The 52,775-nt window shown below is 44.9% G+C and overlaps 2 protein-coding genes and 1 pseudogene across 2 annotated transcripts; 2 read left to right on the forward strand and 1 right to left on the reverse strand.

The window, feature by feature from the left end:
- The first annotated feature begins 15,851 nt into the window (after positions 1 to 15,851).
- Srp19 (signal recognition particle 19) lies at positions 15,852 to 21,651 on the forward strand. Its single transcript, XM_075692675.1, has 5 exons — positions 15,852 to 15,934; positions 16,494 to 16,569; positions 18,214 to 18,285; positions 18,455 to 18,566; positions 21,395 to 21,651. The coding sequence occupies exons 1-5, from the start codon at positions 15,888 to 15,890 to the stop codon at positions 21,544 to 21,546; spliced, it is 459 nt and encodes a 152-aa protein (XP_075548790.1). The 5' UTR covers positions 15,852 to 15,887; the 3' UTR covers positions 21,547 to 21,651.
- A 1,426-nt stretch (positions 21,652 to 23,077) lies between these two features.
- On the reverse strand, positions 23,078 to 52,396 carry Prosbeta7 (proteasome subunit beta type-4). The gene is made up of 8 exons (XM_075692674.1): positions 52,245 to 52,396; positions 51,483 to 51,689; positions 49,516 to 49,599; positions 40,961 to 41,023; positions 36,726 to 36,807; positions 34,992 to 35,111; positions 27,342 to 27,430; positions 23,078 to 23,149 (listed from the first exon to the last, which is right to left on the reverse strand). Exons 1-8 carry the CDS (start codon positions 52,358 to 52,360, stop codon positions 23,137 to 23,139), a joined length of 774 nt encoding a protein of 257 aa, XP_075548789.1. The 5' UTR covers positions 52,361 to 52,396; the 3' UTR covers positions 23,078 to 23,136.
- LOC142582709 (uncharacterized) lies at positions 42,971 to 46,107 on the forward strand (annotated as a pseudogene).
- Positions 52,397 to 52,775: the final 379 nt, after the last annotated feature.

Here is a 52,775-nt window from a genome sequence, read left to right on the forward strand (position 1 = left end):
CCCTTCCTGGTACGCGCATGTGTCACGACGCAGACGGTGGTCATATCGGAGCGGAACATCGTGACGTCTTGGCTAAAGTGTTTTGGTAATAGTCACGACTCACTCAGGGGATCTGCAATGCTACAGTTCCTTCATCTTTGCTAGTATTTTGTCTAACGTCTCGAGGCCAACGTCTTTCATTTAGAGCAAGAAAAGTTGAAAAAAAATGTAATGTCAACCACAGAACTTTCGATTGCCCACAGCAGCGGCAGGAAGATATCGTACGGCAGTCGTTGACTACGAGACGCACGATCTCCTCAAAGGGCATGAAAACAACGGCACGAAAAGTCGGAGGCCAAGGCGGTTCGCTCGTGCATTCTCGTGAAAGAGGGATTCGCAACCACTCTTGTGCATAATGCCTCCAGGACAGGGCGCGATGTCTAACAATATGCGGGTCACGACCTAAGAAGGCGATTCTACAACGGGCCTTCAATCTTTTTGAACTTCGTAATCTGAACCGACGTTTTCGTTCAAATTTCGCCCTTGGTGACCTGAGAAATGAATTCGTGTGAATGTGTCATGCCTGCATGCGTATATATATATATATATATATATATATATATATATATATATATATATATATATATATATATATATATATATATATATATATATATATATATATATAATAAGATGCCTTCGCATTATTTTCTTTTTCTCATCCACTCCGTAATCTGGGTAGGTGGATAGGTGCACGACGGACGGATGGGCATGAACAGACAGACAGACAGACAGACAGACAGACAGACAGACAGACAGACAGACAGACAGACAGACAGACAGACAGACAGACAGATAGATAGATAGATAGATAGATAGATAGATAGATAGATAGATAGATAGATAGATAGATAGATAGATAGATAGATGAAACCCACTGGTTCACGTGAAGACGCGCCCCAGCGATCGCCGGGATCGGCCAATCGGCAGCACGGACGATAAGAAAGAATAGAATCAGAGGAGCATGTTTCTTCAAGAACAGGGCTCCTGGACGTACTAAATCATGTAAGCGATAAACATGCAGTTGAACACGTCTATATCGGTCTCTTTCTCGGTGACCGAAATATTCAGTATGCTCAACTCTGCTTTATTGAGTGCTGAGGGCTTCATACTACTAACACACCACCACCATCAATACTACTAAACTACTACTACTGCTGCTGCTACAACAACAACAACTTATGCCGCGTGCAGGACGAAGGCCCCACCCAGCGGCCCCCTTTGCTGTGGGGTCCAGCATCTGGTTATAACGAAGCGACCTCAACATAAAGAACCATTTTCCGTCTCCCCGCGCGTTTCGCTATGCCGGCGCTTGAGCGCAACGCCTGTTGCCAGGATTCGTGCGCGGTGTCAGGGGGTGCCATCCGGAGGAAGCCGCGTCGTAGCGGTCGCTTGCCACCCGCGGACACCTCGTCTCAATTAGAGGCTCGTCGCGCGCGCGCGATGTATCGGTGGGCGTGACGGATCCACTAACGAAGGCGGAGACGCGGAGCGCATGCGCTCCCTTCCTCCCCAAACGCCATGCCAGCCAGCTGCAGCACAGGCCGGCGTCCATATCCCTCACCCGTGACTGCTGCCTTCGCTGCCTGTTTAGATGCCTGCTCCTTGAAGCGCCCTCAGCCGGCCTGCTTATGGTGGTGGCAAAAAACACGCCTTCAAGGTCATGCCGCGACGACCTCGGGCCTGACATCGGTGGCGGCAACGCGTGCCAATTAAAACACCAGCGCCGGACGCATGCTGCTTCGCCCCCGCATCACTGGGTATGCGCGTACGGCTGCACCACGGAGTTTCCTACAAAACATTACCAGAGGGAACTGTGGCTCTCCAGTTTGCTAGTTTCCTAACAAGCTGCAAGTATGGTACAGACTAGCATAGAGGCTGAATGTAAGTAGGGGTGCACGGATATTCGAAATTTTCGAATAACCAATCAAGTACTGTGGCGTTCGATTCGGTCCTCGGATGTGTCCTCGAATAAAATAGTCATTATTCCATTCGGTCCTCGAATCGAATGGTCACTTTGTGAAGGTACAATATTTTTTTGAAATACTTTTCGAATACCTTGCGCGGTCGACCGCGGTTAGTAAAACACTAAACTGAAGCAACAATTATATATTTTTAGCCCCATCCACAGTTAAAATAACCTACTGGAGCATGCCGCTTTGCCCAGCCAGCCGGAGTTTTCCAGCGAAACACGATCACTCGTATAATGAAAAGTTGTTTAGACACTGCGTGCGGCAATGGGTACTGTTTGGTACTATTATTAAATTCAGCACATGTGTCGTCTCATCGGACAAATCACAATATGTTTAACTGCAGCATGTTTTATACAATAATGCCACCATCGGCTACGATAATTCGAACTACATAAATGGGGCTTCTTTTCCTTTTTTTTTCTCTCTTTCTTGTGTTTTTTTTTTTCACTCTGCCGTTGCCAATGACATTCATATGCAGTGGCATATGACCGACTATGTCTGGTCGCGACGGTATTCTCTCATATTAATTGGCTCACAAGTTTGCCTTTAAAAACTGATAATGCGTGACCGCATATTCTCCTAAGAGCTCTGCTTGTGTGAGCAATCTGCTTAGTTGTTCCTAATACTTCCTTTGTGCTTTTAGTAAAGCATACTTTATAAGGTGCAGTGTAACGAAAGAAACTTTCTATTGTGAATACCATGATGTGAAAATTGTTTGGTACAGACAGTGAGAAGACTGTACATTATTCGCAATCTATTCGCAAAATATTCGACATTCAATTAGATTCGCCTCTGGCACTAATCGATTTGTATTCGATTCGGTCTCAAAAAGTGCCATTCGCACTGACCCCTAGCTATACGCCTATAATGACGGGTATTAAGACAAGACAGATGTTCACGAGAAGACGGAGGCTTGAAGTAACGAGCAAACGAACAAGGAAAGTCGCTGGAGTCGACGTTTCGACAAACAAACAAACAAACAAACAAACAAACAAACAAACAAACAAACAACGAGCCAACAAGCAACAATTCGCAAGCGCGCAGATACTTAAGAGTGCCTTATAATCCGTCCCCCACCAAAAAATAAAAAATAATAAAATAAAATAATAATAAATAACAATAAAATAAACTGCCGGACCATTCTTTAATAAGGTTCCTTCTTCTTCTTCTTCTTCTTCTTCTTCTTCTTCTTCTTCTTGGAAACTTTTTAAAATGAAGCGCTATAAATGACGCGACAAGAAAAGCGGCAACTACGAAGATCAGACAAATCTATGTGCACTGCTCGTGCACATAGATCACACACACATGGCATCTGAACAATCGCTGCACCAAGTTACACCTCTAGAAATTTTTGTAGGAAGCGCCACGCGCTTCACCAGATGCACTGAGATGTAATTGCAGTACATGAAAGGTCAAGACACAACTAGTTGAGGCTTGTGAAGTACATTTTCAGCAATCTGTGTGTGTTTATTTGGGCGAAATAAGGCTGCACTACTGGAGGAGAAAATGAAGTTCAGTTTTCCTAATTTTGCGCCCATACACAAGCAGCGTTGCTGCAAGCCCCAGTGGCGCCACGGATTTCAATATATTTGCACTACATCTGGACCGCTTTTGTGCTGGAAATGTTATCCGAATTGGCTAAGTCGAATCTTCGACTTATCTAACATACGCGAAGTAGGCTATTAGTAGTAGTAGTTGTTGTTGTTATTTTGTTGTATTAAAATAAAGAAGTGGGAGAAAGGAGGTAAGAAATGAAGGGATGCGGGTATCGTAGCTGTCTCACGTCTCAATGGACACCTAAACTGTCTCGGCGCCGTAGGAAAGTTGCAGGCGAAAAGAAACGAAAGGGGAGCGGAAAGAACATAACTGTTTAATGGCTTTGAGGAGGAGTTTGCAAAGAATTCTGAGGTCGCCATAGAGTATAGTTCTGCGCGGACGTCAAAATCCATGACGTCAGTGCGGAAATTTCAAGGCGAAGTCACCACTCATCTCCCCCCCCCTCCTTTTCTGATATTTCCGGCATGCCCCCCCCCCCTTTTTTTTTTCTTATCAAGAAATTGTCCGTGGTAAGATTGATGAAATGCATTGCGGTTCCAGCTAATACGTTTCCGTACAGCGGAGAAACTCTTGTACAAAACAGTGTTAACCGGAATAGGAACGCATTTCAGGCACATTTTACGTCCGTATTTCTCGAAGCTGACGCCATTCACACGAAACATTTATAGCAAAAGATAGCAAAAGGTTGCTTTGAGTACTGGCTTACTTCAGTTTTACAATTAACAACATGCCCTCTTAGATGAATAATGAGAACGTTTATTAGTAAGTTTTAAATAATCACTTCGGTGATTATCGCGCAAATTCTGATATATGTCGCGGGTATGAAACCTGGTCAATAAAAATTAATTGGTTTCGGTTAACTCTTCCCCCCCCCTTTCTTACCCTTCTTACTTTTTAGTAATCTGCGGCCGAATTCATTTACGAACGAACAGTTCTTAAGTGAAGTTTGCCTTCGCTAATAACACATCCGCCACCACCGCCAAGCAGGCGGTATTCCGACGCCCCCTTTAGGCATTGACGAGCTGCTCGACAGGTGCCACGTGTAACACGTCTTTTTTTTTTTTTCGAATAGCCCGTCTCGGTGCATACTAGCTGGCGTATGCCTGCTCAAAACTAGAACCACAGGAAAAAAAACAACAACAACAAAAAACAACGATATGACGGATGTAGAGGCACAGTTGATTCAGCGAAAATTCCGCTCACTGTTTCCGAATGAAGCGCTACGCTACTGAAAGTGCTGGAAGAGAGAGAGAGAGAGAGAGAGAGAGAGAGAGAGAGAGAGAGAGAGAGAGAGAGAGAGAGAGAGAGAGAGAGAGAGAGAGAGAATCAAGAAAGGTGGTGGCGTATACGAGGCCGGTCGTTGCGAAAATCCAGGAAGCGTTGGCGCCCCTTTGTCTGCGGCCATGCACCGAGGGATTCAACGGCCTCGCGCCGCCAGCCGTGTCACGGCGAGACCATGCCGCCTCCCGCGGGACGCAGGCCGCCAGCTCGTCGCCAGACATCGCCAGGTGCAACGGGCGGGGAGGGGGACACAGGATGCCTCCCCATCACGCCATCGGCTTATCTGAACGACGCACGCAAGTTCCCGGACATGTACGACACGAAACGTGGGGTGGCGATCTCTGTACCACAAACCCGGACTGCGCCACCGTGTCGCTGAGTTCGCGTTCACTGTCCAAGGACGCAACACAGACACGTCGGGAAACTAGAGCGCCGGCCGGGATGACGAGACGCGAACAAGAGGGCACATACAAGCGCCACTTCTTCTATTATTATTTTTTTTTTTTTACAACAGAGCTGTGTACGGCTAAGGTTCCGTGCATTTTTTGTTCTCCGTGAACAAAAACAATCATCATTAATGGTTCATACCCCCGTAAGCAAGCAAAAAATGCAGTGGCTCATAGCCCCGTAAGGCAGATGCTACAAACACTCACCAAATTGAAGCGAACAGTGCTTAAATTCTTTCTACTCACGCATACAACACAAAGAACAGCATGTCGAAAACTATCATCAATGGCTCATACCCCCGTAACGCCGTAAGCAAGCAAAAAATGCAATGATTCATAATCCCGTAAGGCTCATGGCTACGCACTTCGCGTGAATTAGCTGCGAGGACGCTACCCCTATTGTCGCTGTCGGTGATTTCAATGTGGATGTGTCGGTACCGAAAAGGGAGCGGTTTAGGCGTTCCGTATCGCAAACGTATCTCTTGCGATGCCACACCAATCCGGCCCAACCGACCACCCAGCGGCGTACGTGCGTCGATTTGACATCATCAAGGAATGTGCCTGCAATTGCGAGTGAAATAATGACCACCGATCAGGACAATAAATAAGTGTGCGTACCTTTCGTCACGATGACCACCTATCAAGACAATGAGTTTGTACCTTTGTTAAAAATTTTGTCACTTCCGTGTCGTGTGCTAAACAGCTTCGCTGGTCAACCACTTTCACAGAGTGGAATGGCTCACGTTTTTTTTTACTGACAACTCAAATGTTAGTGCACACAACGGAAAATTTTATGGACACGTTGGGCACATGTCACGTGAGCTAAATGCAAACAAACAATAAAGGCGTGTGTCTAACAATCACTGATGCATAGCTGAACGCTTTTCATGAAGTGACAAAAATGGCTTACGCATAGAGCGACGTTCTTGGTGATGTGACACGCCTCCGAGATCAGTCGGGTCAGTTGGTCAATGACGCAATGACGGAATACCGAGTCCAACTATATTCCATCATATACCATAAAAACGATGCGTTTCTTTTCAGTGAAAGCGCTGCAAGCTTTTATAAGACATTTTCAACACCTGGCAGCGGCACACAACACTTAGCTCATAAACTCTCTATGAGTGACATTACTTGATTTATCAGCCCTGCAGGTCGGTCGGCTGGTTGGTTGGCTGGTTGGTTTGCTTTTACTGATCACTCATGGTCATCGTGGGCAATTGGCCAAGAGTCAAATTGCACAGAAAAGACGTTTACCTCTTATTTAAAATAAAGGAAAATTTGGGGAAGAATCATATGAATGTGAAATAACATATGTAAAGAATTTGTCAATTACATAGCCTTAAAACAAGTAGAACTTTCTCTCCCAATTATAAACATTGAGAGCGGTCACGTCTGCGGAAGTATTTCCCAGTCCACAAGAAATACTGTAGCGGACGAGTAGGACATTGTGTGCGCCGAAACAAGGTATTGTTCTTGATAAGATCACGTTATCACATAGTTCTCTACAAACATCACCAGAGGAAGTGTGGCGCTGCGATCGCTGAGCTGCCATGGGACTGATTGTTTAGTACATGGATTTGTCTAATCTTCGAACTGGTTCCTTCGAGCTTTCTTTTGACATCATTTATCACGCGCTTTATCTTTCTAAATTTCAAATAGCGCTCAAACGTACATAAACACAGCTATAGACAACTGGTCACTGTCCGCATGCCCAGTCATAGCAAATCGCAGCATTCGTAACGTAATATTTTGTTCAAAACGATCGATTTACAAGACAACAACGCCGCTTGTAGGCAAAAGGATAAAGTTTGGGCAAGCTCGTGCACCGCCCACCGTTCCCATGCTGCAGGTGGAACAGCCCAATACTTGCAGCTCCCGTAGACACTGACGCCACGGTCCCCTTTAGGGATTTTTGTAGGAAATTCTGCTGCAAGTGCTACTGTGCCGTGCTGTGACAGTATGCGGCGGCAGTGACCGACTGTGATTGTATGTCTGCGCTCCTTTCTTTCTTTATCTCTACTTTGTTATCACTTTACCTTCCCCTGCCCTCTCTCCCCAGCGTAGGGTAGCAAACTGGATCTTCCCCTCTGGTTAACCTTCTCTCTCTCTCTCTCTCTCTCTCTCTCTCTCTCTCTCTCTCTCTCTCTCTCTCTCTCTCTCTCTCTCTCTCAGTAGGAAATTCTACGGGCGGTGTATAAGTTGTGAGAGCCTCCTGCCATCGCAGTGTACGAGCCAAGAGCCGAAGGAATCGCTGAAGTCTGCTTATTAATGCGGAGGCATTAAATTCCCTATTACGCGAAAATCGGTTGACGCAGTCGGCGTGACCGAAAGATGGTACCAAAATTGGCCGACGGCGCAAAGGGTAAAAAAAAGAAAACATAAAAAAAGTTGCTCTAGTTGAAGTCAAATTTCTCAGCGAGGTTCCTGGAAACAAAGCGCAAATTAATTGTTTCGAAAAGAAAATTGGTAAATTTGGTAAAATTCGCGTTCACGTGAGTTCGTCACACGTAGCTCGGCACCCTGACACGCTTTTCCAGATGGGATTACTGCTAAGTGGTTCATCTTAAAAGATTACGCAAGAAGCAATAGGTCCGTTTATAATAATGAAATACTTTTTCAAAACTTAATGTTCGTTAATTTCGCAGTACTAGGTTGATTATCGGAAGGTAAAATGAAGATCAAAGTTATTATTATTCTTTTAACTTCACGTAGCAACTCCAGCGCCTTTTCTTCAGTCACAACAGTCAGCGATGTCACATTATTTTTCTTGTTTTATTAATTCTGGTGTTTTACGTGCCGAAACCACGACGTGATTGTGAGGCACAGATGTTAAAGATTTTCTTTCGTGTTTCGGTGGTTGTGATTCAGTAAACGTTCTTCACAATTCCTAAGTTCCATCTTTGACTTCTTCAGAAGTTCAACAAGGCTGATTATTGGGCTAGTCAGTACGGTTTACTCATAATGGCAAAGCCTTTAGCGCAATTCAAAAAGACAGGGACGTGACAGGGAGACAGACAGGGAGCGCTGTCCTGTGTCTCTGTCACGTCCATGTCTTTTTGAATTGCGCTAAAGGCTTTGCCATTATGAAATTAGAATAGAATGTAGTACACTGATTAAAAAAAAATTATAGGGCCTAGCAAGACGCCATCGAAATCCATGACGTCACGGCAATCTGGTGCGGGAATTAATTTCAAGGTGGCTTCACCACTCTCCATTCATTTTTGCGTCTTTCCTGGCTTGCCAAGCCTCTTCACCCAATAAGAGGTAACTGCTTCTTTTTGGTAATATAGAAGCGCAGTGAACCAGACGCATTTCTGGTTAACATCCCTACACCCTCCCTTTCTTTGTCTTTCTATAAATAAAGTTTTCCATATCCCCCCTTTCTCCCTTTCTTTGTCTTTCTATAAATAAAGTTTTCCATATCCCCCCTTTCTTTCCTCCTCCTTTACACAAGCGTAATTTACTAACACAGCTCAAGTGAGCTTCCTCTTGACCCTCTAAAAAGTATCCGCAAATGGTATACAGAATAAAAATGTTACTCTTTGCACATTACAGATTTCCTGCCACCCTTTAGTTAGCATGGCTCAGCGTCTTGGGGGATGGTATGGGGACATAAAGGGGAAGCATGCAAGCCGCCGGCAGCTTCGACACGGGTGAGGAGCTGGCCTCTGTTTGAAAAGAGGGTGTTCGAGAGGGAAAAAAAAGAAAAGGTAGCGGGGTAACGTCGCGTTCCGCTTACGGGCTCCACGCCCTGCGCGCGACTGCAAAAGTTGCCTCAGATATACGCCGCATTGCACGCTATTCGCAGCCCGTCTCCTTTATTTAATTAGACTTCTTTGTTTCTTTCCTCTTTTTTTCGTGCGTACTTTTCAATTCCTGCAGGGTGACCAGTCTCCCTCGTGGGTATATGGAGCCATGTGTTAAGAGCAAACCACAACAGCACCTACCGTGGAACAAAGCATACACTATGTTATACGTAGACTATATATATTATACTGGCTTGGCATTGTCCCGGTCGCGTTTCGTTCCTGTTGGTTATCTCGCCTTTGTTTATGGCATGCACGTGTCCTGGGCACGGTTTCTGTCACTTTAGGGTATACTATATATACATGCACAACGAATATCAGGACAATAACGTGCGCCGTCGCTATATACTGACAGCTCTTAGGACGCCATTTTATTTGCTTCCAGTGCGCACCGAGAAGAATGCAGAGTGCATGCCGTGCCTCTTGTGAGTGATCACTGGCCTGCGGCCGAACAAGGAAACATAAGTGACACAAAAAGAAGCAGGAATGAAAGAGGCGGTCCGGTCCCACTGCAGCAAGTGGGAACAGGGGATGGCGCAAGAAAAACAATCCCTTGCATCAGCTAACGCAGCAATATTGGCTTTTGAGTGATATTACCAATTTTGTTGAGCACTTCAACACGTGCGCCGCAACATTAACCTATATAGCTTCTCTTTCTCGCCCATAAAGCTGTACGTACCGAAACTAAATAGTACATGAAGTGGATTGATGGAGGGATTCGTAAGAATAATAATTTCTACCCTACTGAAATAATTGTAATGTTTGATTTCATAAATGCAACAAATTAACTCAGAAACCAGGCAGGTAATGAATATTCTCTGAAACAATGGAGGCAGCTTGAGTGTGTACCTCGGCTTACATATGACCGGGGATGGGGAGCGGGGCAGGCGGGTATTGTTGCAGGTCGTTTTATGCCAGATATCCTGGTACACAGAAATTTCGAGGGGTTGGGGAGGGGGAAGGGCTACTACTTGGCGTGCTCCCCCCCCCCCTTTTCCCTCCCCTCCAGGTATGCCACTGAGGAGAATTATCTGCACACAGAGAGAAATGCCGCCAATAAGAACGATGTGGATTGTTGTCGTTCCATCTAGGAACCTGATCGTTTTCGGCAAAAAGTGCGCCTTTGTCATCTCTTTTAGTCCCATGTTCAATGTGGCTCGCCGTGCTGCCTCATTGACGTGTAGCGTTCTACCGCGCTGTGACCGCTCTATAAACATTGGCTGTGAACGTAGACGCGGGGGTTCGACTCTCGGCCGCGTGCGACCGCGCTCCAGTGGAAGCGGACTGCGAAAATTCCCTCACACTAAGATATACACAGATTAAATAACCATGTACAGTCATAGCTGAGGCCGCCGAATTCGCAAAGCTTCTCGCTCATAAGGTGTATCTCCTCACCCCCCCCCCCCCCCGCAGCTTGCGGTGTGCGTTCCTCGCAGTACAATGCGGACTTCAGTATGAAAAAACTAGGCAGAAACACACACACACACACACACACACACACACACACACACACACACACACACACACACACACACACACACACACACACACACACACACACACACACACACACACACACACACACACACACACACACACACACACACACACACTCTTTCTTTGCAGTTTGAAATCCTTCATTGATAATATGTCCGTGACATCACGATTGGCTGGCGTCAGCTGCTCTTACGAACAGTTCTAGCGTAATTTTTTTGTCCTGCGCATAGAGGCCCTGTGCTCGAGAGCCTCTAGCAATACGTCGTTTTTGGTAGCTTTGCGACTAAAATGTTTACGATGATGATGATGATCATCATCATAATCATCGTCGTCTTTGTCACCGGTGCAAACCGCGCGAATCGGCATAAGTGGGCAACTGTGTATCTATGCAGCTCGGTGCAGGCGACGCAGGTACAATCTTGAATGTTGCGTGTTCCATTCGCAGGGAAAAAAGAAAATTAAGGAAAAAGAAGAAAAAGATGAAATCCGAAACTGCCCGACGTTAACACAGCGAGCGAGAGAATCCATCCGCGAGACTCTCACGCAGTGCGTGGCTGCATTCCTACGCCCTTCGCATAGGCGGGGCTCCACCTTCAGCCTGATGCCCAGGCGCACGAACACCGAAAACGCAACAACAGCAACAAATGATAGAGAGAGAGAGAGAGAGAGAGAGAGAGACCCCAGAGAAGGGAGACCTCTGGGCTCCCTCACCGCCGCATGGGAGTCGTAATGAAGCCACGCCTTCGAGCATTGTCCTGCTACAAATAACCGTAATCACCGACGGGACGCTCGCCGCAGACGCATTCTTTCCTCGCCGCCGATTGTTGCCCGGCGCCACGCGGCAGCGTCACATTTCGGACGAAGGAGAGGAAATGAAAGAAAGAAAGAAAGAAAGAAATGCAGCCGGCGGGGATATCCAGGTTCCGACTCCTTCTTTATTTTTTAATTAATTTTTTTTGTCCGTCATATCCTGCGTGCGTTGCTTACGTCTTCTCGCAGTTTCTTGCGTTGCAAACTGGGAACAGGTGCAGGCAGCGCGAAATGAACGCGAATGCTGGCGCGCTCGATTCCAGCAAAGACGAGGAAAGCGCGGCTTCCGAAAGGCGCCGCTTATATAAGGAATGAGGCCACAACAACGAAGACGACAAATGGGAACGGTTTGCTTCACCTCTTTCGGGGCCGCCCCGGCAAGAACGCCTGGCGAAAATCAACTTTACGTTGGTACGAGAGAGAGAGAGAGAGAGAGAGAGAGAGAGAGAGAGAGAGAGAGAGAGAGAGAGAATACATTCGTATGAGAATAGCAAGAAGATGGCATAGGAAAATCACGCAGGCGTCCCAAGAGGTGACGTCACAGATCTCAAAGTAAACTTGCTAAGTTCAGTTATTGGCTAAGTTTAGTCTTTCGCAGGCGAAGAAACATTGCACACCGGACCGGGTATCGAATCCGAGATTAACGCCTTTCCCGGAAGGTCGTTTTACCGTCTGAGCTAACCGCATTTTATTATAATTATTATATCTTTCTATTTCTTTTTTTTTCTTCATGGTATCTATAGCGGGGCAGGCATCATAAACAAACAAGCGAGCTGAAACTCTAGCAGGTGCGTGAACAGCCTATACCCAAGGTGACCACAAACGTTTACGGTAGTCTTTTTATGCGTTTGTGTCGCCGTGCAAGTGGAGAAAAGACTGTCATTATAGCTGAGCTAACCGTGCAGGAGGCTAGCAGGCAGGGCAAGCCCGAATTAATCGACTACTCGAAGCCATGTGCTATCCACTTAGATCGGTAGGCAATTCTCCGACCAAGGGGCACAACGTCTCGTCCTCGCGAAAACAATTGCTAAAATAACTGTCGTGCTGCGACTGTATACGCAAGTGCGATCCGCATGAGCTGAGTGTTACTCGCCAAAGCCACCGAAGGAAGCGCGACTCTAACCTTTAAAACTGCCTCCACGAATACATTTTCAAGTGTTAGGTAGCCTTGTCTTTGCGATGTCCTCAGACGTGGCTACGAATGTCAAAACTGCGCAAGCAATGCGGACAAGAATGAGAAGAACTGGCGCTGTGTTAGTCTTTTTACAATTCTCGGCAGCGTCTGTTGCTCTGTTTTTCGCATTATGGAATCACACCGACTACAGCCCAGCCCTCATTCATGATGAAGGCTGCGAACGTTAAAATGTTCTCCGTAACTACACTGGCGGATCCAAAGGGGGCGGTGCCCGGGTTCCCATCGAGAGATAAGTTGCGGCGCTTGTGACGCACGAGTTGGTATTGGTATAAATGCTGCGCAGAAAAAATCTATGCGGAAAGTTTTAGCATGCAGTGAGCCTCTCCAACTTCAAGCCTGCACCTTCCTGTGAACTTATGTTTTATTTGCGTGATGATAAGTCGCACGATATACATCGAAAATAGAAGCAAACAAGAGATATACGTCACGCACATGATATCTCACATTTCGAGAATATTCATGCAATAGCAACATACTTTTTTGCTTTTTTTTTCTCGAGACCTATACGAGATTATAAATCTTGACCGCTTTTTAACATAGCAGCGTATAACAGAGAAATTTCTAGAACTGACAAAGAAGGCAGTGCTACCTGTGGTTTGGTCCATCCGCCCTAATGAGCTTATATGAGAACCACAATTCATGTTTTTTCTATCTTTGCTAATGTGCTTTTAGTTTTCTGTTGGTTTTTTTTTTTGGGGGGGGGGGAGGGAACGGCGTTGTACACTATGATGATTTGAATGATACTTTACTTTCTTCCTTCTGTTTACCCCGTTGCTTACGTCTTAACCATGTGAACTTCTACGCTTACATACTACTATCCCGAGGAAATTGCTTACTTATAACACGTTTCCTATATTTAAGAAATTTTGAATGCATTTTCTGAAACACTGCGTATCAGAAATTTTGCTGTAGTTTCCCGCCATAAAGTCGTGCGGTGAAGGCCGACTTCTCACCAAATCTTGCGATATTGAAATTCAATCTTTTTTTCTTCCTTAAAAACATAAAATACCTACTTTTTTAAGACTTTCTATTCGGCTAGTCCTTCTGCATGATGGGCCGATGTTTGCCAAGGCCCGCTTCAGTGTTCTACTAACGCGTAAACACAGGACAAAATGATGTATTTCTCAAGTTCAGCGTAGTTCTCCGGGGCTGTGCAAGCTACAAATAAGATTTTATCGGATAACACGCTCTTGTACAAAGTATGAAAGTATTCTTTTTTTTTTTTTTTGCTTTTGTATCTAACCATTTTTCGCAAATACCTTCTAGAAAACACTTTATTTTTGCCATCTTTAAGACAGATTACAGAGGGAAAGATAATTAGATAATGTCAGTCTTGTAACAATGAAAAAAATGCTTAATTGTTGACAATTTTCTTTCTCCCTCCTGGTTTGGTGCTGATTGAGATGCACAAATGCACAAAAATATTTTTCGCTTGAAATAATTGAGGGGTAGCCTCTTTCTGTGATGCCAACTATCCTATACTCGTTTTAATAGTATCAGAGGCGGTCGAGCGCACCGGTTGGGACAGTTTTGGCGTGGAATGACACGGCTGCAAGCGGTATAAGCTTTAGGCCATTCCAATAAGGTAAGAATATGCTTGGTAAACGCGAGACGTCGGCAGACAGATCTTCGTCAGGAGCCAGTGAATACAGGCGACTGTTCGTGCAACGCGTTCTGGAGGAGAGCGGTATCAAACGTTCTCGAAGGCGTGAGTTCGCGAAGTTCCTTTAAGGTCAGAACATTTGTTTGCAAATTATTTGGTCGGTCGGTTCCAGTTCTTGAGCATACAGGAAAGCTCCGCGCTCACGAAAACGGCTTTCAGTGTTTCGTAAGTTTCATAAAACAAGCATTAATTGGAGAAAAACGTACCCAGAGGAGTGTCAGGTTCCAGCTGGAACGAGCGTTACAAGGGATGTTCGAATAGCAAGATTTCCGAATCGAATACGAATATTCGAGAAAAATGATCTTCAAATATCGAATGGAATACCGAATATTTTAATTTATAAACACTGAGCAATATCACGGTTGCGTGAAGTCCGTTAAAAAATGCAGAAAACAAAACAAAACTTTATTTTCGTTATTCAATTGATACGTGTAATAACAGAACTGCTTACTCCTGGGTAATCGGCCAGAACTAAATCAGTTGGAAGTGCCACCCGTGTTTCGTTCTATGTATCTTCCTTTCGTGTGTGTTTTAACTTGCGGCAAAAAAAACATTTCTTTTAGATACATGTAATGCCGTTCACAACAGGATGTCAGGTCCACTGAGAAGCTTGTAAACTTTTTTTATTTATTGAGTCGCCACGCGGCATAACGTCAGTATGAAACTAAATATAAGCATGGAGGCTCGCTTCACAGCGATACTGCAACAGTGACTTGCAGAATATGTTGCCTATAATCCATCGTTCATAGTCTACAACTGAAATGTGATCGGATATGTCTGGTGCACCAAACGAAGGCCACCAGATGCACGTAGTAGAGTGTTGTTTTCGTTGAACGAGTTAGACATCACCACGCATCGTTCCTTACTGGAATCGAACCATGGCTAGATTGACGAAATAGTGCTTGTCCCTCTAAAGGTGGCATCGTACGAAGACTGGGTCGCACCGCAAGCAGATGGCACCAGAAGAATTCACGCTTTGCAGTCCTTTGCTAAAGAGGCAGCCATTCTTCCTTTCACCTGATCTCTAACTCCTATCTTAGGCGACAGGCCATCCTTTCTAATAAAAGTTTCAATCAATCAATCAATCAATCAATCAATCAATCAATCAATCAATCAATCAATCAATCAATCAATCAATCAATCGACCAAATATTCAATCGTTTCGCCTAAATCGTGACATTATAAGCTACGGAAGGGTTGAAAATTGGGCTTCTTGGCATACTTTGAAGCTTATTTGGAGGAGCGCGTGTTGTCTTTTCTTGTCCCATTGTTTAACGATCCTCCAAATAAGTTTCAAAATATGTGTTCACTCAGCAACTGTTGCCTACACGTAGCAACCGCGCCAACCTAATCTAGAAACGTTGACCGCGTCTCCTCTGCAGCAGAATCAGAAAAGCCTCCACTGCATCGGTCTTTCGAATATTTGACAACTTCGAATAGGTAATTCATTCTAACACAAATCAAACTGCAAATGCTATTCAATTTGTATTCGAACATTCGAATATTCGCACATCTACGCTCAATGTGCTAAAAGAAGCGAGGAACTTTAGCAATGCTGGCAACACTCAAAAACAAAATTTGACCTGAGAGGGCGCAAGCAGCTGTCGCAGAGCCAACATGGCAGCCGCCTATCTAGCTTCAAAACAGTATTCTGACCGTGAAAGGTAATGCGTTGACGATGCTTTGACTTGCACGGTTGAACGCTTTCCTTTTTGCAATTTTTTTACATTTCCCGTTAGACTATATAGGTGTACTCGTAAATGATTGATTGTATGTATTAATAAGAGGTTGCATATGCGAGTGCATGTTACAGTAACGTGTTCTATTTCATTTCGTCCTCGAAAGTAATTGCAACGACTACGTCGGATAGGATGAAGGTAGTTTAATTACATCTGTTGTATTTGGTAATCTGGTATTTCACTCGTCTCCCTTCTTGTCCGCGAAATATAGTTTGTTCTTGTGCGAGCGCTGCTAATGTCTCTTGCTCTGGCGTGCTTGTGATCGTTCTTCTGTCGACAAGTGCAACTAGAACAGTTAAATGCAGCAAACTACATCACGTTAAAAATATTCACACCTACTCATAGCTCTTGTCACTTGGGAAAGCAAGACAGACATCGAAAGTAGATGTATTGTACAGAAGGCAGTTTCTTTTCATGTCATCTTGCAATGTTGTAAATTTCCGCGTGCCCTTCTCTTTTTTTTTTTTTTTTTCTGTCTTCCCAGGTGGGTCTGTATATACCCAGCATACATAAACAGTAAAAAGACCCTTGCTGAAGGCCGGAGACTTCCAAAATCGAAAGTAAGTAAGCGTGATTGAAACCAACTACAACCGCTTGTGAAGACAGCACAGACGTTATGCGTTTGTTTTTTTTTTCTCTGGAGGGCTATATATATATATATATATATATATATATATATATATATATATATATATATATATATATATATATATGTATGTATGTATGTATGTATGTGTGTGTGTGTGTGTGTGTGTGTGTGTGTGTGTGTGTGTGTGTGTGTGTGTGTGTGTGTGTGTGTGTGTGTGTGTGCATAAGGTCCCATAGTTAAAACTTGAACTGTGAACTCTTCCAATGTTCTTATATGAACTGCAAAAGCACTCGGGAGAAGATACCAGTGCAAAAACATTACAGCCATGCTTTCTTGCATTGTGTTTTTTTAGGCTCGTATCATCATAGAAGTCACCTTATTATAAACATGCACTGTCAGCCAGCTTTAGTAGAAATAAAAAAATCGCACTGAAATTAACTGTAGAGGCCGGTCCTTGTTGGATGTATTGTCCAAAACTGGTGCTAGGATTTATCATAACTTGACATGCCTCTGAATGCTGGTTGATTCAGTATTGAACTTGCAATATATATATGCCCCAATACTAGTAGTTGTGGAATGAATTGGTACAATTTTGCAAGCTAGGCTTCTGTGATGTGTGAATTAGCACATCATTGAACATCCAGAATTGCTAATAGTGTGCTAATAGCCTGCTTTGGTTGCCACAAGGTTGTGGTTAAATTCCCGTTACCGCCGGGCAGCCACCTGTTTGTCGAAAATGAGCGCAAGTGTTCCCACAGCATGGCGCTCAGATTTCTTCAAGGGTGGTATGCTTCGGAGAGGAGCCTGCACATTAAAATCTTGTTGAAACCCTTGCGAGCACAAACATGCGACGGTTAACTTGTGACAGACTTGGAAGACGTGCCTCTATTAGTGCATAAAAAGAACACAAACACTTGCAGCTAATTTTGAGACTTAAATGTACTTTGTAGCCTGGTGACATTTGTACTGTTGGGAAGGGCTCCGCAAACACAATCTGCTCACACTTACCACAAATGTGACAGGTTGTGGTGTTTTAACCTTTTCAGTATCATGTGAAACACTCTACTCATCATGATAGATCGTGAAAATGAAGTTGGTGATAGGCGCAGATCATTAAGAGATTAGAGTACATCTCGTGAAGAACTGTTGAGGGGCAGTTCAATTTTTAGCGCAGCTTTCTGTTACTTTTTATCATCATTGTTTTTTTTTATCATGTTGCTCATGATAGATCCAACATGCAAATAATTATCAGTACAATCAAACATGTAAAAGTCCCCCCCCTTTTTTTTACACTAAGGAGAGGGTTAAGGAATATTGTAAATGCATGCTTTGCAATTACAGATTGTGTACAATTTCTTAGTTATCTCTATAGGTGGTGTAATGCATATTCATTGTAACATGTTGGCAATTTTTATGCATGGTGAATCCATATTAATGCACTAGTATAACATTGAACTTGTCTGTGCTGCCATTTATTTTTTTGCAAAGCGCCTCCAAACACTGCATTGAAAACACAGCCATGCGACTATACTTTCATATCAGCAGGTCGTGGCAGTGTTTGTTTACTTATTTAAGAAATTTTTATATGTTGTGTTTGTTTGTTTCTTTGTAACAGTGTGTGGAAAACCCAACCTACCAGGAGATTCGGGATGTCCTAGATGCAACTGGCTTTAAAGTAGGAGTTGAGGTATGACTGTTCAGCTGCCTCAACAAAGCAGGATAACATTCAGTTGCATTTTGTTTACAGGAGCTGTGTCATGTTTAAGGAAAGGAATGCTGTGTGCCTATTGCTAGCATGTGCTGCAGTTGTTGCAAACGTAACAACTTAGCTTTGCTTTGATATGTACCGATTACAGAACAAGTTGTACCCCCGAGAACAAAACAAGGACAGTCTTTTGTACCGAGGTCGCATACGCGTCCAGTTGAAGAATGATGACAGCACACCATGCAACCCGGAGTATCCGACACGTGAGTTCTTCGCTACATTTTCTCATACATACTTAATACTTTCATACCAGATAGCAGGAAAATTTAACATAGCCATGTGCTCGTTTTCAGGGAATGCCAGCACTAGCAACTGCTTGCCTAACAAACTGTGTATAATGATAAGTTTGTCAAAGCAAATCTCTCTATGCATAAAAGAAAAGCACTTTCTTAAAGATCTGATTACACGACTAGCCAGCCAGTTGCAAAGCCAGTGCTAGTGATATTTTTCTAACCATTGTGCGGCGCACCTTGGCAATTGTAAACGTGTATTAGTAGTGTCTGCATTTCATCCCCGCTCGCTCAGAGTTACGGAAGCCCATCAGTGTGGCACAGCATAGGAGGGAAAAATAAATGTATGAATGGCTCTGCGTTGCAGCATGGCTTGCTTATAGTAGTATAAGTTAAGACCTGATGTGCAAGCATTCTATTAAATCAAAACTGAACTTTCCTTGCCTACTGCTGTGGGTTTTGATGCACGTAACGTTTCTCACTGAATAACAATTTGGGCTGCTAAGTGTGTGCCCATTCTTGGGACATAACCACAATGAGTATGTCTCATTGTGTGTCGTACTTGTCTGTACATACACCTATTATCAATATTATTCCATCAGCAAGCATCACATATCACCTTTGTCCTCACCTACTCTGGTGGCATAGTCACTTTGACATTGCGTGCTAGGCCTGAAAGCGTGGGATGCAATCCTGGCTGAGGCAACCGCATCTTGACGAGGGCGAAATAAAAAAACACCCGTGTACTGTGCATTATGTGCAAGTTAAAGAACCCAGGTGGTCAAAATTGATCTGGACTCCCCTCTATGGCGTGCATCATAATCACATTGTGGTAGGGGCACGTAAAACCCCCAAATTTAATTTTGGGATTGCTGTAGTCCTCACAACATGGAGGACTAATAGCTACATGCAACTGGCTCTGTGCATGTCATCTGCTACTGGTGCTACCTTGTTAACTCAAACATGCTTTGCATAATTTAGATTTTAACATTGTGTTGCATCTCTGTGTTTTTTTTATCAAGTGCCAGTCGACTTCATAACACTGCATCAAAGTTCGGCACGTCTACGTGCCTCTCTTGGGTGGTTCAAGCTTTAGAACAGCTTTAAAGGCTTATAGTACTATTTTATTTAAAAAAAAAAGGTGAGTGTTGCGATAGCCACGTTTTAATGATTGTGTGCAAAAAAAAAAAAAGCATGTATGAATATAGTGACTGAAAATGAAATTGATTGTACATACTTCATACACATCGCTACTTTCATAGCTTCTTGCACTTGACCAACATATGACAGAAGTATATTTGTATGTGTAAAATTAAGCAATGTAACAGAACTTATTTTCCACTGAATGAGCAGAAGTGCCTTCTTTTGTGTCTAGTGGCCAGAGCTCAGTGCTTGCACTCGTGACCACAACACAGTAGGTATACAAAGGTGTCCAAGTAATACATAATGTGCTGCAATAACGTAGCTGTTTCATAGAAAGTGTTGCTCTTCAAAAATAACTGCACTGTGAAATGTGTAGAGGGAAACTTGTGTGGCAGCTTTACTTGTTTAGCTTTTCCACCGTTTTGAAACCGGACAGCAGATGCTTGTTATCAGGTTATAATACGTGTTTGCAGTTTGACAAAGCAGAGCTGGCATAGATTCGAGAGGTGAACAGTTGCGACAGGCACGAAGCTGTACTATTGCTAGTGTGAATCAGTGCAAAATTAAAACAGATTAACAAAGCATGAGTGCATATCGTGATGCCTGTGGAACGCACAGTATGTAGTGTTGACGTTAACTAGGGCATAGCTAATAAACAACTGTAAACTAATGTCTGCTGACGCTGCCACCACAGTGTTGCCCTACTATGTGCCTGTGTTCCTATGCAGCTGCACTTTTTTCAATCTGAATGTAAACTACAGAAGACATTTCATCCACATGCGGCTCAATAGCCCCGGCATATATTGTAATCAGCCATATATGATGGTACACTCAAATGATAGAGCTGTAGCAAATGACAAGCGAACATAGCACCCACACACTTTAACTTGTGATGCCAAGTTTTTTAACTTGTGATGCCAAGTTTTTGAAAAGAATATCCACCTGGCGTAACATCAGACACTGTGGTATTCTGTAGTCGAAATACCATCTATGACAGCTGGAGCAGATAGCGTAGCACAAAAGGTTACAACTTTCAAGTTTATTTGTTCTCCTTAGCATTCTGGTACTTAATCTTGGTAGCTTCTCTCTGAGCAACGAGCATTTATAGCCGCAACCTCAACCGCAACCTGCTTCTTTAAGGATTCCTATAATTTGCACATGGATGCACAAACATGTATTAGAATGCCTATTTCTTGTTTCTTTACAAGATCTATTTTACCTTGGTGTCAAAACTTAACGTGTAATAAAGAAAGCAGAAACGCATCGCTTCTTCAAGACTGATCTCATTTAAACAGATTGAGTTGCGAAGAATTGGACACCACAGGGCAGGCTGTTACTGAAGAAAAGCATGGCGGAAACAGTGTCACATTTAGTCGTCTTTGATTTGCTGCAGGAATAAGAATCAAGGTATCATGCTTTTTTAGGACGCAAGTGCAGCAATTATTTGTAGTTTAGTGAAAATTTGCAAAGGGAGCTTTGCTTACAGCGGGTGCCCTGCATATCACTTGCCATTGTAACAGTGCACACCAGGGCTGCGCCATCGTCTTGTTTCATGCTCCTTGCGGCATACAGACAGAACAGATTGTAGATTTGTAGATGCATAAAGTTGGATAGTGACAGGGGAGTGGCTAGTTCAGCACTGTTGCCCTCTCTCGCAGGTAAAGCACTCATGCACCACATCTGTGATATGATTCCAAGATTGAAGACCCGAACCCAGCGGCAAGGTGGGGCCGACCAGCAAGCACAGGGCAGCGCCAACGCATCCAAGAAGGGAAGCAAAGGAGGCAAGGGTGCCAAAGGGAAGCGCTAACTCCCATACTCTCATCAGTTTCCGAGACGTGCACCATTCTAATGCATTGAAACTTTGATGTGTCTGGGGTGCTGCCCGCCTTGTATAAAGATCTTTTTTTCACTCCTTGTTTTGTCTACTACTCGTATGTCCGTGAGCTTGTGACACACGCATGGCTTTCAACGCTGCATTTTTGGTGTGGGATGAAGTTTGAGACACTTGTATAGCTAGCTTGGAGGAGCGTTAATGTGCGGGTATTTCACCTCTCAACTCATGTTTGCTTTTAATGCCACTGGTGGCACTAAACCTTGGTCACACGTAGATTTATATGCAATGGAAATAAAAAGAGAAGGAAGCCAACTATGCATAACTATTGACATCAAGGAGGAAATCCTGATAATTCCAGAGGTAGTTCTCTGTCTGTTGAGGCTATGGTTGCCAAAGGATGCAGTACTGCAAAAGAAAAAATATATAGACAGATGCAACACATGCATGCTCTTGAAAAGTTGAGGAGACCATCAAACATTTGTTAAAGAGGTGGACGAATATCAACTTTTTCAGATCCCTATAGTAAAACGCAGGTGCATATATTAGAGAGTTTTAGAATAGGGGCCCCAAACGTTTTGGGGCCCCAAAGGAATAGCGTCGAAGCCACTGCGCATGCGCAAGACGCAAACTCCGTTTGGGTTTTGCGTTGGGAACGCTATTTCACCGATTTAGCGGGAGCCCAAATAGCGGCCCCAAAAGCTTTGCGTCGGCAAACATGGCGGCACCCATCGAAGCGACGGCTCTAACCTAGCACAAAACTGGGTTCGATTCGCCGTAACGCGTGAAGTTCGCAAGCTAGGAGAAGTGAGTGTGGTTATCGCTTTCTCTCAACTAGCGTGTGTTATGAAGATTGACTCATTAGATGCCGCTGATTTTGAATTCGATTGTGGATTTTATGGCTCGTAGGCCTAACACGGCTAATCTTGGCTGGTGAAGGCTAGTAAAGTTGGTTTGCTCAAAACTAAGCGCAACTAATTGTTTGCTGCTTACAGAGAATAACCTCTAAATTGTACTTAAACGCGAATACACGCAAGTAAAGAATTATTATTCCTATCATAAAATGGTATATTTTATTTAATTATTTCTAATAGCTTTTCTTTGACGCCGTAGTGGCGCTGTCAGCGCAAGACGCTATCCGCAAACGTCAAACCCTATTCTAAATCCCTTCACTCCTACGTGCCCCAACGCTAACACCCGCAAAGCTCTTTGGGGCCCCAAACTATTGGGGCCCCTATTCTAAAACTCCCTATTTAGAGCAGAAACACTTATTTCACTAAAATGAGGTACCATAGCTCAATGCTGTGCCCAGAACACCCAAAATTAAACATTGGACCGAGTTTAAGTACTAGTTCAGTTCTAAGCTAATGTTAAAGGATAGTGCCTGAAGAAACAGCACAAGCTTAATGGCAGGAGCTGTCAATGAAGGGTGCCTAAAAGCAACTGCAATAATGTCGCCAGAGGGCTGGAAAAACAAGTTTGCACTTGTGAACCTCAAAGCCAACAATTGAATAAAAGAAAAGCAGATGTTTTATTATGTGGAAGATCTTGTGAGCCAAGGACATGTCACTCGTAGCCCCTGTAATGAAGAATAAAAACTTTAGAATATGAGTACAACACACCACCAATATGAAATGCACAGATATACTGAAACATCTAAACAGCTATTATTACAAGTGGCACCTGGACAAGGTATAAGCCAAAATATGAACATACGGTGCATAAAAATCCCCTTCATGTTTTTTTATATCTACAGTTAAACTTTAATATAACGAAGTATAGAACATTTATAACTTCTTGCTCATAGAACACCATGTCTTTAGAACTTCAACATAACAAAGTGTATTTGTACACAATTTCATTATAATGAAATTTCACGGCCACTGCGAAGGAATACTGACACAGTAAATGGAAACTTCCGTGGATGCAGATAGTCAAATAGTTGAATTACAAGTGGCTGCTGGAACACTACCCGCAAGTCACACACCACCCATAGTCCAAGTGTGGCAAGATCCTGTCCACCCCTGTACACTGTACGCAAGTGAAAGCCTGGGAAGGTGAGCTGAGAAGGATGACAGCTTGATGAGTGCAGCCTTCTTGCCCGAGCAAGGGGAAAGGGGGGAGAGGATTGAGCTCGCGATAATGTGATTAAGCATGTGCGAATGGAGAGGGGGAGGAAATTGAGGGAAGGTCGGTGTGCGTCTCGTTTTTTAGCGCGGTCGTGGCTGTCGTCACGGCTGAGTGCATACGCAGCCTGGAAACCCTGTTTTTGAGGTAATCTATTGCGTGTGCCAAGAGCGGATGTGGTGAGATGGCGTGGCATCATGTGCGTGCATATTTAGTACAGGAGGTTGTGTAATCCCGAGTTTCGGAGACGCGTTGAAGTGAGAGGCAGGTGAAGCATTTGCTCCCGGCTGCCAGTGCTTTTCGCAATAACGTCACCCCACAGCGGGTGGCACTATCAGTCGCAGGAGTGGAGTGGATGCAAAACTATCGTAGGCCTTACTTCGTACCACCGATGTGAAGATATTGTCAACATGCCACAAAACCATATCTTAGTCAATCACTCTCAATTTCGCCTTTTCCGATTGCTTAATAATTCGGAAAATTTTGCGGCTGCTTCTGTGTAAGACAAATACAGTTGACGACCGATAATTCGGCCTCCACGGGAAATATAAACAAGTCTGAACTATAGAATGTCCGAAAAAAAATATGTATGTATCCAAAAAAGATCATTTTATTTACATTTTAAGGCCCCTACACAATGAATAAGTGGTCGATTTGTTGCTGCAAGCACTTCCGCTTATGTGCAACCAAGCACGACCACATCAAGGGTAAGCTTTGTGCTACGGTATGCTGCCAGCCACCTCCATGAGCCACGCGTAACTAGCATACCATCTTGTCGTGAGTCGGTGACTAAAGTTGCGGTTTGGTGCCGAGCTGAAGAAACTCCCGCAGTGACCTCATTAAGCGGAGGAATAGCTTTGACAAGGCTTTGCTATGAGGGGATGGGTGATATTTGCATTGCTAGCGGCTACCACATATTGACCAGTCTGAAAAGTTCACCTAAACACAATATGGCATCAAAAATTTTAGGCACATCTCTACATTCATACAATGGAGTAGGAGGCTGTGCTGCTGAGGAGTGAATAATCAAGCATCTGGAAGCCTGGTGACTGCTTTTAGCCATTAAAGGGTCCCTCAGCAGGTCTGGCCATGTTGAGCTGACAAGTGCAGTGCATACAATGCGTGCTATTGATTGTGCCTGCAAAGTATTATACCGTTACGTGTGGCAAAAAGGGCTGAAATTTCAAACCAAATGCTGTGCACCCTTCTCGCAGGCACCGCACTCCCAGCCAGAGGTTGCTGTCAGTCGCAGAAGTCTGCCTACGTACATGGCAGTGCAGTGTCGTCACTCACAGTGACATGCGACATCAAGAATTATTAAAGGAAACATCAGTTATTTGTTTGATCTGCTGCTTCAATAGACGAGTTAAAGTATAGAGAATTTGAGTGTCTGTGAGTCTGTTTTACTCCATGCCGCAGCAAGAGGGACGTATTTGTTTCGTCTGCTTGTTTCCACATTGTGCAATTGCATGTGCAGAAAACGAAGCTATGTGTTCTTTGATCTGCTTGTGTCTGCTTTAGTGCTTGTACTGACTTATACCACTAGTCAGGTGTTTTTTTTTGCACAGCATGCAAAATTGAGCGCTGCGCGAAATGAGACAAATGGAACAGCTCGTGCGCAAGACTGTCATGGGAAGTGTCGCACAGAGCAACAACATGAGGGGTAAAGAGAGAGAGAAGGCAGGGCTTCTGCGGGGGCTAGGCGGGAGCAAGTGGAGAAAGTGTCGATGTTGGTGGTAAAGCTCGCCTGCTGAAATCATGGGCTTGCGGCACTACAAATATTTTTATCTCGGCTATTATTGAGCGAACTTGAAAAATTCTTGTGGTAGAATGCTCCGTTGAGGGCATGTTATAACTAAAATTTTCTATGTGTCCTGGGCTGCGATTTTGTAGCAATGCCTTTTCTGGTGCTAATGCTTTTTGGCACTCTTCACATTTGTGAGCATTCAAGAGATGGGCAGAGTGTCGAACGCAGCCACTCACAAACGTGAAAAGCACCAAAAGGCATTAGCATCTGGAAAAGGTATCGCTACAAAATCGCTGCCCTGGTGAGGGGCTTTATGGTACAGTAAAGTGATTACACTGTTGATTGTGTGCAACACAGTTGAGAACTGGCTGTCAAAAGTAAAATTAGAAAGGTACTGCAGGGTTTAGAATTTAGCAACTAAGCCTGCTTAGTCATTTGCCCACACTCTTCAGAATAGAGCTTTAGAATAGGATACCCAAGCCACACACAAGCATTTAGGGATGCCAATTCCACTATGGGCCTTTTGTGCTATTTTGTGCTTACTTTGCATTCTTTTGTACACATGGTGGTTTGCATCTACCAACTATTGGGCACCCTATAATCTAAAACTCCAATTACTGAGCCAAGAATTATTGCTGCACAGGTAGCATGGGTGTCTACAATTAGTACCTACATTTTATTGTGATTAAGTACTCTGATGTAAAGCACTATCAAGGATGATTTCTGTTGGAACATATTTACATACTCCTAAAGCGACCACTTAAGAGAAACACTAAATCAGTTTAGACCGATAAAGTATTCTCCTGAACTAAATTTCGTGGCAAAAGGTTACTTATTAGACGAAAAAGTGGACATCGGTTGCCTTTACTTAATTTTGCGCCAAAATGTCATTGCTGGTGCGTCAATGTGGTCTCATGAATTCCAAGATCCTTTTTTTGTATTAAGCTACTGTGACTCAGTAAATGCTCCTGAAGCTTGCTAAGTTTAGTCTTTGGCTCTTTTGGAATACATTGCAGCCAATATTTACTGACTTCATGATGAGCTAGTACAACGACTTCAAGATGGTGTTGCTACTTGTTTGTGACCTATGCATTTTTCTCGCTTACCAAGCCACCTTTCACGGCAACCAACATTTAAAGAAAATATATTGTAGAAGGGTAATTTACTTATACAGCTCACATTATTTTTCTCTTTAGTGTTACTTTAAAGTGTCTTTAACCAAGTTTCACCGGGTATTATTTTGATTATAAACTGGAAGTTTTAAAGCGTCATCCAAGGAGTGTTCTGCTGCTCTCCCAAAACCTCTCTTCCATTGCCTCCACCAGCGTCTGCAAGTGATGCTTCTCCCCTGCCTTGTGTCATGCTGGAATCGACGGTGCACGCGACATTATCATCACGAGCCCTGCCTTTTCATTACCTTTTCCTTCCTGTCTGAGTGGAATATTTCCAGTAATAATTTTGCATACTGTCCGTTCTACGAAAATCCCTGTACAGCTTGTGTTGCTGTTGATTATTTGTATACCTCAGGTAGGACTCCGTGACATTGTAGACGAAATCTATGGCAACATCTCTGCTGGTAAGAGAATTGACTGCTTTGAGAACAGGGGCATGCAGGGCTTTCTTTGCATGTTCAGCTGTTCTTGCAGCATACATTGCTGTAATATTTGCAAGCACAATCATCACTGTGTGATCAATGCACCACACTTGTTTCTCTGCGATGTCAAAACACAGTGAGGAGCCCTTCCATACTAAACTCACTGTGGAACTTTTTACAATGGTGTTGCAGAGGGCATTAAGCTATGCTGAAGTAAACAAGTTGATTCATAAAGTTTGGTTTCCTGTGAAACAAATTCATTCATTCCTTTTAAGCGAGAAAAATAAATTATGAGGTACATACTTCACAAGATGAGCAATCTCCCAGTTTGAGTCAATCTTCAATGGTCCCTCAATGACCACACCTTCTGCGGTCACTGTTGCCACTTGGTACTGCAGATAAGCAAGAATACACACATAAGAGTTGAATGTTGCGAAATAAACAGGGGATTCAATGCCTGAAAAGATGCCAGCAGGGTGGCTGACCACCACAGGCAAAATACTTAACATTGATTGAGCACTTATTGCTCGTCCTGTCAACTTTGTGTCAGATTTTGAAACCTTTCACCCCTCACTGGACTGTCATGCACGAGGTAGTCATAAGCCATCAACAAGAGAATGTAAGCAATACTAGCAAATGTTGGCTGTGCACAATGTGTAACTGATGAAAGTTATAAAGTAGACTGTTAGCATTAAAAAAAAAGCCCTCAACATGCTGTTGATCAGTTGCTCCATAAGGCAGCAACAGCATGAAGTATACAGGCAGGGTAAAAAAGTTTACGGGATGTAAGCTTTGTGGGAAAGTCAAATGTCATACCAGTTTTAGCTTACCGTAAGATACCATGGAAGCGCCCAGTCTTGCACAAGCGCCTAGTATTCACATTTCCAAAACTTCAGAATTCTGAAAATTATATGTTAAGCGTCCACCCCCTCCAAAGTGCCAGCCTCAGTCGATATATTCACTCCACTGCGGTCACTACGAGATCTCTAGGGACGATGACGGGGATATTCGCTTTCTTACGGTGGAAAAGGAAAGAGCGATGGGGGTGAAGATAATGCACAGTGACAATGAACAGTGCTTGAAAGAAAACCCAGTGGTTGTAGGGCTTTTGCAAGACATCTCGATAAAGCATGCGCGCAGCCGCTGTTCCCACACTTCTTGTGCAATCCGCTGGCCACATGATGCACTCTTACACCGTTGCCAGGAAGATCAAAGTGATCGAGTGGCACTCCGCATTGGGAAAGAATCTTGGCATTTCAAGACAGACAGAAAAAGAATCTGCGAGTGGGACTCCAAGTATGACACCCTAAAGCATCTCAACTATGGCAAGCAGAAGATGGAGCGCAAACTCATGGATGGCGGGCCCATTGAAGAGTTGGATGATGCCCTCTTTGATAACTTTCAAACCTAACGAGACGCTGGCTGCGCTGTTGTAAACGGTTCCTAACAGAGGAAGTGTTGAGGATTGCTGAAAATCTGAACCTTGGCAACTTCAAGGCCTCAAGCATGTATATTAACCGGTGAAAGAAGCGATTCAGCGTGACATGGCGCGTGTCCACCAATGACAGTCAGAAGGCCCCTGCTGACAGCAAGGAAACTGTTGATGCCTTTCAATCAAGAATCACAATTTGAGGACGCGTTTCGTCTACACGGCCTACAACATCTGCAACATGGACTAGACTGTGGTTATAATGGGCAGTCAAGTAACTTGTACCAACAACATCGTGGGGCCACCAACATCGTGGGGCCACCAACATCGTGGGGCCACCAACTGACAGCACCAACGGTGCTGTCATGAACCGCTGACCAAAACAACCCCCGGCGCCGAAGATTATGCTAGATTTTGTCTAGAATGTCTTTTTCACGCTCAATAAGACATTTCAGCGCGAACATTACGAAATTGGACTGGATTTTGCTGCAACGCCCGTGCACCGGGGTCGCATAATGCAAGCAGCCCCATCCGAACACAAAGTTTCAAGGGCGTTTTGATGGCAAGCAGGCTCGTTGCGGCATTTCACGTAGGCGGCGGACTCTAGGGGCGCATGAATTTCAATTCCAAAACTTCATGGGTATAAAGTTCTCATTAACTTTTTATGCGAAAGGTGCATTGACATTTGCAAAGTCGTGCTTTAAATTTTCAATTCCGGAACTTTGTGAGTTTAATTTTCTTAAATATATGACACCAAAGGTGCATTGACATTTCTAATGTCGTTGATCGGACCATACAACTAGACAGCCAAATCAACACACTACCAGACAAGTTGACAAAGCACGCAGCGAGGTCCAATGAGACGAAGCGTTGTGGTGGTTCATTTTTGCCGTCACGCCACAGAAAAGAATATCAACATTTTTTTTCACCTGCGCCAAAGCACCCATGTCAAGGCACTAAAGCCAGCAAAGGTAACTATGTTCTTATTCATTTTTCTACTCTGAGTTATATTCTCGCGAGGACACATTGAGCCTTTTCAATTTTTTTTTGTTCTCGTTACTCGTGGGCTGCCGGAGCCAGCCAGAGTGCATGCGCTTTTCTTGTGTTGCCTCGACCACCGCGCGGTGCACTTTGATGTGTTTGTTTTTCTCTGCCTGAGTATATTTTTACCTGGTAGAGTTTTGGACGCTTTCTGGCTAGCAGACCAGAAAAAGAAACAATGGTCGCTCGCCGCCATTACTGCGGGGACTCGACGCGTTGCAACGTGTTCGCTTGAAAGCAACCTTTCCAGAAAATTTTCTCTTGTCAGTGTAGGATGCCGAGCAGTATGTGTATGGTTCTCTGTGGACCAAGTGTTTCACGTTTTCTTCGATATTCCTTCGGTAGCCACATTACGTGCCCAAAGTAGGCATTTGATTGTGGCCAACATGCTTTGCGTTTTTGTTGCTGCGCCCCCACCCAACAAAAGAAAAAAAGAACACACTGTTGCGGTGCCACAAATTATCGCATGGCAAAAGTTCGATTTTGTTACTTCTTTTGCGGAAAGTAATGGGCTATGGGACGCTTCAGTTGCTGGATACTCTTATTATATTATTGCGATAGCAATTACATGGACACTCCAGGCACATTCCTGCCATTACCATCGCACTCATGTTCCGTATAAAGTCCAAGGGCGATAACATCGTGACCGCGCACCGCATGCTGTATGTGCGAGTGAAAGCGTAAGGGGGCGGGGGTGGCATGGGTGAGCCGACGATGGTGGCTCAGTCTTGTGTGCGCAAGGGAGAAAAGCGGGGACGAAGCGAGCTGCCTCCTGTCGCGCGTGATACCTCAAGGCGAGTGGAGGGAGGGGGTGCTGTGATCTCTGAATATGTGGTTGCGCAACATGTTTATTTGCCTTGTTTGACGCATTATATACGGTGACTTTTTCTTAGATATGTAGATTTATTGGAGACTTATACATATACTTAAATATCTTGTTGCGAGGTTTTGTGTATACATGCAGTGAACTTTGTTTCTAGTGACACTTTTTTGCCATTTATCAAGCTGTATCTTTGCATTTGTTTATTCCATTGCATCTTCGAATTTTAATGTACGAGGGCGAGTCAGATGAAACTGAGCCAACCCACCCTGCGCAATAATGGTTCGGTTCATTATCTGCGAGGCATGCGCGTAGCTCACGGGCATCTCTCATTTACAAAAGTGACACGCAGGTGTGAGGATAAAGGTTCTTTAAGGCTCTCATAAACTGGGTTGAACATGGTTGCGTGACATAATGCACACTCTAAAAGTTTAACAGCATGGCTTCGCAAGGCTTTTCACAGCTGAAGGTGTTTCCCAAAAAGAAATTAGTCGCCGTGTGGCTACCGTGTATGTTGAACATTACATTTCATTGGCCACTGTGGAGCGTTAGAGAAAACGGTTCAAAGAAGGATGTGAAAGTTGCAAAGACGATCCAAGACCGGGCCCAAACAATCACTCCCAACACAACTACAAAGACTGATGAGCTGATCAGACAAGATCAGAGGATAAGCGTCAATGAATTGGCAGGGTTTGTGAACATCAGTCACGGTTCATGTCACACCATAATTCATGAACACCTCGTTTATCGGCTCTTGTGTGTGCAATGGATGCCCGAGATTTTGAACCACCACTAGAAGACGGAGAGGTTCGGTGCTGCCTTGACTCATCTAGTCTGGTATCACAATGAGGGTGACGACTTCTTGTCTACAATTGTGACCGGGGATGAATCATGTTGCCACTATGAGCCTGAAACACGACAGCAAAGCTTACAGTAGAAACATTCGAATTCACCACCCCCAAAGAAAGCAAAGGCCGCCATATTTCTGGCGGGAAGGTGTGGTACATTTCTTTTTTTTCGATCGTCAGGGGCCATTACTGAGGGAATTTGCTAAAGCTGGAGGGACTATCAATCGTTTGCGATATTGTGAAACGCCGGATCGGCTGTGTGTCGCAATCAAAAACAAATGACATGGAAAATTCAGGAATAAGGTAATCTTGCTCCATGGCAATGCCTGTCTCTACGTCGCTGATGTGTTTAAATGTCAAAATTAAAAAAAAATTAAATTATGGGGTTTTATGTGCCAAAACCACTTTCTGATTATGAGGCCCGCTGTAGTGGAGGACTCCGGAAATTTCGACCACCTGGGGATCTTTAGCGTGCACCTAAATCTAAGTACACGGGTGTTTTCTCATTTCGCCCCCATCGAAATGCAGCCGCCATGGCCGGGATTCGATCCTGCGACCTCGTGCTCAGCAGCCCAACACCATAGCCACTGAGCAACCACGGCGGGTTGTTTAAATGTCTAAATGTTTAAATGTCTAAATGCTTGTGGATACTACTTTTAAATAAAGCACCCCATTTGTGATATATTCGCAATTGGCTCACTTTAATTTGACTTGCCCTTGCATATTTTGCAGAAGAACTGCTTTTTATATGTGCTCTTTGTTGCGACTATAATTTCGGTGCAATTAATCGCAATAGATGACCGGTGACAGCTGCTCCTACGCAGTATATTGTAACAAGGGACAGCGTCATTGAGATTGTACCTGGCCGTTGCATATTTACAGATATATATAAACGAAGTTCTTGAATGACAAAGTTTCATTAAAATATTTGCCTTCAGCTTGTTCATTTCATGGCCTTCACATTTTTCAAATCAGGGGCACGTAGTGCATTGCTGGTTTCAAACTGATATTATTCTTCTAAAGTTCGTGTGATATTTTCTTTGCTTATTAAATAGAGAGAAAACATGGAAGCAATGATATCAGTTATTTTGGGCACAACTTTTGACACATTCTTTGACATATTCTTTTTAAAAAAATATATATTTTACTTGTCTTGACAGTGCGTAGCGTTCAAGAATTCGTTTGCAGCATCTTTGGCAATGGTAATGCATTTATTATTCATGTATTTGATCCCTCAACAAATTCTATAAGGAGGAGGCCGAGCTGAAACGGGAGGCCCCCTCAAACGAAATTTCTGGCTATGCCATTGGACCGTGGTGTGTTCAAGTTGCGCGAGTGTCAACAACGAATGCACTGACCTCCTATTTTGCACTGACTTGGAAGAGTCGTTCGCTGGCTTCAGTGATGGCGAGTAGGTGCTAGTGTACGCCATCATTTACCATTTGAAGATAAACATGCTGTGTTTGATTCCATAGCCACCGTAGCCCTGCCTCAACGTCTATAGTTGGCCACCGTCTTGGTTTTTACTGCTTCGACTGGACAAGCGCTCATATCTAGATTAACCTAATTTTCAGTGAAAGTGGGATGGGTGCTTCAGCAGTACTTTACGGTATCCTCATAACAGTAATACACTATGTTGGTTGCGCACATTGATGTGTAAACGTGGCACATTTGAAATCGAAGTTGCATGCACAGGCTCTTTCTCAAACCCCGGATCACGTAAACTTGTGACTTTGCTTGTACTTTCAACATATTTTCTGCATGGTGTTGGTGCGCCGTGCTGTATGAGAACCACAGGGTTGTCATAGCCAAAAAGCTTAACAAGGGGTATGCAGAATAGATTGTATGTGTTGCTAATGAAACAGTCTTCCCAAGTGAAGGACTTTGATTTATTTGTTAAATACAGAAAGAGAGGAGACCTCGTAGCTCCATTTACAAGAACTCCTGCAAGTCACAAATTAATAACCCACATGCTGGTTTGATACAATCGACTTTTATTAATTCGACCAGGACAGGACCGTTAGAATTGCTTGAATTGTGTGGCAGGTCAAATTAAATATGGAACAGAAGAATATGTCCAAACACACCACTGCCTTACTTGTCAGTATTTACCTGATCTTAACGCGCAACAAGTTCTTATGGGTTCTATGTTGAAAACAATGCACACTCAAGCCTAATGCACACCCAATTTTATAAAAAGAAAGTTCCATATCTCCAACTAAGACAATCCGAAAAATATGAAGCTTGCTTAGTGTACCTTTACTACAGAATTTATTTTCACTTAATGCTCATTGTTGTCGCTCTCAGACAGCTTTTTATTGCTACGAGCAACACGTCATCCTCTGTGTGGTCAATAACTCTTTTTGTTATCCACATTTTTTTTAATGGCTCCGCAGCAATCGTGAATGGTGGCCCAAGCACAAACTAACTTGCCAGTTCATCCTGCGATGTACGCAAGTCTCCAACATGCTGAACATGTGATGCAGCTCTGTTATAGGCCAACCGACATGAAATTATGGACCACGCAGAAGGCCTAGTTTAAGATAGTACAAATATACTGGAGCCTCTGTGCAAGATGTTGCATTTAAAATACGAGTGGAAGCATTATAAAATGCTAGCCAAAGTGCGAATTTTTAATACCTAACTTACAAAAACCCACCCATGCCATTACTGCTTGCCAGAAGTGATGCATGACCTCTAAAATTAGGTGGCTGTGGCTGCCTGTCACACGCTGAAAGATCTCGGAGGCAACATGCTGGGTTTTATGCCATGGCTGCTAGCCGCCAGGTGCATGTCTGCTTTGGTACTATTTAGAGGCCACTAATGAGAAAATTATGTAACTGTCAGCTCTTGTCTTTGCCAAGATTGCTTTGCTGGTATACACTACTCATTTGTAACTGACTAAGCCAAATTGAAATTTAACTGCACTTGGCCTTTAACTGCTAGCTTAGTGTGTTAAACATGACACAAAGTTTCCTAATGAGGTGGTGGGTCGTTGTTGCCAATACAAGAACTTGTTCCGTCGCCATCTTGTGGTGACAATGCTAATGATGCTGGCTCTCACGGTAAGCTATTGCCAATGTCATAATGATGGTATCACATCTGACTGTAACATGCAGGTAACCTTTTCGACCCTTTTTACCCCCATTTCTTATATAAAAAAGGTGCAGGTTAGCATTGGATAAATATGTAATCATTCATTGTGAGCTGCTGCTTTTGCTTGAAAATCTGACAAGCGCAGGGTGAAAATTAGCATTTTCAGCTGAAAATAACATGCCTTCTACACATTTACTGTCCCATACCACGAAGACAAATGCTGTAGCCATTAGGGTCACAACTGGGGTCGCCATTGTAGTCAGGTGCATGTGCGATCAGTCAAGCTCAAGTAATGTATGGCCCATAAAAATGCATAGGCACTGTGCGGGACCTTTGGCCAGAATTGACTTAAATGAAAAATTCAATTGACTGGAGGCGAATTAAGGAAAGTCTACAGTACTGCCATACTTTTGTTGACTATGACGACATTCACCACAATTGTGCTTTGTTGCGTTTTCATAGAAAGCATATTCATGCCTTATTTGTGTCCACGAGGATTAAAAAATAAATAAAAAAATAAGTGTAAACAAGTTGTGGCATCAGTGTGCACCACCATCCCAATGTGAGAGTGATGATCTACTCTCCTTACGTAGTTTGGCAGAGCTTCCTAAATTGACTTAAAATTAGACCTTTTGGCTCAACTGCCATTGTTCCTTATTTTTCGCAGGAATACTGGTTGGTTGGTCAGTCCCTTTGAGCAGTGTTGCTACAGTACTTGCCTTGTCAAATGAACGGGCGTCACGGTAGTACAGGACCCTGAGGCAGTAAGTGAGCACCTTCTGAGCTTCTTCCTTCGTCAGCTGGCCAGCTTTCTTCTCATAGGCCTCACGGAGCAGTGGCTGTTGAACAGAAAGAGTACACAACAGAGTTCAATGGTGCCTCACTGGCCATGCGCCCGAGTCCCTCAATGTGCGTGCGAGCTTATTAAATAGTTGCAGTTTTGACTACACTGTAAAATGGTGAAGCAATAGCCGGCACAATGTCATATGCAGTAAGCCTTTTTCTGTTTTCCGCTGTACCAGGTGGAGTAAACATTCACAGCTGCGCACAAGCAATCTCCTGTTGAGAAGAAAGCTTAAATTGTGGCATCCTCTGCAACTGGCATGATGACGTGCTATAAGACAAAGAAGGTGCCAATGCCGGTTTCCTCCAGTAGTAAGGACAAGCTGAGTAGGCATCTGCCAATCATAACAGCTAGACGCGCGAGAGCACTCTCCAGGCACAGGCTGAGAGGTTAAGCCTTACTGGCAATCTGCGGATCCCGCGTTGAATTCCTTGTGGGGCAACAGAAACTATTTCTTTATAAGCTCCTCACAAAGCACTTTGGCATACCTGCAACGTTCACTGGCATACGTAAAGAATGACTGAGAAGCAAAAACATAGTAGCAGCGATCAATGTAAAACTAAAACACTGGTGGGCATGATCACTTTTGAAACATTTTTATTTTGGCACGATGTGACAACCAGTACAATGCCTCATTTGAGTGACAGGAATACCCTTTTATGGCTCAGCCAATCAGAGTGCACCCAAACTGATATTCCTAAATGTGATTGAGAATGCGGCCCCTGGATGGCAATTACTGCAGAAGTAAAGCATTCAGGTTCACGGATATCTTGAATGATTCACAAATGACCACTTTCGAACAAGGCAGTACGAGGCCTAGGGCGCCAACATCATGAAAAATATTCACAGAGATAACATATAAAAAACATATACACGTACATACACATACATAAAATAACATACCCATGAAGAACAAAAGAAGAAATGGGGGTTTAACGCCCCGAGACTGCACGGTGGTGGCTGTAAAACTAATTCGACAGCTATTTGCAGTACACTGCTGGAATTTATCTTTATCTGCCATAACATGCCAAATAATATAACATTAAATTATAACCAGACAAAAGAAATCACACATACATACGCATTTTCCAACATTCAGTAATGCTGCTCCAGCCATTCAAGCTTGCATTCAAAATAAGACCCCCATGAGACTATCACTTCAAAGCTGCAACAAGTTTATTCAGATGGTGTCTCTTCAGATATAGGTAGCGGATTTCCTAAATGAAAACAAGAGGTAAGCAATACGTCTTGGCATGGGTACAGTGAACTAGAATATATGGGCAGTGCGCCCATTGATGCACCCTGCACCTTATCGTGCAAGTTGCGTGAAGTGCTGCTCATTGCGGTGGAGTTGTCATCGCTAAATAACAAATGCATTTAGCAAACCGTAGAAAACCTAAGCATGGCCTGTCTAGAGCAGGCAGCTGCTCAGACGCCAGACTGGTCGTGCTCCAGTGTGCTATGCACTTCACCGCAATGCCTGTTCAATAGAGACCGACTGCAACACCACCGCTACTGGCGACACAAAATGTGTCGGGCGGAGAAGTGCGGTCGCGCAACTCAGGAAAGGTTCAAGTAAACTCTAGCGTGGGTGGTAGGTGACATTTACCTGTGCGATGTAGGCTCCATAGCCAGTGGCCAAAGTGCTACTTTCAAATGCTGTTCCCAACATGTCAACCTGGCCCAGGAATCTGCATTTCAGAGGAAACAATATGCTCTTTTTTAAGCATTCCAAGCACCAGAATGACCAATAAGTAAACAGTGGCGAACACATACTCCTATGTCCATTCATTTTGCACACATCACACAAGAACACAGAAAACATTACTTAGTCTTAATACTTCCAATAACATAGTTACGAAAATGCATGGAGAAGCACTTCATTGAATGGACCTTGGCTGATGCACTACGAAGGATTGGAAAGCATTATTAAACTGAGGGGGCCACAGAGGCATACCAGAAAAATAACTATGTACCGAGACATAATGGTTAAAGTGGGGAAGAAAGCAAAAATGGTACGACCACAGTGTGTGGGCACACTTATTGTCAAAACCATTTCTGCATGATGGACTGCTATCAAGTTCACTTACAGAATGGCCAGCAGCAATGTTATACTGTCAGTGATTTCTCTTCACTGTAGAAAGGCACTGTGGTGCGTTTCACATTCAGTGAAAGTGTTGCCTTCTATTTTCATTATCACAAGCGTGAAGAGACTGCCACATTAAAGCTCCTACTCACAACAGAAACCTTAATTCTTACATGTTTTCCTTGCCTGTAGCAGCTCTTTCATTCGGGGCACCTTCGTCCCATGTTCTTGCCAGTGCAGCTCAATGCCCAAAACCCTTGCTAACACACATCAGTGAGCAAAACTCTGGTGACCACAGATGCAATACACTGGGGAGGGGGGCACTGCTGTGTGTAGGCTTTGGCCTGAGCAGTAGACATCAAGTCAATGTTATTAATATTTCACTGGGCACTGACTTAATGCCGGCAGTTTCTCGTCAGTCTCATCTTGCGCACCATCAAGGAGCGATGCTTGCAATGCCACCGGCAGTGCTCCTCCTCATGCCAGTGTTATGATATACCTGGTAGCTGTAGATACCTGTAGTACCTCATAGCTGTAGATACCTGCCAGGGTGCTGTTCACTGTGACCTGCAAGAGTTGCCTGGTGCGCTGCATCACACCAACCCGTTGCACCCGCTTGTATAGCTAGAAAACTATCCGAGGAGTTCAAACCGAGAAGTTCAAGATCGTACTGAGAGAGCAATGTGACGGGGTGGCTCACGGCATTCGAGATACAGTAAACCCTCGTTAACTCAAAGCTGTAAAATCCAGGAAAAATTTCGAGATAAGCGGAGTTTCGAGTTAAGCAAAATGCCGAAAATTTCAGTGATTGGGTCACTGAAAGAGCCAGTAACAACCAGCACTGCTAACAAACGCTCCACAGCACGAGGGGAGCTTTTGCAATAAATGCAGAATTCCCAGGAAAAACTGAATTTTATTATTTTGGGAAGAAGAACTGGGTGATGCTTGCCTGCTCTGCATTGGTATTTGGCACGAGAAAAGCATCCTCGAGCTGCTGAACGCACCACATGAGCCGTTGTTCGTCGCCGCTGCATTCAACTTTGTTGCGGAGCAAGCATAGCAAGCTTCTTGTTCGTGCAGTTGTCGGCACTTCTCTAGGTTGTTCTTCGTCAGCGTGATCACCGTCGTTCACTGCCGTGTCAACAATGTCGGCGTCGGACAACATTCCGGTAACGGGCATGTCTGACTCGTAGAGCGCATACTCTTCAAACGTGATTTCTCCGTCTTCGGCATCGCTGGCGCAGTCGGTAGCTTTGTGAACTTTGTCGCAAAGTTCATCGTAACTGCTTCCAAGGTTACTTGACGTGGTTGAGAGAAAATGGCTGCGTCCGCGGCAATTTTGTGTTCGCCTTTAGATCGTAGCTGCATTTGGCACTTAGTAGGAACCAAGCGCTCGCTTGGAGCCTGTATCACCTTTCGGTAATGGCCTTTGCCTTCAGCTGTCTCGGGTCAAAATCTCAAGATATCCGTATTACGCCCGAAAAATGCTTTGAGATAAACGGGAGCAAATACATAACACCTATGGGTGGGGAAGGCGCGCTGTGGAAAACTTTCGACTTAACCGATATATCGAGATATGCGAGTTCGAATAGTAGTATGTAGTATAAAGCAACAGCAGTAGGACTAGCCGCAGCAGTGGAAAAGTTGAAGGAAGAGGCACAGAAAGCTTAGCTTTAAAGGGCCCCTCACCAGTCCCCACAAAAAATTTTGATTATACTCTAGAAGTTGTTACGTGTTCACTAGGGAGCGTTCTGCGACAAAATAATGAGGGTTTACTGAGTACTGCGCCACATGCCGCCGTAAATCTTGGATGCTGCGGCTGACCATGCTTAGTGCCCACTGCTGTCATCAGATGGTGCCCACAATTAAAAACAACAGTGTCAAATTACATGGATATTCATCCAAAAAAAAGAAAGAAGGAAAAGAAAGCCATATTTTCAACAGGAAGGCGGGGCGCTGATGGTGACAGCAGAGAGACAGCTACGTTAAGTAGGTAAGGCTTGTAGTTTTGTTAGTGTCACACGCACGCACAGGCAAATGGGAACAGATCTCACTGGATGGCCACGAACACTCCCTGTCACAGGGCGAGTGAACGTTTCATTTCGTGCCTCAGAAACTTGAGATTACGTGGCCGCCAACACTAGTTGTGCGGGAACACAATGCACATCAAGGCACCAACGAATCTTGGCTCCGCCTTTGTACTTTCTGCAGATTACCTTCAAGATGGCCGGCGTATGGACTGCCATGTGCAGCCATGATAAGAGTAGAAGACGAGATGCATGCGTTAGGGGGAGAGGGCAGATAGGCCCACGTATCCCGCGGAGATTCGCGAGATGACATCCTTTAGTAGCGAGGCCATTCTATGATTAGTTAGAAAAGTGTTTCAGGGCTCTCTTTAAAGCACCCGCTGTTCATTGTTAAAACAACTTGCAGTAAATGCTTGGCCATTTCTGAAAACTCTGTTCAAAGGACAAGAGGGCATTATGCAGGGTACTCTCGCTGCAGAGGAGCTGTGGCTGCTGAGTAAACGTATGGAGAGGTCAATGTCATGCACTTACACAGGCCAAACAAAACACACTATGACATGACTTAAAATTCAAAGCTCACTTCGTTTCTCTTGCTAAAAGCCACTCTAAATAAATTAATTGAATTGTGGGGTTGAACATCTTGAAGTTGCACAGTGTTTTCCGCGTGGTGGGTGGTGGAAGAAATGCTGCCCACTGCTACGGTTTACCCCCAACCCCTTTCAGGAGGACTCGGCAATTAGGATGGTTGATTTCATCAAATATCCTGATCCCCTCTTTTTGCATAATCCTCAGGTGCTCCTTTGTCATGTGGGAATATATTAGGAAGAAAAGTCATGTAGAATTTTAGAAAACTGCACTCTTCTAGTATGATGTTGACAAAAATAAGGTTAAAAATCGGTTGTCAGGAGGAGCCATCGCACCGTGCTGCATGCGGATTTTCGTTGATACAATGCTGCCATTTTGGAACCATCATAAAGGAGACAGATCTGAGCTTCAAATAGCTGCAGTGCAGTATTTCGCCGTACGAAAAATAAATGCAATACTAGAAGCGAACAAAAAGTGGAAAAGCTACCGCTGCAATTTGTTACTAATGCCGTGTAGACACAGAAAGCAGTTTTACTGGCTGAAACACTAGAACCACTGGTGCGTGTTTCACATGCATTTTTACACTGGCGAGCTGTGCATATCTTTGTCCCAACGAAGTTTGCCGATCATGATACGATGCATTGCTTGCTGTTTCACTAATTCATGCAAAATTAGTGAACATACAATTCAAAATGGCAAAATGGTCATATTGAGAGAGAGATGGAGAGAGGGGAGGGAAAGAGAGAGAAAAAGGGGTTTAGTTGCCTGCCATACACAAGTGCCACCCTGTGATTCTTCAATATACGTTCATGATTCTAAATGATTTTAAGAAGTGCTTTTAGACACATCCATATGTTTTTAAGCATGAACATGTGCTTCAGTCTAGAGCCCAATGGTTAGAACTTTTGCCTACTGTGCCTGAGCTGCTCAGTTCAATTCCTATTATTAGGCATGCAACTTCCTAATATTGCGCAATAACTAGTGTTAAGGCCCTGCTGAACCTATTTGGCAAGAACCCAGCCAAGCGACCAACAAAATGACCCACTCTGAACCCCAGGAAGGTAAACAAGCTTGGCTTTAAAAATAATATTACTGTTAAGTAACATGAGTTGCACTCACAATTAAAAGTGGAAGATCGGTACTTACGGAACACCATCCTGAAGGCCGGCGATGAGGTAGGTGTTCCATAGCGGGTCGAACCTAGAACGTCTGCACAAAATAAAGAAAGGACACTGTCTCAAAAACTGAAAAGCCGAGTGGCGCTACCAAGAACTCTGTGCAACCGGCTACCCAACACTAGAAATAATTTGTAACCTAACAAGACATTTCTCAGAATGACTTTCCAGACCAAACTGTATCTGGCATATAGAAATAATATACCAAGCTGAATGTATTAAACCATGTGTTTAAAGTGAATTGTTTGGAAACAGCCCACAGTAAAATAGAGGTGAATTTAAATGCCATTTGCTTAACGTTGCTGATAAGGAAATGAAATTTACTCAAAGTCCCATGTACTCACTTCAGCAGCTCAGGGAAACCTAGCCAAAAATGATTCTATGATACTAAATACCCAAAATGAATGCCTTGCGGTAGTTATCACTAGTTAACCTTTTCTCTAATGAGGCCAGACATTGTGTTGCTGGCCACTTCACAGAAATATTTGAAAACTTCTGTGCCTACTTATACCAGTACAAAGGCTGTGGTAGATTTGGACCAACTGTAGATAAAGAACTTAGGATTTGCAGCCAGAAAGCATGCTCTCAGATTGTAGGAGTCACAGGTTTCTTCACTATTCAAGTTACTGTCAGGTGAACCTTCTTCCCATTGGTGCTATAAAAGGTCAGCGAGTCATTTCTACTAGTGAGTTCACAATCATTCGCATTATGCCAGTGGGAATGATAAATTTTCAAAGTGTGCTGTGAACTGAGAAATAAGGCTAGCACCATACGTCTAAAAGCATTAGAAAGGTTTAGATTAGCTTAGAGGTTAACTTACCCAGCCGGCTTTGCATTACCATGCATGGGTATAGACATATTGAACTCAAGTGACTTACAAAATTAATTTAACTGACTTGCTTTCCGATACTCATAGATCTCCAGTGAATTCTTGCTCACTTTTATTGCATTCCTAATGAACCTTGCCAGACAGCATGTTCCCATGAAACTGCACAGTTAAATGGACACTAAACAAAACAAAAAAATAATTTGACCTGTAATAGTAGATTATGCTTCTACAGCAGCAAGAAAGCCATTCTTATTGTGAAAAGATTTTTGGCAAGCGAGAAAAGATGCAACAACAAAAGAAGGGTGGCGACGTTCCCTCAACGTTCCCAGACCAGCTTGCCAAAGATCTGCTCGTGCCTAGTTATCTTTTTAGTGCGCTAGTGCTTGCAATCCGGCAAAAAGACGTTGTGTGTCTGTCCTTGAGCTGCATAACCATGAAGAGCCAACAGCAGCGCCGCACAGCGGAGAGGAGACAAGGACTATGCAAGTCACACATTGGAGGAAACTAACCACCTTCAGCCAATAACGCACTGCCACCTCACACGGCACAGTCAACCATAGGGCGCGTGCCACTACAGCTGCAGCCAACAGGAAGCAGCGCTCGGCCTAAGTTGCAGCCAGTGGGGCGAAGCGCCGTGTGTGATTCTTCTCATCTCACAGATACTTTAGCAGCACTTCAGAACAAGTCATGTTGCAGTTCTTTGGAGATGGGCCGTGGATGAGGTGGCGGCTCCATCTAGGTAGATCGAGGCAAAGCGCCGGGCTCGACAGAATGCACAACTACGGCTAAAACGACACCTTGGGTGTGCATTGACTGATTCTGACATTTTAGCTAAACGAGAGAAGCTGGAAGCAGACAGGTTGAGAAAATGTTGCGAACGTGCAAATGAAACTCCTGCACAGAGGGCACTCTTCCACAAAGCGAGTTCAGTCGCGGGGAGCAATACGCTCATAGTGTGCGGAGACTTTAACGCTCCGAGCCAAGACTGGGGCTACCACAGAACGACGGTCAAGGGGAGAGAGCTCATGCAAGACGCCACTGACGTGGGACTGAACCTAATCACGGATCCGGCCTTTCCCACCAGGATCGGCACATCGGTTACGAGAGACACCACTCCGGACCTTACCTTCATCAAAACCGACGGAGGATCGAGAGAAGCAAAATGGAGAAACACGGGCCAAGAGCTGGGCAGCGATCACTACATCGTGGAGGTCGTCGTACCGCTAGAACGCCAAGGCAACAGCGGCATAAGGAAGCATCGCATTACGGACTGGGACGCCTTTCGAAAGGCGCTACCCGCGGTGCAACTGGACATTACGGACATCGAGCAATGGGCGGCCAACGTCGTTGAGACGATGGAAGGAGCCACCAAAGAGCTGGAGACGGACGAACGGATAGACAAGATGGACAGTCGGCTCGCCCACCTGATAGAAGCCAAGCAGTCCATAAAGGCGAGGTGGCAGAAGCGACGAACCAACCGAAGTCTAAGGAAGAAGATCGCCGAGCTCAACAGGCAGATCGAGGTCCACTGCAGGGTGCTATGCACCCAACAGTGGAACGAGGCCTGCAACGAAGCCGACGGACAGATGCACAAGGGCAAGACGTGGAACATGCTGCGGCACCTCCTCGACGAAACCAAGACCAAGGGCCACCAACACAACAACCTGGCCAGAATCCTACACAAGGCAATCTGTGAACACGGGGAGGACGAGGTCAAGGGGCGCTTGGACGCCAAGTACCTACCGACCACCCCCACGGAAAGACACCCGGATTACCAAGGCAACGAGAACGAGACGCTAGATCGAGACATCCAGACGTGGGAAGTCAGAGTTGCCCTGCAGGATCTCCATGGCAGGTCCGCCGCGGGTCCCGATCGAGTGACCAACAGAGCGCTCAAGAACCTCAACGAAGCGGCCATCGAAACGCTCACGAACTTCTTCAACAAGTGCTGGCAAGAAGGAAGGCTGCCCAAGCAATGGAAAGCAGCCAAGACGATCCTCATCCCCAAGCCTGGCAAGCCGCCCAACATAGAGAACCTCAGGCCGATCTCGCTCACTTCGTGCGTGGGAAAGGTCCTCGAGCACGTTCTCATGAACAGGTGGCAGCGTTACCTGGAAGAATCGGAGCTTTACCCAAATTCCATCATCGGGTTTCGAAAGAAGCTCGGGACGCAAGACGCCATGATCTTACTGAAGAACGAGATCATCGACGATACGACGGGCACCAAGGACAACAGAGCCATACTCGGGCTGGACTTGCAGAGCGCCTTCGATAAAGTGAGGCACTCGGCTATCCTGGCCCAAGTATCCAGACTAAACATGGGCAGAAGGACATACCAGTACATCAAAGACTTCCTGACGGAACGGACCACCGAAATCTGCGCGGGAGACCTGCAGCTCGAAGAGAAGAAGTTGGGCAGCGTCGGAACTCCGCAGGGCTTGGTGATCTCCCCGCTTCTCTTCAACCTCGTGATGATCGGGGTGGCCAACCGGCTAGAAAGAGTAGCGGGAGTCCGGCACACCATCTACGCCGACGACGTTACGCTATGGGTACCGGGAGGAAGCGACGGACACATCGAGACAACGCTGCAAGAAGCGGTCAACGCCATCGAGGAGCAGCTGGGCGGGTCTGGACTCGTTTGCTCTCCGGCCAAGTCAGAACTGCTGGTGATTCCACCGACAGGAGCGGGCAGGAAAAGAAAGAACATGGAAGTCAAGTACGAGCGACCACAGATTACGGTCAAGACAGCGGGAGGACAAGTGATACCGGAGGTCGAGAAGATTAGAGTGCTCGGGCTGCTCATCCAGCGAAATCGAGTCAACGGTGAAACGGTCAACAAGCTCGCGGGAAAAGCGGCCGCGGCAATGAGACTCATCAAGAGGGTGTCCAACAGAAGAGCGGGGATGAAGGAGGAGAGCCTGACTAGGCTCGTTCAATCCTTCGCAGTTAGCCACATAACGTACGTGGCCGCCTTCCACAACTGGAGGCCGAGCGAACGTAACAAGATAGACGCCACCATACGCAAGGCGTATAAGGCGGCACTCGGCCTCCTCGGAAGCACGAGCACCGAAAAATTCATGGCGCTGGGAGTCCACAACACGCTGGACGAAATAGCCGAAGCACAGAGAACGGCGCAACTCGAGCGTCTCTCTGAAACAAGAACCGGAAGAAAGATACTGCGGGACCTTGGCCTCGAGCCGAGGGAAGGCGAGCAGCAGAAAGACGTGCTTATACCGGATAGCATCAACAGAAAGCTCAGGGTCTGCCCGATCCCGAGGAACGTGAACCCCGAGCACAACAAGGAGCGGAGGTTGGCGAGGGCCAGGGCTCTTGTGGACCTCCACGCCAGAGAAGAAGGCGCCATCTACGTGGACGCGGCGGAGTATCGAGGGAGCAGCGACGCATACGCGGTGGTGGCTGTCGGGGCATCGACGGGTGCAACGAAGACCGCGGCGAGCGTCCGGACTCGAGAGGCACACCGGGCGGAGGAGGTGGCCATCGCCTTGGCCGTCTCCGACCCCGGATGCACTACAGTGTTGTGTGACTCTAGAACGGCAGTGAAGAACTACGCCAAGGGTAGGGTATGTAGTGAGGCTGCGCGCATACTGCGCAAGGCCGAAGACATCGGACGCAAAAGCGCTGTGGTGATCAAGTGGTTTCCGGCCCACATGGGCAGTGACGTGTCGGAACGCGGGAACGTGAACCACAACGAGACGGCCAACTCGGCCGCGCGAGGACTAACCAACCGCGCGGCTGCAAGCACGGCCGACTCGGAGTGTTGGTCACGGTGCAGTGCCAAGGACAAGATGACCACCTTCAATGAAATAGTGAAGTGGTACAGACTTAACAGACAGACTATGCCGCCACCTCACCCGGGGCTTACCCGGGAGGAGGCAGTGTTATACAGGCAATTACAGACGGGGTCCCTGCTCACCCCGGTGCTAGCTAAGCACGTGTGTCCGAGCGTGTACGCGAGTGACGTGTGTAGACTGTGCGCTAAGGAGAGAGCCACCGCGGCTCACATCCTTTGGGACTGTAGTAGAAATCCATGAGAAGCCAGTGAGAAGACGACGATCCCGCCGTGGCTAGAGGCTGCAACGAGGACCTATGACCAAGATACACAACTAAAGGCCGTCCAGCAGGTCTCGGCAGCTCTAGAGAGGCAGCGACCTCGCGAAACCGAGGAGAAGGGGGGAGCACCCCTAGGAAGGGGATGGCGGCCCTCTCGGATCCGCGGAAGTAGCGAGGAACCAAGACCTCGAGGAGCACAATGCACGAGACTGACGTAGTGGCCGCATCGCGGTAAAAGCTTGTCCTCCCTGCGTGGAGGGAGCCTAACCGACTCTGCAGGCATATTTATTAAAGTTGTTCTCTCTCTCTCTCTCTCTCACAGAGGGAATGTCGTCTCGACGCTGAGACCATGAGAAACATCCAAACTCTAGAGAATTCAACTGGCATGGTTACAACGCAGTGGAGGATCTCTATAGACTTGGTGCTCCAAAGTGAAACCACCGTGTCTGAAGTAAATGCCATCTCTAACTACTTTACAGACCATAAGACTTCTGAAATTAGTCGCTAAGGGGGAGTGATATGTGGTGTGGTTGTAATACGTACAATTAAGCCTTGTGTGACTATAATAAATACATGCCAAGCAATGCAAAACTAGTCTTTCATTTGGAAAACATTACAACAAACAATGATCAACAAAGGTAAGCCAGGTGAACCAAGGAATCCATGCAAGACAATGATAAGCAAAGACAAACTATGCAAAACTAGGGTTAACGGTGATAGTGCATACTAGTCTGTGCTCAGACAGAGCTGATTGTCAATATATATTTTTATTCATAAAGATGTGGTGTATATAGATATATAAAGCCAAAGGCTAAACTTATCAAGTTTCAAGAACTGTTACTGAGCCACAGCAGCCACAACCAAACCGCTTAAGAAAAATACTATTAAATCTTATGCCACAGTGACGTGGCAGTGCTGGGGTTTTGACACAAAATACAAATGGAACTTTGACCTTCATTTTTTCTTCTAACAATCAACCCATTACCATGAAATTAATGAAAACAAAGTTTGGAGAAACTACTTTATCAGTCTAAAGTGTTTTAGTGGTTCGCGTTAGTGTCCCTTAAAGCGCCCTCATCAAGCCATGCGGGAAATTTTGGTTATAACATTACAAGTTGCAAGGTGGTGCACAGGAAGAACTCTATGGCAAGAATTTTGGAAAAGAGTTTAGGAATATTAGTACGAGCAAATGTATGTAATAGCCCCTTATTTAATGCGTCTGCAGTCAGAGGTCATAATAGGCCATGAACCACTTTTTAGCGAAATCAAGAAATGCATTTGAAGTTAAAATAGACTACTTCAGAAATACTTTGCCACAAAAAGTATTCAGGAGAAGCAGAGTTATTGGCAATCAAATGTCCCCTACGCGGTGCTTCCGCCCCTCCTTCATTGACTTGCACTGTGAAAGCTATGGCATGTTAGGCTGTGCCCACAACGCCCTGCCTACTGAATGTCCCCGTGGAGTGCAGTACAAATTTGATTTTGTTGTTTATGTAGATGCTACTACTTCCGATTTTGGTGTCTACGATGTGCTAAACATGGTTGACCTCAGCCAGCCATAGTGCACTCAGTCAGTGGACTCGTTGAGGCACCCCACGGCCACCGCGGTATCTATGCCACGCAGCAGACCGCAGCTACACGCAACTGTAGCGCGTATGCGCAGCATTTGCTGTGTAAATGACAGGGCTTGATTGAGCACTCGCGCTCAAATGCTCCAGTCTGACTGTGCTACGTGATGTGGACCGGCTTTGTTCAGCAAAAGCTTGACCAACGGTCAGTAGCTATATCCAACTTGCGCATTTTGAAGCGCTACCAATAGCTCAATACGAAGCTAACTCTGCCAAGGCTAACCAGGAGTGGCCAGGTGTGAGCATACACTGGGAAGCATGCGTGTGGTCTGATTTCAAGTTTGATTTGAGGCTACTTGAGTGTTAAAAACTAGTCAATATTAGCAAGAAATGAGAGCTAAGACACCGATAAGCATGGTGGCCAAAGTTTAATTCATATGTGGGTGGCTGTGGCCTAGTGTGGGCAGACGATAGTTGGTTTGTATCAGAAGTATGCAACTAATATTGAAATTTGAAAGTGGATTTTCACTTACTTCAGCCTGTTTATTAAAATGCACCAATATATATACACAGTAATAGTAAGAAAAAGCACAATGATCCAAACACCCCTCTTGGTTATGTCAGCTACAGGCCAAAAGCAGCTGCATATTGGAATCTGCTATATAATGAAATAAAGTGTCCAGAAAAGAGCAAGGAACAGGCTTTTGTTGAAAAGGGAGTGTTTGAGAAAAATGTGACTTCGTGCTCCGCTTGCGAGCTCCATGTGATGCACAGAATTGCAAAATTTGGCTGAGATGTTCACAGCAGCTTATGCTATCCGCAGACTGTTTTTCACCCAGCCTGAGGGCTTTAGAGAAGATAAAGTGAAGCGAGGTGAAATGTTGCTAGCAAAAAAAGCTATCCTGCCTGCAATAGAGGCTCTCCCCTACTGCTTCTACCACAAAGCTTAAGCTGTAATGTAAATAAGACTTCAGACTTCCATGGTACTTTCTTCTCCATATAGGTTTAGCTAAGCAAGGGCGACATCGTGCAAGCGCCTCGCTTTCCAAACATTTGCTTTGCCTCCTAGGTCATCAAGTAGGCGATGTTCGATTGGCGCTTCCTCCGTGTTGATCAGATGACCGCTGACGGAAGTGTGGCGCCAGCAAATCATGGGAATGCATGTGAATGTTTGGTAAGCGAGATACTTGTGTGATTTCGTCCCCATTGCGGCTCACTCCACTTGCACCACTGTATGCTAGCAATTTGCACAAAACATCCTAGTGGGAATACTAGTGCGTACAATGCAAATGACAGCAGCAGAACATGCAATGCTTACCTCGCTCAGCTATAGTAAAGCGGACCGAGCGGAACCTGAGGGCGTGCCTATTTGGCTTCTTGGTTGTTTCGCAGCTAAGCTGGCAGTGCGTCACTTGCGTCTCAGAAAGGCAGACATCTTAAAAATGTGAAGCGCGTGCAGTTCCCTGTAGTGGCTCAAAATGTGAAATCTGAGCAGAGCGGAGCAACAGTGACACTCTGCTAAAGCTGTTTAATATGTGCAAGCGATTGTCTAAGGAGTGCCCTGTCCCAACACAGACAAAAAGATGCCTGTAAGTGTATAGGTGCTTATAACTTTTGAACTTACTGAGAAAAATAAATTATTTGTGCTCAGTGAACTCAATAAATACCCAGAAATGTACTGCTCAGGTGTTGCACAAGAGCAGCAAGAAAGGCCTGCTCAATGGCCCACACTGCATAGCGTGAATGGCCCAATGCACATTGTGTGAAATATAGCACCAGCACCTGTGCAACATGTTTCAAGCACTGCCACAGCCTATGCATATGCGCAGTGTCCCAGAGCTCATATGTCCTGATAAACTAGCTTTAAAAACATATTTCAATGAATAAAGAAGTAATTCCTCATCTGTGGGTAACTTTCAATCTGTTTTTCATTTGTTTAGTTTAGAGAGATCATAACTGAACTGCCTTCTAGAAGGCAAGTGTTCTGAGTGTTCAGTCTTTGGAAGCCCTTCCCTGCATAGAATGCAACCAGGCACCACCGCTGCATGGAGTACGCACCTGTTGTACATGACACGGGTCAGCCATGAGTACAGGGACTTGGGCTTGAGTCTGAAGCCATCGTTAAGGCATTGTTCACTGATCCTGGAAAAAAGCCGTAGAGAACAGTTTGTCGTCAAGGCATGTTTGTGCTTGAGTGCTTAAACGAAACTGCAGGTAAACATCAATTCAGAGCATGAAGTATGGCAGAACGTCTAACCGTGCTGGGATCGTAAACAGCCAGCAGCGCTACCCACTACGACACATTTGAGAACATGTGCGTTAAGAAGGAGTGAAGCAAAGACAATGGCATCCACTTGGGAAAGCACAATAGTGAAGCACCTAATAGCTCTAATGACCCCTCTAACAAATTATTTAAGGGTGCACAAGCAATGTAGAAAAGGTTTCTAAGGCTGCACTGAAGCTGTATGAGAATCAAACGAGTTCCATTAGTGATAACCAGGTTTCATTAGTGCCACTGTGGCCTGTTTATGCACGCTGTGGGCCCTGCAATGCTAATGAGAAAGTTTGTTGAGTGGGACTCATACCATCATCACAATGCGCCGATTTCATACGCTTTATGTGACGAACGTGATGTCGATGTGCGGCACTATGATCACTAGTTAAAAATGTGATCCGTGATTTACGTTCTTGCTTGTCATGTTGCGAGTAGCACTTAAAAAAAAAAATATATATATATATATATATATATATATATATATATATATATATATATATATATAGAGAGAGAGAGAGAGAGAGAGAGAGAGAGCTGTGGTATCACATTTTAGAGCCATTTTAATTATTGTCTAATTATCACACAGCCACGTACGTGGAAGGCTGCATAACCATGGAAGCGCTGCATCAACATGCCCAAAACATGGAGAGCCTACTTAAAGCCCCTCCATCCACATGTCACAGCTGCTTTTGCTAAATAGCACCAACCTTTGATATCTGCCACTGTTTTCTGATTTGTCACTAAAACCAGTTCTGCTTCTGCAATTTTCACTTCCGGAGGTTGTTTGTGGTTGTTTCACTTATGGGATTTTCGGTTCCTGATTTTCTGCTTGTTGCACGCTCGCACCTCGACGCAGCAGTAGCAGAGGACAGTTACATTGCAGAACCAGAAGTGGGAGCATGCAAGTTCCACTTGACGATGAAAGCTGAGGGGATGAGTGGTGGAGGAAGGTACGTGTACGGTACTTAACCTGGTCGGTGAAAACGTGTATGGAGGGCCTTTAGCACCAGCGTCCGCCTCCTGGAAACTGTTCTTAACATATAAGTGATGCCATGGTTTCCCAAATCAAACCACACTGTGCTGGTACCCAAACATGGAAGGCCATGATGATGTTATTGCACCTTATCATCACACACATATCATTTTGCTTTACTTACACTGAATGTTTTCACCAGATTATCACTATTATTGATTTGTCGCTTGGTGCAGAACGTACCTATGATGCCATCGTGCTGTCACGTTTCTTGTTTATGCAGCTTCTCGACATGATAGTACCCTAATATGGCGGCCATGATGGCGTCAACGAAAACTATATGTAACAGACAAATTACAATTCCTCTGCATGCATCCACAGAAGTCAATGTCCTTGTAATTTTGGAAAGCAAATGATTACCAAATAAGTTTCATTCTGAGAGAGAGAAATTTCAAATGAGTGAATTGCAAATTGCAATAAATAGCATCTGACAAACCTGCGTCGGTTTCTTTTGTAGCTTCATGCTACATACAGGTGGATGTCAATTCTTCCTTTCATAAATAGTGGCGTTGTTGCCTCAAAGTAAATTCCTTATATCCACAAATTTTTGCAATGTTCCTGTGGTTAAAAAGATTCCAAATGTTGTCAGTGTGTCACCTTCAATGAATTTGGGCGCCTGTGACGCCTCCACGGAAGAAAGGATCTTCCACGCGACTCTCTCTGGATGACCCACGTAAGTGCTTCACTAAAGATTGCGTGATGAAAAAGAATACTAACATTTTCTGGTCGATGACGCTCTTGAGGTATTGGAAGTCAGCGTAGTCACCGCTAGCTGCGGCTGCGATCTGGTCGTTAACCTTAAGTATGCGGGGGCAGTTCCTGAACCTAGCCAGCGACCCATAGGAGCCGAGGATATCTGCTGCGAGCATGACTCCGCCATCAAACTTGATACCCAGGACGGACGTTGCCGTAGTCATTGGGCTCCTGCAATAGTTAACGTAAACAAGTCACACAATAAAAATAACTCGAGTACTGAACGAGGTTGGTACATAAGAATTCTTAACACAACAAAGTTGCATGGTCTGCTTGAAAGACGTTCACAGAAGCAGCATGGTGCTATATAACGTGAATAGCTCAACCTGTCGCTGTGGTCAGATGCATGTGGTTCTTTGTTAGACCTACACAAGACTGGACTATGCTCAGCGCATTAGCATCCCAATCGCTCCCATGAGTGTTCTACGATTTCTCTCGACATAAAGCTGCCGGAGGAAGAAGGAATCAACTTCAAATACGACTCGGTACCTCCTCCTACTGTGTCCGTCAGATCTGTAACAATTGAAGCTGGAGCAATGACAAATAAAACGCGTATCAGCCAATGTGCGGCGAAAACCTACTGCGTTCGTAGCACGCCAAGAAAGCCCTGGGTGCGGAAAACGTCAACTCATCGAGCAGCATTCTAGGTAGAGTCGCTACCTCTCGGCAGTTCGCAACAGGGACCATAAGTTGCACTGGTGGTTGTACCATTACGGCTTTACTTACTGGGTCCGCTGGCGTGTCCCTTCGTGCATAGCTGCTGGAGCTGTAGGTTGAAACTTCGAAAAGCCAAACGAGGTTTCCCCCGGCAACACAGAGATGTTGAACGCCATTTCAGCCATTTCATCTAATAGATCGAATACGAAAGTGCGCCTCAGGCTGAATTTGAATGAAAAAGAAATACAAGTAAGTTCGCCTAATGTACCAATATATAATTGCTATTAAAATAAAAGTAATGCTTCAATAGATACTTGCGCATTGTTGCGCTAATTTATAAAGCCATCATGTCGGCCTCGAGAACCCTGCCAACGGGTCGGCGCTACGTTCCGTTGGCGCCATCTTCAAATCGCCTGCGGAGAGTGCGATTACAGCGCGATATTGCGAGCGCTTGATCAGTGGTACACATGGACTTCCCTGGACAGGTAATGAAACAAACAACCGAGTAGCACTCTGAAATGAGCATTCTGGACAGTTTTATTGTCGACAGCCAGTTCAATGGACAAGTGTTATGCTTCTATACCATGTGCCAGTGCCACC

This window comes from Dermacentor variabilis, chromosome 5 (genome assembly GCF_050947875.1).
Source record: "Dermacentor variabilis isolate Ectoservices chromosome 5, ASM5094787v1, whole genome shotgun sequence".
Taxonomy (NCBI): domain Eukaryota; kingdom Metazoa; phylum Arthropoda; class Arachnida; order Ixodida; family Ixodidae; genus Dermacentor; species Dermacentor variabilis.

Excerpts from the sequence above, each read along its gene's own strand:
- Prosbeta7 (XM_075692674.1), bottom strand. The coding sequence starts at position 52,360 with ATGGCTGAAATGGCGTTCAACATCTCTGTGTTGCCGGGGGAAACCTCG. Across the intron at positions 49,600-51,482 it reads AGCGTCATCGACCAGAAAAT|GATCAGTGAACAATGCCTTA; the intron begins GTTAGTATTCTT and ends GCTTTTTTCCAG. Across the intron at positions 41,024-49,515 it reads ACCCGTGTCATGTACAACAG|ACGTTCTAGGTTCGACCCGC; the intron begins GTGCGTACTCCA and ends TATTTTGTGCAG.
- Srp19 (XM_075692675.1), top strand. The coding sequence starts at position 15,888 with ATGGCAGCCGCCTATCTAGCTTCAAAACAGTATTCTGACCGTGAAAG. Across the intron at positions 15,935-16,493 it reads CAGTATTCTGACCGTGAAAG|GTGGGTCTGTATATACCCAG; the intron begins GTAATGCGTTGA and ends CTGTCTTCCCAG. Across the intron at positions 18,567-21,394 it reads CAACCCGGAGTATCCGACAC|GTAAAGCACTCATGCACCAC; the intron begins GTGAGTTCTTCG and ends CCTCTCTCGCAG.